Here is a 60,948-nt window from a genome sequence, read left to right on the forward strand (position 1 = left end):
TATCTCTAACATGGCCAGTCATTATGATTCTGCCTTATTTCTTCGTCGCACTGACAAAGGCACTATTTTACTTCTCCTATATGTGGATGATATGATCATAACTGGTGATGACCTCAGTGGCATTCAAGAACTCAAAGATTTTCTCAGTCAGCAGTTTGAGATGAAAGATCTTGGACATCTCAGCTACTTCTTGGGTCTTGAAATCACTCATTCTACAGATGGACTTTACATTACTCAAGCCAAGTATGCCTCGAACTCTTGTCTAGAGTGGACTCTGCGATAGCAAGGCTGACACTCCGGTCGAGCTTAATGCGCATCGACTCCCTCGGGGGGAAACCATTGTCTAATCCCTCTCTTTATAGACGCTTAGTTGGCGGCCTAGTTTATCTCATCGTTACTCGTCCGGACATTTCCTATCTTGTTCACCGGAGTGAGCCAATATCTGCGCTCCACGATCGACTCACTATGCTGCTGTTGTTGCGCATTCTTCGGTACCTAAAGGGCACTCTCTTCCATGGTCTTTTCTACTCGCTCGGTCTCCTCTTGTTCTCGTGCATTTTCGATGCGATTGGGCGGGAGATCCCGCGATCGCGGGTCCACCACTTGGTTATTGCTTTCTTCTTGGTTCTTCTGCGATTTCTTGGCGAAGCAGAAACAAACTCATGTGGCCCGTTCTAGTGCGAAGCGAGAATATCGTGCCCTTGCGATACCACATCTGAGCTTCTTTGGCTACGATGGCTTCTCAAAGACTTAAGTATGTCGACATCCTCTGCTACTCCTCTTTATTGTGACAACAAAAGTGCCATTCATATTACTCACAATGATGTCTTCCATGAACGGACTAAACACATCGAGATCGATTGTCATTTTATCCGTTATCATCTTGTCCATGGTGCTCTCAAGCTAATCTCAGTCTCCTCTACAGATCAATTTGCAGATATCTTCACCAAGTCACATCCTAAGAAACGCCTTCGTACTTTGGTTGACAACCTCAAGTTGGTCTCACATCCACCTTGAGTTTGAGGGGGGCTGTTAACATATATAGTGTTGTGGGCTTTAGGCCCAACTAGTTTACTTGTTTAGCACTCTTACTTGTATAGCACTCTTACTTGTACTACACTCATATTTACTTGTACTGCACTCATATGCCTCCTATATAAAGGCACTCATGTATATTCTTTCAGAGTGAAATACAATACTATTCAATTCAGTATTTCTAACACTTGAATCTCATGCAGGACTTTCGGGCTTCCCTACTTCACTGTGGGTTGGTGGACTTGGGATTCCAAGGTAATATTTTTACTTGGAACAATGGAAGACATGGGGAGGAGTTCGTACAGGAACCGCTTGACCAAGCGTGTGCCACTGACAGATGGAGAGAAATCTTCCCATATTATCGAGTTACTAACATCTAAGCCTCATACTCGGATCATGTCCCGATCCTCATCACTACACACAACACAAATCAGCATGGTAGACGTAAAAATCTCCCACGCAGATTTGAGGAAAAGTGGGCTTCCCACCCAAACTGTGAGAGCATTATACAAGCAGCTTGGTTGACCGTGGTGGGGCAGGGTAGTCCAATGTCAGTGTTGTTTGAAAAGATTAAAAAGTGCAGGTTTGCTTTGGTGGATTGGAGCCGTGAAACCTTTGGTAGATCAAAAACAATATTACAAGAAAAACAACGCAGGTTGGAGGAGTTGTGCTCCCTTAACAGTCTCGAGGTCCTGAATGAAATAAATGAAACAAAGGCGGACATCAATAACATTTTACATCAGGAGGAAATTTCTTGGCGGCAACGGTCTCGCTCTATATGGCTACCTGCAGGAGACAAAAGCAGTAAGTTTTTCCACCAAAGGGCTAGCCAACGTCGGCGCAAAAATCACATCACAGGGATGTTTGACAATGAAGGGGTGTGGGGCACCAATGAAGAGAGTATTGCCAATACAGTAGAATCCTACTTTCAGCAACTATTCACCTCAGCCAACCCGGCCAATGTTGATACAATACTGGACTCAGCGGACAGCTTAGTCACTCCCACCATGAATGCCACACGTCTCCAAAGGTACACACCAGAAGAGTCACACTTGCACTATTTCAAATGCATCATTCCAAGGCACCAGGACGTATGTCCCATTTTTCTTTCAGAAATTCTGGCACATAGTAGGGCCCGATGTTACAACAATAATTTTATCAGTCTTGAATTCCGGTCACATGCTGAAAAAAAAAAGAATTACACTCATATTATTCTCATCCCAAAAAGGAATGACCCAAAGCACATGGCTAATTATAGACCCATTAGTTTGGAAAATGTTGTATCTCGCATTATCTCAAAAGTTATTGCTAACCGCCTAAAACTTATTTTGCCAAATGTCATTTTTGATGTTCAGAGTGAGTTTGTTCCAAACCGCTTACTTACTGACAACACTTATGTAGCATATTAGTTGCTCCACAGGATGCGAAATAAGAGAAAAGAAAAGGTGGAACAAATGGCAGTCAAACTTGATATCAGTAAAGCCTATGATCTAGTAGAGTGGCCATTTTTTTAAAAAAATAATGGTGAAACTAGGTTTTGATCCAAGATAGGTCCACTTGGCTATGGGGGCAGTTACTACGGCTTCCTATTCGGTACTTACCAATGGGGAACCAAAGGGCTTCATCACTCCTTCAAGGGGTATAAGGCAAGGGGACCCCCTATCCCCATACCTTTTCTTTTTGTGTGCTGAAGGCTTATCTGCCCTATTAAGAAATGCTGAGAAACAAAGGGTGCTAACGGGGATCCGATCTAGCCAACAATGGGTGAGCATCTCTCATCTCCTTTTTGCGGATGACAGCCTCTTATTTTACCAAGCAACAATGGGTGAATGCCAAAGATTGTTATATCTATTAGGATAGTATGAAAATGCATCTGGACAACAAATTAATAGACTAAAAACTTCTTTAATCTTCAGCAAGAACACAAGACCTAAAACTAAACAAGCAATACAACAGCTATTAGGTGCAAGGGTGATGACGCATTGCGATAGATACCTTGGTCTGCCTATGGCCAGTGGCAAGTTGAAGGTTAACGCCTTTAAAAACTTGTAGGAAAAGATTACCAAGAGAGTGATGGGTGGAAGGAAAAATTCATCTAGAAGGTGGGGCGTGAGATTCTTATCAAAATAGTGGCACAAGCAATCCCTACATATTCGATGAGCATCTTCAAGCTGCCAAAGTCCATGTGTGATAATATAATCTACAGGGTGTACAAAGAACGCTACTTCCCACACTGCTCTTTTATGGAGGCTGAGCTAGGCAACAATCCCTCCTTCGTCTGGCGCAGTCTTCTGGCAGCAAGGGAAATTATAAAAGAAGGATCACGGTGGAAGGTTGGAAATGGCAGAAAAATCGGAGTCTTCACCCACAGATGGCTATCTCACTCTCCAATGCCTTTGAATGAACCCTTGCTAAACATGCGAGTTTGTGACCTTATAGACCAAGACACAAGACAATGGGACCGGGGAAAAATACACTCTACTTTTGCTCATTGAACCTGCACTGAGATCCTGTCCTTGCCACTTGACAACTTAAATTCAGGCGACTCTGTAATTTGGAAGGAAAATAGAGCACAACAGTTCATAGTTAAAACAGCATACCAAGTTGCCTTGCGCTTATAGGACCACCCCAGGGCTGAACACTCAGTAGCCCAGACACATGGGGCTACGTGGAAGGAGATTTGGACCCTCAATGTGCCGCTGAAAGTTCAAAATTTCATGTGGAGAGCCTATTCTAACTGTCTGCCTACCCGTGATAATCTACATCGGCGACACATGAAACTGGAACCAACATGTGAGTTGTGCAGACAACACCCTGAGACGGTCAGTCACCTGCTGTGGACTTGCCCTTTTGCAAGGAATGTCTGGGCACTGTTCAAGGGCAAGACACAGAAGTGCAGCAATGAACCGTGTGATTTTTTCCTCCTGTTCAAGCAAATGCAGTCTAAGTTGAGTAAAATAGAACTTGAGAGGTGGGCAGTGGAACCAAATAAGGTGTTGGCTGGTCCCCCATGTCCGTCTTACTGTACTGGACTTTGTATACGTCTTATTAAATCAATAAAAAATTTCTATCGTTTATTTCAAAAAAAAAAATCCAAATTGTTAATTGGATCCTTTGATTTTATTGGACTAAACTACTATACTGCCAATTATGCTGCCAATGCTCCACACCTTAATGCTGGAATTGCAAGCTACTTGACTGATTCTCTAGTTAATCTTACAAGCACAGATTGAAAACTTGAAGTGATGATTTTGAGTTTGTTATGTATCTATTATCTAATACTAAGCTAAACCTAAACCATGTTTTTTTTTTTTTTTTTGTTATGACGGCTGAGCGCAATGGGATCCCCATTGGTCCACAGGCGTGTATCAATTATAACTCTCATACTTCCTTGAAAATATTATAGCAATTTGCATGACAACAGTAGTTTTCAGCTTGTGAGATATATCTCATAGCCGCAAGTTTACTATGGTGGATATGAAACATATCATTTGTTACAATTTTTGGGCTTAAAAAACCAAATTCAGATACAATAATTAATGGCTCAATCCAACCAAAATACTTTATTATAGCAAATATATCAATTCGTTTGCTCTATTACTTGGAAAATACAATAACATATCTTGGTCTGATTCTCATATAACTCAGCATCTTCTATAATTACAGGCTGCTTCAGATTGGCTCTATGTTTATCCCAGAGGAATACAAGATCTTTTGCTCTATATAAAGCGGAAGTACCATAACCCACAAATCTACATCACCGAGAATGGTAATTTCTTTTCTATCAATTGCATTTGCATAAGGCCAGTAGAAATGAAAAATTAGAATGTAGCATTTATTACTTGTTTGTCCATTTGAAGCTAAATATTCCTGTTTATACTGTAGGAATTGATGAGTTCAACAATGCCGCCTTATCGCTTGAGGAAGCCCTTGTGGACAACAAAAGAATTGATTATTACTATAGTCATCTTTTGTACCTTACAGTGCTATCAAGTAAGTACTTAATTAACAAGACTCTCCATCTGTTATGGTCATACTCATACTAGTTCAACAGTAATCTTGTGATCCTTGTCCCAAAAAATAAAAGTTACAATAGGGTCCTATATATATGGGTCAATTGTTTTTGTTTTTTAAATGCGAATATATGGGTCAATTAACCTAACACTAACAGTATAATCGTATAAAGGAGATAGTAATGGGAGTACTATAGTACAGAGAGTATACTAGTATAATACACAAACACTACAACAAAATGTATTTTTAGTGAGGAAAAAATTCGTCACTAAAAGTCCAGTTTTTCAGCACTAAGAACCTTTAGCGACGAAATCGGACTTTTAGTGATGAAACTCATTTTGTCATTGAAATCTCATCACTAAAAGTCCTAGCGACAAAAATTTTCGTCACTAAAAGTCCGATTTGTTTTAAAAAGAAAAAACTTTTAGCGACGAAAATATTTCGTCGCTAAATGTTTTCCTCACTAAAAACACTATTTAGTGACGAAAATATTTCGTCAATAAAAACACTTCAGTTTATTAAATCATATTTAGTGACAAACAATTTCGTCACTAAAACTATTTTTGGGTACATATAGCGATGAAAAAATTCATCATTAAAACTATTTTTAAGAAAATTCAGGCACATATAGTGACGAAAATTTTCTTCACTAAAACCATTACTTACAAAATTTTGCTACATTTAGCGACGAAATATTTCGTCACTAAAACAATTTTTTGTTGCAATATTTGTGACGAAAAAATTCGTCACTAAAACTTATTTTCTGTTTTTATTTTTTTCATAGCTTTGATATTAAACTGTAACCTGTCATTACATTATTAAAACTTTAAATTTGAACAACATATTTATAAAAAAAGATCTATACATTCCACAAGTAAAACATAAAAGAAGCATCCAATTCAAACTCCTTTCATATAATAAAAGTTTGCAATACATACAATAACTCAAGATGTTTTATAACAATACAAAAAGTGTAGCATAATATAATTAAAACTAATGAAATATGTCCTCATATGTCTTCAAGTAATGCTAAAAGTAAATCTCCTAAAAGCCACCAATAAGAAATCTGCACAAATATAAAAACAATACTACATTAAAATCACAAAGTAAAAACATTAACTATGTTATAAAAAACATTTCTAACAATGCATTAAGAATAGCCACACCAATGAATTAAAATCACAACTCCTAATTTATAAGTTGTAGAAAGCAAATATAAATTTTCAAATGTAATATAAAGTACTAATCAATAAGTGTTTTAACTTGAAGATGAACCACCCCCATAGGTAAGAGCATCATCATAACCCTTGCTTCTCAAAAAGTTAAGAATATTTTGTTGAACCACACCAATGAATTAAAATCACAACAACCCACCACAAAATCAATTTCCAACATCACAAGTATAGAGTTTTATAAGTATTTAGATAAAATAAAATACTATTTATCACATCTAATTAACAATGCTCATTCACATTTGCAAGAATTGAAAAAACACTCCCAATATGAATTTAAACCACCTTATAACACCATGCAAGCCACCTGCTTGCTCCAACACAACAACCCACCACAAAATCAATTTCCAACATCACAAGTATAGAGTTTCATTAGTATTTAGATCAAATAAAATACTATTTATCACATCTAATTAACAATGCTCATTCACATTTACAAGAATTGAAAAACACTCCCAATATGTATTTAAACCACCTTATAACACTACGCAAGCCACCCGCTTGCTCCAACACAACATACCACCACAAATCCAATTTCCAACATCACAAGTATATAGTTTTATAAGGTTTTTAACTAAAATTTACTTACTTTGCTCAAGCTAAGCTTACAACTTTCAGAAGAAAAAAAATCCAAAATTATTGCAAACAATGTGTATTTAGCCTGCAAAAGAAAAGTTAAATTTATAAGTACTTCAATCTTAAAAATGATCCTCTCATAAAGTACTACACAAACTCATAGCTTACACATATAATACAGGTAGTGCTTACTACAATCAGAAAAGTGATGAGGAGAAAAGCTTGAGTGAGTTTCAATTCTATTGCAAAAAGCGACACATTTTAGGTTCCAATTGTCAAAGAAAAAAGCACTCTTACCTTTCTAATGCACTTTGCGTTTCCGCTTTCTACCTTCCCCTTATAAGCTCCACATGTCTTAAAAGACACATGCAAACTAACTTACTTTTTTAACAAATACATTTTAACGAGGAAATTAAATCTTAAAGAACATACTTTTTTATTTATTTATTATTATTTGGGATAAATAAGAACAACTTATTTATTTATTTATTTATTATAATGTGGTTTTCACAATATTCAAAATAATATAATGAAATTGGAGCTTCAAGATCAAAACAAAAAGGCCACCTGCCAAGTGACCAAAATTACATGAAGTAGGTCACATAAAACATAAATATAAGCTACAAAGATGAATTTAGTTTCCAGCATTACATAGAACCACATATAGAACTATCTTTTAACAATTTTTGGAAAATGTAATGATTTATTAAAACCAAAAGTAATTTTCAATGACACAAGAAAGAATCTTTGAAACTAACTCTGTTGCTCATCCCACATACAACCATAGCAAGTGACAATAAAACAAAGCCACACCCACCAGTAAAAGAGCAGCCACGAATTTCTCTACCCACATGTAACCATAAGATTCATAACAACACATATGGTACAAAAACCTCAAAAATACTATCAAACTTAGTCTTCTCTCAAAGCCTTCACCAAAGTTATAAACAAAGCATTCAATTGTCTTACAAATTAAAATAACAACAATAAGCTTTTATGACAACAAGTTGGATCTTAGACTGCTCATGACCATCTCGCAAATAATTTTCAACAATTCAAAACTACTTATCATCCAAACCTTTACTCGTACCCCTTCTCTAAAAAGAGAGAACCTTCACATCTAAGTTCCCCTAAACTTAGAGCTTGAATTATAATTAAAGCATATCAAACATCTCACAGAAACACACAAAGGAAACAGATGAGGACTACCCAAAGACATAATTTTTTTTATACGTATATTCAGTGCACGCAAAGAAGCTAATAATTAGAAAAAGAACACTCACTCTCAAGCGAAGCGAATCTAATGCAGAAGAGCTCATCCTTCAATTCCCCATCCGCAAAATCCGTAGCATGTCGGTTTGCTCAAAAATTTAAGGTGGTTTAAGACAAAGACAAAATCCATCTTCAAAACATCTATTCAAAAAATGACAACCAATAATATATATTTAGATTCAAGAACACTCTCTTGCTTGTTCATCAATGACTTGAGCTCCACAATACAACTTAAGAAATCAGCCTCCTAAAACAAAATTTGAAATGAACATTGACAAGTGAAGGCCTTCCAACATACCAAATTTTACCCAAATAATCTTCCACTTTGTATATTAACCCCCGAAACCACAAACCACACCAATCAGATTCTCCACACAAAATACAAAACTAAAAAAGTGATGCTAAGTTAAAACTCCATGATTTCCATACCCAATGTTAAGGTCCGATTCGGTGATGGCTACGAACCGTTGCGAATGGGTTCGAACAGTGGCAAGGTCTAATCTCAACACGAATGGATCCAGCGTCGTGAATGGGTCCGAATCGGTGATGGCTACGAACCGTTGCGAATGGGTTCGAATAGGGCAAGGTCCGATTCGGCGACGAATGGTTCCAGTGTCGCGAATGGGTCGGAAGCGGGGATGGCTACGAATCGTTGCGAAATGGGTCTCGAACAGAGCAAGGTTCGATTCGGCGACGAATGGTTCCGGGCCGCGCTAATGGGTCTGAATCGGTGATGGCTACGAACCGTTGCGAATGGGTTCGAATAGCCAGGAATCGTCGCAAGGTCCGATTCGGCGACGAATGGTTCCAGCGACGCAAATGGGTTCGAACAGGGCAAGCGATTCGGCGACGAATGGTTCCAGCGTCGCGAATGGGTTCGAATCGGCGACGGCTGGAATCACGAATGGCTATGAAACCGTCGCGAATGGGCTGTCAACGGCGACGGTAGGCTCTCAACGGCGATGGTGGGCTATATCGGCAACGGTGGGCTCTCAACGGCGACGGTGTGCTCTCAATGGCGACGGTGTGCTCTCAATGGCGACGGTGGGTTGGGATGTTTTGGGAGCTGCATCGGTTGGGAGTTTAGGAGCTGAAGATCTTTTGGGTGTTTGGGTTGGGATTGTTCAGGTCTCTTGGGTCTTTATATTGAAGTATTTAGCGACGGATTATTCTGTCGCTATTTCTTCATTTTCGTTGCAAATGGTATTAGGATTTTAAGTTTTTAGCGACGAAGATTAATTTCGTCACTAAAGAACTTGAATTATAAAAGATATTTAGAGACGAAATTCATATTTCGTCACTATAGAGTACTTTTAGTGACGAAATTTAATTTCGTCGCTAAAACATATAAGTGTAAAACTATTATTATTTTTAGTGACGAATATTTTTCGTCGCTGATTCTTCCTTACAGTGATGAAAATATTTTCGTCGCTAATACTATTCACAGCAATACCTATAGTGACGAAATATTTCGTCACTAAAAATTTCAACTTTTAGCGACGAAAAATTTCGTCACTATAGATTAATTAAGCTAGCGCCAAAGGTTCCCTCCGCTGGTGCCCATTTTTCAGATCACAATAGCGACGAAATTTATTTTTCGTCGCTAAATGTTATAATTTTTTTCATTATTAGCGACGAAATTAATATTTCGTCGCTAAAGCTATATTTTTAGCGACGAAAAATATTTCCTCACTAATTTTCGTCACTAAAAGTACATTTTGTTGTAGTGAAAGTATAACGTGCCTATATGTAATCTTGGGATTGAATATTCTAATGTGGCCCCTCAAATTCAAGATGGATTTTGGAAAACCAGTTTGAGTTTGGACACAAGATCCATCACAAAAACATCCTGGGAATGTAATTTGGTGAAGAGGTTAGCTAATTGATAATAAATCAGCGTCGACATAATGAAATTGTAGAGTATTGAAAGAGGCGACGACAGGGAAAGAGACAATCGATCTGTATATTAATATATAACTTCAAATTTTGGTCATCCACATTTTTTTTTAATTAAAAAAATCATCATAATCATGTGACATCTCTTCCTCTCTGTAGACTCTAGACTCTAGACTCTAGAGTAGAGTCAAGAGCATGTTTGGATTAATTTATGTTTTAAATTAAAATTGTTTTCCAAAAGTATAAGAAATTGTTTTGGACATTGAAATTTTTTTTTAAAAAAATGAAAATGTGTTTGGTTAAAAAAATTAGAACACATTTCTTTTTAAAAAATCAACAAAATCTAAAATCCAAAAAAAAAAAATCAGAATTTTTTTTATGCAAATAAGTACACACTTGCCAATTGACATCTTATGAAATTTCTAACGGAAATATCTAAGATTTAAATTGCCACTCCCCTCAACTATAGAATTATTATAAAAAAAAAACACAACCCAATTTATCTATAGAATCTGCTCATCATCATCTTGAAGAACTTAAAGTTTTTTTCTTCTCTTTTTTTGGGAGGATAATTGTTTCAATAATAAGGGAATGGGGATTCAAATCTTAATTATCCTCGTAAAGAAAACCAGACAATGCCTAAACTATAAAACTTTTGGCTCAATGGACATAATTTTCAATAATTTGTAGAAAGGGAAAATTCCCGACCTATCACAAGCTGACACATCATACTACCAAAGTCCACAAAATACAACCAATTACAAAGCGCCACGTACTGCTGCTAGGTTTTGCCATCACTATTCAGAAACCAGTAGAAATTCGCCAAGTGTCATTGAAATGAAGGCATGAAACTGCATCAGCGGGTGTAAGCGATGACACAGGCAGCCTCGCACGTGTAAGCAGTGACACAAGCACTCAGCACGTGTAAGCGATGACATAAGCGGACCAATCAAGCTGTGACAAGTGTCACCAATCAAACTCCGCCACGTGTCGCTCACCTACCCCTAAACTCCTATAAATAGAAGCCTTCCTAAGACATTTAGGAGGACACACACAGAGGAGACAACACAGACAGGACGGAGACAGAAGGAAGAAGATATCTTGAGTTCAGAAATCCAGAAGCTCTGCCGGAATCAAACCCCGAAGCCTCCAAGAACTTCAAGAACTTCAACCTCGAATGCAAACAACATTCGAAGCAAAATCATCCAAACTACTCGTCCAGATCTCAAAGTCCACTGGAATCAAGCTCAAAAGCCTCCAGAAACCTCAACAAACCACAAATTGGTGAAGCTCTACGGATTCAAGCCTCCAAAGCCCCGAAGAACTTCCACCACAAACCTTCAAATACGAAGAACAATCAAAGAGGAGTCATCCAAATCATATTCCTAAATCTCAAAGTTCACTGGAATCAAGCTCAAAAGCCTCCAGAAACCTCAACAAACCATAAATCAACGAAACTCTACGGAATCAAGCCTCTAAAGCACCGAAGAATTTCCACCACAAACCTTCAAACACGAAGAACACACGAAGAACACGAAGAACACACGAAGAACACGAAGAACAAAGAATTTCTAACAAGCTCATAGCCAGAGATTCATTGTAATTCCGTTTCAAAAATTTTCGATCCATTCCTCAGCCAAATTGAAGAATATCTTATGTTCAAATCAAAATCACATTACCACAATTCCAATCAATAAATCTTTCAAGGAGATCGAATCAGAGGATCACTCTTTTGTAATTACAGAGAATTGTACCACACATTTATCAATACAAATTCGTATTTGTGAAACTATTTTACTTGTTTGATTTATTTCGAACTAAGAAAATTAGTCGTCTACAATATCCATGTGTCAAAAACTCAAAATTGATGAAATAACTTGAATTTAAATAATATTTCCTATATTATTATGTTATTGTCCCTAACGCATGTAACTATTAAGACAATTTAAAAATTCTTAAAATTGCACTCTTTCTTTTGGTGCAAATGGAAATTAAATTATAACTGGGGAAATTAGGTACAGTATAGTCTAGGGTAGCTAATACTCCAAGCTTCATGCCCACACTAGAGTCAAGTCTCCTCAAAAAATTAGAGAAGGAACCTGCAATCATGGATCAGGGCACTGCAAAGATGACAATCAAAGCAAGAGTTAGCACTACCAGTGAGGACTAAGGATAGCTTTTGAATGCTCAAATTGTATGTTATCAAAGAATTTGTGTGTCCTATTTGAATTCTGTAATCCATCTTTAAAATTGCACTCTGCAATTGTCATTCATTCATAAAGATATTTTTCCTTATCTTTTGGACTTTTAAAATTTTGCATGTGAATGGAGGCACCAATTGAAAGGGAACAAAGATATATATATATATATATATATATATATATATATATATATATATAAAAGATTATTTTTTCACAATCTCAATGAGCTGAAATTACCTACCTATTCTAGCATTAAAAAACTCATTCTTGTAAGAGCACCAGCATTGAATGGGCTACACCCATTCTCTATGCCAAATTCTAAAGTAGTATAGCATTGAGGCCCAAAAGACAGCTCCATTGAATGTTGGGTTCTATAAGAATTGTAAAAAAAAATACCATGGAGCTACAGTGCAATTCTAAACATAGAATCGCACTGTAGCTCAATGGTATAAAAAAAACTATTTTTTATTCGATTTATCTTCTCTCTCCTCTCTCTGCAAATCAAATTTCCATTATCTTTCTCTCTCTTTCTTTCTACTTGTAGACGACTAAATTTCTTAGTTCGAAATAAATCAAACAAGTAAAATAGTTTCACAAATATGAATTTGTATTGATAAATGTGTGGTACAATTCTCTGTAATTACAAAAGAGTGATCCTCTGATTCGATCTCCTTGAAAGATCTATTGATTGGAATTGTGGTAATGTGATTTTGATTTGAACATAAGATATTCTTCCATTTGGCTGAGGAATGGATCGAAGATCTTTGAAACGGAATTACAATGAATCTCTGGCTATGAGATTGTTAGAAATTCTTTGTTCTTCGTGTTCTTCGTGTGTTCTTCGTGTTTGAAGGTTTGTGGTAGAAATTCTTCGGGGTTTGGAGGCTTGAATCTGTAGAGTTTCACCAATTTGTGGTTTGTTGAGGTTTCTGAAGGCTTTTGAGCTTGATTCCAGTGAACTTTGAGATCTGGACGAGTAGTTTGGATAATTTTGCTTCGAATGTTGTTTGTATTCGAGGTTGAAGTTCTTGAAATTCTTGGAGGCTTTGGGGTTTGATCCTGGCAGAGCTTCTGGGTTTCTGAACTCAAGATATCTTCTTCCTTCTCTCTGTCCTGTCTGTATTCGAGGTTGAAGTTCTTGAAATTCTTGGAGGCTTTGGGGTTTGATCCTGGCAGAGCTTCTGGGTTTCTGAACTTAAGATATCTTCTTCCTTCTCTCTGTCCTGTCTGTCCCCCTAAATGTCTTAGGAAGGCTTCTATTTATAGGAGTTTAGGGGTAGGTGAGTGACACGTGGCGGAGTCTGATTGGTGACACTTGTCACAGCTTGATTGGTCCGCTTATGTCATCGCTTACACGTGCTGGATTGCTTGTGTCATCGCTTACACGTGCAGGGCTGCTTGTGTCATCGCTTACGCATGCTAATGCAGTTTCATGCCATTATTTCAATGACACTTGGCAAATTTCTATTGGAATCTGAATAGTAATGGCAAAACCTAGCAGCAGTACGTGGCGCTTTGTAATTGGTTGTATTTTGTGGACTTGGTAGTATGATGTGTCAGCTTGTGATAGGTCGGAAATTTTTCCTCTCTACACTACTCTCTCTTCTTCCTTCTCTCTCTTCTTCAACGGCATGGAGGCAACGGCATGGAGGCAACGGCATGGAGGCTTGATCAGCTTCTGTGGTAGAGACGTGGAGGTCATGAGTTTGTTCATGGGTTTCCGGCGTTTGGGTCGGATTTGGGTTGGCGTTTGGCGCGTTTGGGAGAATTGTTCCGATGGGTTTGTTGGATTTGATGATGGATTTTGATTGAATACTAGTGGATTTGGCTGGATTTTGAGTACGATGGAGATCGGCGTGGGTGTTGACAATGGTGGAGATAGGTGGGTGGCAAGATTGGGGTGGCAAAGATCGGTGGAGCTGTGGTGGTTGTGGCGAGATTGGTGTTAATGTTTTTTTTTTTTGTGGGTTTTTTGGTATATGTGATCGGCGTGATGGTTTTTTTTTTTTTCAATCTCGCCGATCTGGGTTGATATGGATGAATGATGATGAAGGAGTTGTGTGGAGGAGTTGAGTTGATTTGGATGATGGAGGAGGAGTCTGGAAGGTGAAAAATAAAATAACAGGATTTTGGAAGGAGGATACAATTGGAAAAAAACAACAACAAAAAAAGTAAAAAATATATTTTATTGTGAAAATATATTATTTTAATGAGTAAAATAGAAAAATAGAAATTTGGATGTTGGGTGAATTGAAAAATGGTATTGTATAATTGATACAGTGGTTTTTTGATAGTAAAATAAGATAGAATTGAGAAAAATGAACATGGATACTCTAAGGTCAAATAAATTATGCCATACTGACATTTTTTTTATACAATTGTCATTCATTCATAAAAAAATGCAGTTGTCATTCATGACGATTTGATTGCTGAAGCACGTACTATCAAAATTTTAGAATAATAGATGCACATCAATGGTACGGTTTTGAATTTCATATTAGATTTTCTATTGAAAGTTTTGTGCTTTTGCGGTTGGACTTTTCTATTGATGGAATAAATATGTACATGTTTCAGCATATTCTCTAATTAACCCATAAAATATGTGGGTTGATTAGCCTGGGTGATGCTAAATCGTGGCTATGGGTTTAGCCAACAAATTCATTTAGGTCCATTTGAAATACATATTTAAATTGAGTTCGGTTAATGTATGCCCTTAAGACCTGTATTAACAAATTCATTTTTGAAAATTTTTTATTAAGAATTGAAAAAGCTATCAAAATTTTTTCAATTCCCAATAAAACTTTTTCCAAAAATTGTATACGTGTTAGTAAAATCCATTTAAATTTAATACGTGTTACTATCGCATTCTTGACGTAATGGTCATTTTACAAGTATAAATTTTTATAAATGTGAAAAAGAGGCAATGACTGGAGTTATATTATCTAGAAGAAAGTTTTAAAACATGAAATTGATGATATATAATGTACGATAATGAATATGTAAGGATCAATACCCTAGCATACTGCATGTAGTTATCTCTTTTTGGGGGACATTTTTTTTTTTTTTGGTTTAATGGAAAGAATCTTTTATAACTTGGAGGATATCTATAATTGTACGTACAATGTCACACAATCAGTTGAAGACTACTATAATAACTAAAATATTGCCTGTCCTTTTCCATGTCTTTTTCGCTCATTTGATTTTTTTCTTTTCTTTTTAGATAAATTAGATTACAGTATTCCTCACTTCTTATATAAAAAGCCAGCAGATTGCAGCTAGTGCTACACATTATAATCAAAATCAATAATGGCATTTCAAGGCTATCCAATCTTAGGCCTCCTAGCTCTTCTTGGCTTATTGATTAATGTCATTGGTGTTACACAAAGCTATGACACTACTTCACTCAATCGGAGTAGTTTTCCAAGAGGTTTTATTTTTGGGACAGCAGCATCAGCAGCTTATCAGGTAATTAAGTCACAATTTTCTCTATGCTAATTTGTATCATAATTTTTATTCAAATGTCCTGAGATGTCAAGCATATGATGAATATAATTATGTGCACATGTGTGTTCTTTCAAATTTCCAGCAAGAAGGTGCAGCAAAAGAAGATGGTAAAGGACCAAGTATATGGGACACTTACACTCATAGATATCCAGGTCTCTCTCTCTCTCCAACGATATGAAATTTTTTTATTTATGAGTAGAACTTATGACACTTGAAAGTTGAGTTATCAATGAAATATTAAGTACGTACTAGTTTGTCTTTCCATTCTAGATGCTCAACTCTCTGTACAAGTATTGGCGTCATAATTTTTTTTTCTTTGTTCCTGTTTTCCACCGGAGAAAGTGTACACCAAATTTGACAACAAATTTCACATATGTTGAGGTGGCCATCTATAATTGATATGCCATAAAGTGATGTTAACGATAGTCCCAAATGACATTGATGTTACCTTTAATTATATTCTACCAACTCAACCAAGTGTGAAAAAAAGTTATGAAATTTATTGTGCTTATAGCATTGTTCTTTTCACTAGCCTTGACTTTTAACTAGCTCTTGGGCACTAGAGTATTCATAATGTTTAATATTCCACAGTTTTACATACACTTTGTGTTAATTGTCCTGCGTGACAGATTGTAAAGTGTAGAGAAAAATTGTAAATTTATGTGATAATGACACATAATCAATTACAACTTATCACATAAGATAGTTGTGAAGAAATATGTGAAAGTATATAGTGTTAGCATTATCGCCAATGTTTTTGTGTAATATTGTGTGTCTAAAGGCTTACTGTTTTTAAAATGACCAAAAAAAAAAAAATTACGGAAAATAACATACTCGGTAAGGAAAATGACAGGAGTCAATGTCAGAGCATACAAAACACTCCAAAACTGAGAAGGTAGTTCAACTAAAAGTTATTTTATCTCTTATATCTTCTCACCTTATAAAATATAATAGTTTTATTTTAACTTTTAACATAATATTTAACGGATAAAACACAACCACAGCCACCGTTAAAGAAAAATATGAGCAACCCCGATTGAAACAAAAAAAACGCAGATCGAAACCAGATGAGAAAAACAAACAGATCAGAAATATGAGCAAAAACGAGCAGAAAACCAGATCAGAAAAACCAAAAAAAGAGCAAAAATATGAGCAACCCAGATTAAAACCAACAGATCGAGAACAACCAGCCCGAAACACAGAGAGAGGCCGAAACCCACACCTGAAACACAAACCCGAAACGCAAACGAAACCCGAAACCCAGCCCGAAATCACGCCGAAACACAAACACAAAACGCCGAAACACATACCGAAACAGAAACACAACCCAAAACTCAGCCCAAAATCCACTCTAAAACACAAACACAAATGCCGAAACCCATACCGAAACAGAAACACAAACGCCAAAAATGGTTCAACGATGGAGGCTTGGGACTTGGGGCTTGGGTCGGCGGCAAGTTGAGGAAGAAAGATGGTCGGAGCTTGGCAGGGGAGATGGAGGAAGAGAACCAAGAGCTTGGGAAACCATGGGAGTCTGTAACGGGAAGAGAAAAAAAAACATTATTTTAATAAGAGGTAAAATAACAAAATTACTAATTTGTTTTTAGCTTTCAGCCAAAAATAGCTTTTTAGGGCAACCACGTAAGTTTTCTTATAACCTTCTATAATATAAAAAAATTTTCATTTTACATATTTTGATAAAAAAAAATATCTACATCAGTGGGTGTAAAATTGGGTAAAATTTTACAAATTCATCCACGAGCTTCAATAACTGTGTAAATATACACGGTTACTATAGCTCGTTCATATAATATTTTATTATTTTTTCGTTCGCTAATTTTTTTCTCTCTCTCTTATCCGTGCTTAACAAACTCAGTTCTCTCCTCATCTTCTTCTTTTTCCTCATATGCACACAAACACACTCATACACAAACACATCCACACAGACAAATTAACATAGAGATATACTTGCTCAAAAAAAAAAAAAAAACAGAGATACACAACACACAGATCGGCGCTTGATTGGAACAATTGGTGCTTGATCGGATCGGAGCGAATCGGAGCTAGGGAGATTAGATCAGAGCGTGGATCAGAGCTAGGGAGAGTAGATCAGAGCTCGTGGATCAGAGCGGGTCAGAGCTAGGGAGAGTTGATCGAAATGGAGAGTTGATCTGAAATGGGAAGAGAGAGAGAGAGAGAGAGAGAGAGAGAGAGAGAGAGAGAGAGTGCGCGCGTATAGCTCTGGCAGTTAAGAGAAATAATAAAAAATGTGAGAAAATTGATTATTTAATTAATAGAGGTGATAGAATAGATAAACTGATGTGGGTGTTTTATAAAAGTGGATATGTAAAATATAAAAAGTAGGTTTTTAGTGTAAAAATAGATGTGTAAAATAGAAGAACTGATGTGGTTGCTCTTAGTATTTTAGCACCATTGTGGATGCTTTAACGAATGTTGTGACCATTGACCCAGTAAAGGCCATTAGTTGGTCCCCCTTTAGATTTATGATGATATTTAATTTAAAACATAAAATAAATTCATTTTTAATAAAGAGGATTTGACCTTGTTTTAAAAGTCAGGGTCCAACACTTATAGGAAGCCATGGCTTCATGGTTCATGCAATGAGTGACGGGAGGATTTATATATATATATATATATATATATTTTATGGAGTTTTAATTTATGACATCCATTAGCTTCTGATGATTGTGTTTTCTATCATTAAACCAAGACACCAATTTGTTTTTGGTATTGATGAGGATTGAACCATTGATCTCTTATTAAATCATTTGAAATTTTATCTGTTGAGATAATTAGAATTTTAACATATAGTAAACTCATAAAATTTGATAGTATTGTTGTTTAGAAATTTGAAATTCTCTAAAATTTTTAGTGTAATTTCATTCTAAGATTTTTTACAATTTCAACAATAAGTTATTTAGATTTTGTTACATAATTAATAACTTAAATAAATATCAAAATAATACTAACAATGTTTATATAAATATTGATAAGCTGACAATATCTACACCATTTAATTTGTTTTAACAATTATGATAGACTTTTAGAAGTTTGGCTTACCTTTAGTACTTTTTTAGCGGACATGTCATTTTGTTTTAAATATACATTGATAAATGGTATTAAGTTTTAATCTCCACTTTTTATTTAGTTAGTAGGTGATGTGACAGTCTCTCGTTAAAACAAAATGAGATTCTTTTTTAAAAAGTATTAGAGGTAAGCCAAACCCGACTTTGAGGATACTTTTCTCCTAATTGATTTTCTTTAAACAAAAAAATAGAGAAATAAATAAATAAAGAAAAAGAAGAAGGAGAAGAAGAACACTATAGAGTGTAAACATTTCTATTTTTTACGGCTCAAATGACTAGTTCTTAGGGGGGGAAAAAAAAAAAACCTTTGGTGTTCTATAAATACAATATTAACTTATTATGAATTTGTAGGTAGGATAAAGGATGGTAGCAATGGAGATGTAGCTGTTGATCAATATCATCGGTACAAGGTATGTTACTCCATGTTCATAATGAAAATTGAAAAGGAAGCGACTCATATTAATTAGCATAGAAGTCGTGAATGTCAAAAGGAAGTCGTGAATGTCAAAAGTTTTGTAGCCCAATAATATAGCTTTGTTTATTTTAAGTTTCTTTTATAAGTTAAAAGGTTTTGAAACCCGGACCGTTCATTGAACCGTAAAAGGGAGAGGTTCAAGGTTTTTGAGGTCGAACCGAGGTTGAACCGGGGTCGAACTGTGATGATGTCATAATTAATTTAATAATTAATTAAAGCCTAATATGGATATTAAATTTATAAAAATAACAAAATTGACTAATATATCTATATATGTGAGGGAAATTTAATGATTTTCAAGCTTATTTAATAATTAAATAAGAAAGTTAATAAAATAAAATAATAACCATGAAAATATTAAAATTTCTGATTAATTTGTGAAGTAAAGTTGAATATCTTTGAAGGATTTTAATTATATATTTTTTTTTATTCCTTGTAAGAGATGAATAATTTAATTAAGTAGAATAAAATTGTGTTAACTTGTTTTTATAAAAAAAAAAAAATTGCTAAGGGGTTGGACCACACGATTCTTGACACTAGTTCGTGCGGTCCAACCCCCGTTTTAGGAGTTCACGGAATTAACTAAAAATACGGTCCTTTATGCTTAAAAAACTAGTTTTCATCCCAGTTCCTAGTTTTCATGGTCCGACCTCCCGGTCCGGTCAGGTTCTGAAAAGAGTATAATTCAAATCACCCCTCCCCTGCTTATTGCAACGAATTATCAAAGAGTAAATCAAAAAGTTCCTAATGAGTAGTGTGTTTTGTCTTTTACATTATTTTGGGCCCAATTATGTTTGCCACATTGTACTGTCTTCTATTCAAAAGAAGTAAGCACATTTAATAAAATACAAGATAATCACAATATTAGAAATCTTCATTTAGATTTTTTAAAACAATTTTTATATCTTTTTTGCTATACATTGCAGGAAGATGTTGGGATTATGAAAGAGATGGGTTTAGATGCATACAGATTCTCAATCTCATGGTCCCGAGTACTACCAAGTAAGATTGTCCTTTTCACAGTCCTCTATTTTCTAATCTAAAAGGTTAGATCCATCTAATGATCAAAAGAACATAAAAATTTGCACCACGAAGTAAACATCTTAAATTGGAATGGAATGGCTACTGTTTTATGACCATATTATGTTCTTAACAATCTTATTTGTGGGACTAATTTCAGAAGGAAAACTATGCGAGGGTGTGAACAAAGAAGGAATCAAATACTACAACAACCTAATCAATGAGCTACTAGCCAATGGTCATGATGCATTCTTAAATTCCATCATGTGTCTTCAACTTATCATGCGCTCTTAATTCGCTATTGTTTGCAATGATTAAATGCAGGTCTACAACCCTTTGTGACCCTCTTCTACTGGGATCTTCCTCAGGCATTGGAAGATGAGTATGGTGGTTTTTTAAGCTCTCATGTTGTGTAAGTGGTTAATTTTTAACTTATGATTGACCATTTCTTTTTCATTGGAATTCTGATTAATATAAATTTCAAAAAATTTATCATGATGATTTTTAAAATTTAAATTAATTAGTGAACCATTTTCAATAAGGAATATGTTAACGTGTAATAGGCTGTGGTTGTGGGCCTTAGACCCATCTTGTTTACTTATACATATAGCACACATATTTGTACTACGAGTCCAAATCTTCTGTCTCACTTTTCCTGCTCCACTCTATATTCCACCAATAAAAACTTGCCACGTGTTCACCTAATTAATTAAATAGTACTATTAATTAATAACGGTAGCATTAATAAGTCAATAATGATAATATTTAATTACTTAGGTGAACACGTGGCAAGTTTTTATTGGTGGAGTATAGAGTGGAGCAGAAAAAGTGAGGCAGAAGATTTGGACTCTTTGTACTACACACTCTTGAATAAAACGGGGCCATTTGATGATTTTTTCTTTTTTTTAAATTAATGACTTATTTGTGAGGTTGCTAGCTCATTGTCTAACAAAAATATTGATTTTGATATCATTTGCTAAGACTTAATCATTACAATTTTTTATGTGTAGTTGTGATATGACATGTCAAAATAATATTAACCTACAATTTCAATAAGACATTTAACCTCCATTCATTTGCAATATAACCCTTCTTCCAAGGCGCTCCAAGTAAGTCCACTAAAATGATATTGTTTTGAAAGAATAGATATATGTATATATGTGTGTATATATATATGAGATGAGTTTAAGTTACACATTTTCTAAACCATTTTAAATAGATTCAACGGTCAAAAAATACACTAATTAATGCTAATATTCTTATTAGGATCTCATTAATTATCTTTTATTTATTGCATTCCACCGTTTCTCAAAAAAAAAAAAAAAAAATTCCTCCACTGCATGTCTCTCTATCTCTTTCTCCTCCACCACTCTTCCACCTCCATAATCAGGTCACCGGAAGAAAAAAAAAAAAAAAAAAGCCGCTAGTTGCACAACCAGTTGTGCACAACTAGTTATAACAAGGGAAAATTTAATAGTTAAGATAAAGGAAATGCGTTGGACAAACTTTCTCAAGAAAAAAAAATGCTCATCCTATGTAATTAGTTTTTTTTTTTTTTTTTTTTTATTTTTTTTTTTTTTTATCAAACACCTCAATGGAAAATTCTTGATTTTGAAATATATGACATAGCTCAATATTGAATTATACTTATGAATGTCAAATTATATCTTTGTTTTTTAGGGTGAAGTGTGTGTATTGGTTTAATCATCAACGTAATTCGAACTCCATTTGTGGCATGCCTAGTGAATTTTTTATGGGTTTTTAATACAAAAAAAAAAAAAAAAAAATACCATACCAAGATTCATCACAAGTATTGGTGTGGATATTGAACTAGTGTTACAATGTTGATACAAAATCCGTTTACAAATGCAGTAGTTGTAAAGATCTGCAATGTTTTAGCATATACATTATCTAGTTAGCGAAAAAACGAAGTACCATTTGAAAAGATCTGCGATGTTGGACCATATGAAGAAAATGAACAATGTAGCGATGGAGATGTGACAGTGAAGGGAAACGAAATTGTACTTGACAACTTCAAAAAGAAACCATATGAAGTGGGTAACGAAATTGTACTTGACAACTTCAAAAAGTGGAAGACTATCCAGTTGTGCAACCAGCAGTTTTTTTTTTTTTTTTTGCCGGCGACCTGGCCGTGAAGGTGGAAGAGCGGTGGAGGAGAAAGAGATAGAGAGACAAAGAGACGTGCAGTGGAGGAAATTTTTTTTTTTTTTTGAGAAACGGTGGAAAAAAATTAGAGAGAGATGTATACTTTTTTGTGCTTTTTTAAGTTTAGAGATAGGTATGGAATGCAATAAATAAGAGGTAATTAATGATATTCTAATTAGAATATTAGCATTAATGAGTGTCTTTTTTGATCGTTGGATCTACTTAAATCCAATGGTTTAGAAAAAGTATAACTCTAAAGAGTTACACCTTGTGTAACTTGAACCCATCCCTCTCTCTCTCTCTCTCTCTCTCTCTCTCTCTCTATATATATAAAACTAAGAGCAAGACTTAGGTAAAATATTTAGGTGTTGTTCCTTAGATTCATCTTTTAAGATTCTGCCATGTGAATTTTTTTTTATGGGATGGAAGTGTATTTTTTAGTTAAGTAGTCACATGGCTAAATCTTAAGATGAGAACCTAAGGAACAACATCTAAGATACTGTACCTAAGTTTTGTCCATTAACTAATGACAAGATTAGAGCAATTTAGACGAAATGACTAAATTAAAAATATATTAAAATAAAAAATTAAAATGACAAATATGGATTTAATATGTATAAAAGCTTTTTGCTATTTGGATATTTATACCTTCTAGGTCATATAACTGAATTAGGCTAGCTAAAAATTTCGCGCTCAACGTGTAAATGCTCAATTAATTAGTGTAAGGCCAATTTCTAAATAGTTTGGGGACTTTTGTATGGTTACGTCTAGGGATGATTTTCGGGATTATGCTGAGCTTTGCTTTAAGGAATTTGGTGATCGAGTTAAGCATTGGACCACACTAAATGATCCATGGGGCTACAGTCTAGGTGGTTATGCATACGGGGCGTTAGCACCAGGTCGATGTTCTGATTGGCAACAATTAGGTTGCATCGATGGAGATTCCGGGACAGAGCCATATTTGGTGTCACACAATCATCTTCTTGCTCATGCATCTGCTGTCAAAGTATACAAGCAAAAATATCAGGTTCAACAGGCTGTATTATTTCTTGTTTTATTTTAAAATGAACTCCATTCATTTTATCCAAAAGACAATCTAAGTTACTTCATTTTAAAAACTTCAAAATTTGCAAATTAAATTGCTTCGTAAGAGTAAACATTTCTCTTTTTGGTTAGTGTGGGTTTGAACTTTAAATTAACTTTTTGTTATTTTTTGTTAATTTAGTTAGTTGACAAAAATACAGTTCTCTTAGCTTTAGTATCTATATATAATTAAGCAAGATTTTGCTATGTGTAGGCAGCACAGAAAGGCATTATAGGTATAACCGTAGCTGTAAACTGGATGGTGCCATTTTCTGATGCGAGGCAAGACAAAATTGCCGCCCGAACAGCGCTTGATTTCATGTATGGATGGTAAGTATACTAGAACTATAAGCAATTTTTCTTTTGCTGTTCATCACTATCAATATCCCTTTAACATTTTGGCTTAAATATACTTTTGCATACTGGTACTAATACATTACAATTAGCATCATGATCTAATAAGCTCAAATCGATCTATTGGTCATCAATCTAGCCAGAAAAAATTGTCTTTGTAATGTCAGCAGGACTAGTACATAATAATGACACACTTTGATATGTTATTTTAGAATTATTGTTAGTCTAATTATGAGAACCAAATCTGTAGGTACATGCATTTTTATTAAACAAGTAAACTAGGCATTGGCAAAGGAAGGGGAAGCTGGGAGATATTCCCATAGAATTTCATTTCCCCCTACCCTCCTGCATTTATAAGTATATAATTTAACATAGCTCCATAAATCAAAATATATTCAAGATACATTTTCCTAAAAATAGATAAATTTATATAAATAATTAATGCATTATTGTTTCCTCATATATCTCTTGTACCATAGTAGTTCATTAATTCAAAGCATATTCAAGATACATGTTCCTAAAAATAGAAAACTAATCCATTTTAAAAAAAAAGCTTTTATTTTATTTACCAAAATTAATCTAGAATTTTCTAGTCTATAAATCTTATATTGAGTTCATTTTTATTTTTATACAATGCCCTCAAGATTATCTAAAAATTTTCCCATATCTTTTTTCTTTTCTTTTCTCTTTCTTTTCTTTTATTTATTATTTATTTTTATCTTGCTATTATTTCAAGTTTATTGGTAGTGAGATGAAGTTTTCCTTTAAACTAATTGAACTACTACCAGTCTTGCCATATCTTTAATTTAATTGAACTACACAATTCTTAATTTGTTTCAGACTTCTATTTGACTGGTAGTAGTTGCTTACAAAGAATAGAATTGTGGCAGGTTTATGGATCCCCTGACCACTGGTGACTATCCACATAGCATGCGATGTCTAGTTGGCGATCGATTACCCAAATTGACGAAAGAGCAATCCAAGCTAGTAAATGGTTCATTTGATTTTCTAGGGCTAAACTACTTCACTGCTAACTATGCAGCCTATTCAGATTACTCCAAAGCTGAAAACACAAGCTACATAACAGATTCGCAAGCTGATCTTTCTTGTACAAACTCAAGCATTTGGAGCTATGATTCACATTTTCTTATCTAACTCATATATATATATATATATATATATATATATATATATATGTATATGTATGTATGTATGTATGTACTAACAAGACCATGCTCTTTTTTTTTTTTTTGACTTTTGTTGTGGTAGCTGAACGCAATGGGATCCCCATCGGTCCAGAGGTGCGTATGACATACATAAGATTATATTTGTATGCTTGGAAAATATCATTCTCTTTTGTCTAATTATATGTTGGCAAACCAAAATAGCAGTAGTACTTCACAAATTTGAAGTATTTTTGGAACACTTCTTGAAAATTCTTATGACAAACTCCATTTTCTTTAAAATGAATTTTCAGGCTGCTTCAAATTGGCTCTATGTCTATCCAACTGGAATTCGAGACCTTCTATTATACACAAAGAGAAAGTATCACAACCCACTAATTTATATTACCGCAAATGGTACTTTTCTTTTTTACTTTCCAATCATGGTCACATAAAGTTATGATACTAATTGTAGAAATACAAAATTTGAAAGGAATGATAATTTGGTGTCTAATTAAATCTAAAAATCTGCCACTATATTATAGGAGTTGATGAATTCAATGATGCCTCCTTGTCACTTGAGGAAGCCCTTGAAGACTACCATAGAATTGATTATTACTATAGTCATCTTCACTATCTTCTTAGTGCTATCAAGTAAGTAATTAAGAACCTTCTCAAAAAAAAAAAAAAAAAACCAAAACAAAAAGTAAGCAATTAAGATCTCTCTCTCTCTCTCTCTCTCTCTCTCTCTCTCTCTCATAGATCCACTATTTAATATTGTTTTATTATTACCAATAACAATATGCCATATTAAAAATTGTGAAAAAATAAAATTTGATGAGGCTAAAGTCCAATTTATCCTTTTTTTTTGTAGGGACGGTGTTAATGTGAAAGGATTCTTTGTGTTTTCATTGTTGGACAAGTTTGAGTGGGATGTAGGTTACACCGTTAGATTTGGCATCAATTATATAGACTACAAAAATGAGCTAAATAGACATCCCAAATTGTCAGCCCATTGGTTTAAGAATTTCCTCAAGAAATAGTGATGACAGATTATGGATGATACCCATGTTGAATTATCTAATAGCATCGAACCATCTCCAAACTATAAACTTTAAGATAATTTATTCTCTATTTTTTTCTTTTATTTCTCTGAATAATGTTTGTATTTAATAAAAAAATAATAATATTGTCACTCTTTACGAACTCAAATAATATTTCTTAAATTTTATATATATATATATATATATATATATATATATATATATATATATATATATATATATATATCTCACATGCATGAGAAGGCTTTCCCACTTATTTTGGCAATCTCACACAACAACTTTGGAATCTTGTCTTTTGTTGTCAAATTCTCCTCATGACCGTAAGCATCATGTTCTTGAATGCCCCGCAGGGCAAAATATTATACAAATATTGGGCTTACTCAAATAAGTGTTAGTTCTTCTGTTTTGTTTATTTGTTTGTTTGTTTGTTTGTATTTTTGTTAATTGAAGTCAAAGACGAGTTAAAGATGTGATTGATCACCTTTATATCTAATTTGTTTCACTTAATTGATCTAAAATCAATTCAAGAGTCTTTAAATTAATTAAGGCAAACCAATGTATTCGAACCAAGGATTCTTGAACTCAGAAATTTGGTTATGGTAAGAGAAGATATTAGGCACCCCAACTGGTGAAGCTAGAGGGGCTGGGGGGCCATGCCCCCTAAGTTTTGAAAGTTTACGTTAATAATAGTACTTTAAAAAAAATAATCTTAAAAATTAGGAAAGAACTTAACCACTGGCTCCCCCTAAGATTTTTGACAAAAAAAAAAAAAAAATGTATGCACATTTCAGTCCTAAGAAGTAAAAACTTCCAAACTGTTCTATGGACTTTGGCCCATAAACAAATTTGCATAAAAAAAAAAAAAAAACTCAAATCCATTTTTTTTTTTTTTTTTTTAATACAAGATAGAATTTATACTCTAACCTAATCTAAATGTATATTTATGTGAAACTCCCTTTTGGAAACTTGAACCCCAGCCCTTGCCCCTCACATCCCACAAGCATTTATACTTATGGAGTGACTACCATACCAAAGGTACGCGGTGGTTAAATCCCTTCTTAATTAGGATTATTAGTGCTAATTAAATTAGGACTCTAAAATCCAAATAAATGCACATAAATCTTGAAATCAGCTTTACAAAACACTACCCAAACTTCTCAAGTCACGGGCCTTTACCCTTAAAATAAAATCTAAATTTATTACAAAAAAACAAATTGTCATTACACTGTCATCTAAAACCGTGCAAGTGGGACACCGATTAGTGATCCCTTTAAGTCTTTGATGCCATCGAAGTTCTAAGCAGTTGAGTTTAAGGCCTCATTTGGGAGAAGGAAATGGAATAGAACGGAATGGAAATGAATGGAAAGAATAATTTAAGAATATTCTTTCCTTTCCTTGTTTGGGAGTTTAAGTGGGAAAGAATGTAATGGGTAGGAGGAAACAATCATTCCTCTCTATTTCCTTAAAACCTCACTTTTCATTCCCCCTAAAATTGGGAGGGATGGGAGGAAATAAAATTAGATTTAATGATTTTTTTACTAAAACTCCCAAAATACCTCTATATATTCAACCCTTTTATTTTAAAATAGGGGTTTAATAGTAGTATTGTTATAAAATAATTTTATTCCATTCCTTTCATGTTACTCCTAAAAGTTCGGATTTGTGTGAAAACACAAGAGCTTGTTCAGACCCCCAATTAAAAAATACGGCTAGATTGCTTTTACTCTAACTTAAGCTAAGTGCAGAATAAGAGTAAATGAGCGCAAATAACCGATAACACTACCCTAAGCCATATTCATCCATTATTAACAATAAAAGAGAAGTTTAAAGAGTAGGGAAGAGAGATGTAAGCACAAGATAAGACCAAGATGTGTTATCAAAAAGGAAACTGAAAAACTCAGCAAAAAACCTCTCTGCGACCCTCCAAGTCGAAATCGATCCGCTAGAGAATAAAGTTTGAGTATATGAATAATAAAAGACCCTCCAAGCCTAGTCTACCCCTTATACTTGAGCCCTCCATGCTTCTGCTACCAACTGGCTTCTTAGAACCTTGTTTTCTCTTGCTTTCCAAATCCCGCAATTCAGCCCGATTGCATCCGCCAATAAATGGCTCTTTCCAATACTTCTCAACAACATCAAAATCTCACTTGACACTCAGAATGGGTGTGGTAAGTGTTTGAGCTATCAACCTCTCAAGGATATGGAGATGGAGAGGTAGAAGTTGACGAAAACTACAAGGAAATGTGTAGATAATTGTGGGTATAACAATCTCTAACTCTCAAGCGTATTTTTTATGGTTTTCTCTCTAAAAAACACTCCTTACAATTTGTGGGTAATAATGGTATATATAATGTGGGTTAAGACTTGGTAAAGCAAAACACAACTTTTTGTCAAACAGAGAGTTTTGCGAGTACTTCGCGGGATGACCCTTCCCGCAAGACATTCGCAAAAACCTCCAAGCTGGAATGACTCTTCATTTTCCAGTCATGTGCTCTACACTTGGCTCTTTCGCGGGTAAGCTTCTCGTGAGGCACTTGTGAAATCCGCTTGTTCATCCTTTTAAGCTTGAGTCTTCACACTCTCTCACACTTATCCCTTACAATTAAAAACCCACATAAATACAAGGAAATATGATTGAAGAAATTACAATCAAATTTGGCACGGAATTAAAGCCAACATAAAATAGTTGTAAATTACAACTTTACAACTCCCAAACAAGATTACTTATATTCCATTCATTTTCATTCTTTTCCATTCCTTAATTTTAAAACATCATATCAAGGTTATTTAATTCCATTCCATTTTATTCTTTTCCCTTACTTAAATACATTCCATTCCTTTCCTTCCATTCCATTTCCTTATGATCATTTCATTCCATTCTCTTCTATTCCATTCCCTTATGAACTCTCAAACGAAGCCTAAGTGATGAGCCATACGTCTCTCTCTCGTTCTCTGCTGCAACTTCAAGTTTTTCTTTTTGATCCTTTTTGCTACTATTTAACTTTTGCTTGAGACAAGTTCAAGTTTTCTGGATAGAAGAGTAATGTAGTCTTTGACGTTTTGCTAATATAGAAAAATGTACAGATAATAAATATTATGGTTTGATTGAGTTTGTGGTTTCAATTAAGCAATTTATCAATAGACTCTTTTAACAGTACTATAGCAATTTATTATAATTTGATAATAATACTTTTTTGTTTTTATTTTTTGAAAAAAATAATACTTTTTTGTTAATTTTTTGTTTAATTGATAGTAGTAGCTTGAGCAATTAAATTAAATGATTTTTAGACTTGTTTATTCTCCGGAATTGAAGATTATAAAATTCAATATTCATATTTTCTAGTTGTGAATAATTTACAAAGAACTAGCTTGAATCTTTTAAAAGAAAAAGGTTTTTATATTCAGAGGTTAATATCCAATCTTCTATCTCAAATGTTGAAACTGCAATTGCTGAAACACCTAGAACAACTCAAAGATTTGAACCTAAAGAAACAAATATTGTTCCTATAAAGCGATTGCTAAGGAATTTAGTTCAAATTCAATTACAAATTATTTTAATGTCATGAAAGAGAATAGGGCACAACTTTGTTCAGTTAAATTTAATTTATGAAATAAAAATATGTTAGTTTTTTTTTTAGTTAACTTAAGAACTTTATTGTATTTACCTTGGCCTCTCCTGGTAAAAATTCCTGGCTTTGCCACTGGGCACCCTACACCGCCTATCCAAAAGATAGTACATTTTTTAATTTAATTCTAATGTTAACATTTTAGGGAAAACAAATTAAATACTTGGCGTTTGATTTTGATGAATTTTTGTACAAACAATATATATAGCATTTAAAAGAATTTACTACGATGCAATAAAAAAAAAAAGTATAGCTAACATGTGAGTATTTATTTATTACATACTCAACATATGATTATGTACATAAAATAAAAGATAGGAGATGAGAGATGTTACATTTTAGCACTTTATTCTTCTCATTTTCATTCTCATGCACGAACACAATGAACTAAAACATTAGTGCAAATGGGAGGGGAGAATATATTAGCTTAATAGGGATCTGTTGGTTCAATGGAAATGAACCATAAACACAAACCTATAAAAAATAAGTGCAATTCCAAAATGTTCAAAAAAAAACTTGTATCAAAAGAACCATCTAATTTTCTTTTGGAAAGATAAGCAATTTCTTGAACAAAACTTTAAAGGAACCAAACTTTCAAAATAAGTATTTTCCACTTTTTGACCCTGATTTTGGCTGCTGTTTGGAGGCCTTTGGTAGCTCATATTTCTTTAAAATTAGTGTTTTTGGAAAGTTCTGGATGTCTAGTTTCCATAGGATCTGACCTCATGAGATTTGGAGCTATAATTATCGAGATATTATATCTAGGACGGAGGGGACACAATGCAAAAAATTTAATAGCACTATTCTTGAAAAATTCATTTCTCCCATTCCGTAGAAAATATTGTCAACCACTTTTATGGAAGGTAGCTAACCCATCATGCTTCAATTTGTTCCAGGTGGTTCGCACTAGTTGTGGTTGGATTGGTATAGTTTATTGTACTATAAGGTTGAAATTTATCAACCATTTTGTTGGCTTTATTCCATGCCAATTTATTTGTATTTCAGCACTTAGAAACCCTGTATTTAGGTGGGATTCATGTAAGGGTAGTGTGTGAGAAAGTGAGAAGAAATGCTCAAGACTGTGCAGTGAAGCAGGGACTCGCGGTTGGATCTCGTGGGTGGCTCGCGGCTTGCAAGATGCCAGATGATGCACACGAGTAAAGCATGCAGAGAAGACGAACAGTCATTTCAGCTGGAGCACTATAGGACAAAAAGTCCAGTCTGGCCATTCTGTTTGCTTGCGACTTGAACTCGCGACTCAATCAAGTCGTGAGGCCAAGTCGCCAGCCAGCTCTATTTAGAAAATCTTGACTCTTCGCATTCCATTCTCACTCTAGTATAAATACCCCTTATACCCACGAAATGTAGAGAACTTCTAGAGAGAATTTTTGAGAGAGAAACCCTAGAGAAAAACAAGATTGACTCATCCACAATCTTCACATAGAGACTCTTCAAATTCCTCTACTCTCTTCCTCTCCATTGTTACATCCTTGAGAGGTACATTACCAAAACCTTTTCTCACTATACCTATATCTGTGAGAAGGCTATTTGGTGCTTTGGGAAGCAGTTAAGAAGGGACCAATTTCATATTGATTGATGCTATGGGCTGTAGCAGAATCTGGTAAGCTAAAGAAGAAATAGGTTCGACGCAACTTTGTTGGAGTAGGAGCTTGGAAGGCTTAGGTACACTAGATAGATTAGGCTTGGAGGGTCTTCTGCTATTCATGTATCCCAACTACATTCTTTAGTAGATTATTGACTGCTTGGAGGGCGGCGGAGAGGTTTTATGCCGAGGGCTTCGGTTTCCTCTTCGATAACACATCGTTGTGTTGTCCTTGTGTTTGCATCTCTCTTCTCTTAATCTTTGCCCTTTAATTTCTACTGTGGATATGATTTTATTTGGTTTAGATTGTTTATCAATTCTGTTATAAGCTTATGTTCATTTTTCGCACATACTTTGTTTGATATTAAGATTGAATTGGTAATTTGTTTTTTGGGGGGTCTAAACGTTCAAAGGTGTTTTATACATGCTATTTTGAACTTTCATGTACAAAAGGCCCAAAAAACAACCGTTTTACTTGAAAATAATATATTTAAGGTGAAAATACATTTTCGGCCCCTATATTTTGGGTTAATTTTCACTTTGGTCCCTAAATTGATTTTGCTACTAATGCAGTCCTTAAAAAAAGAAAATCAATTCTATTTTGGTCATTGTCGTCAACCCACTAACGGAAACCTCCTGTGTGGCAGACGAAGTGCCCTACTTGTTGACATGGCCATTAAAATATTATTAAAAAAATTTATTTAGCATTTTTTAAATGCCATGTCAGATTGAAATTAATAAAAATTAAAAAAAATCAATTCCTCAATTTTAATTTAAATTAAAAAACAAAAAACAAAAAAAAATTTACTTTTTTTAGATTTAAAGATTGAAGCTCTCTGTTCACAAATATATATATTTCATATGTTCCTTAAAGCTGCTGGTGACCAATTTGTGTAGAACTTTTAGCTAATTAAAACACTCATAATGAAACTATAAAGACGTCTTCTAAGATTCTATTCAAAATAATTGGAAGAGAATAGCATGAAAATCAATCGATTAATAATCAATTGCCAATTACAAAAAAAAAAAAAACCCAAATTTGGAACATAACCCAAATACTAAACCCTAACTCTATCCTCCTCAACCTCCAAAACCATAGAGAGTCCTGCCCTGACTCTTCAAAGCATGAACAACATCTATGGCAGTAATAGTCTTGCGGTGAGCGTGCTCGGTATAGGTCATAGCATCACGAATCACATTCTCCAAGCAGATCTTGAGCATCGCGAATCATGTTATCCCTTAAAACCTTACTGTGTTGTTTCACTCCTCCCTTTCCCAAACTCTTGCCTCCTTTTCCTCTTCCTGACTTTTCTCTCTCTCTCTCTCTCTCTCTCTCTCTTTGATTCTTTGTTTTTTTTTTTTTTAGGGTTTGATTGGTTGTTTTTGTTTTTGATGGGAAGATGGGATAGAAGGTTGGTGGGTTTATATAAGGGGAGGGGGTGGTGGTATGGCTGTTCGATGAGGGAGCAATCTGTGTGCATTATAAGATCGGTGGGGTGGTGGTGGTATGATTGTGTTGGTTAATGGTGGTGGGATTTGGGTTTGATTGTGTGGGTCGGCGGTGGTGGTGGTTTTGAGATTTGGGTTTGATTGTAGTAGTTGGGGAAGAACATGAAGACTTCGATGGCCTGGATTTGTAGTAGATCTGATGGTGCTGGGTTTGATGATCTCTGAGTTGTTGAATTTGGGTTTTCTCTGTGGTTTGATGATTTCTTTGAGGTTTGATGAATTTGGGCGATTAGGTTGTGTTGATGGTGCTGGGTGATTGTGATGAATTTGGGTTGATTTGGGTTTGATGATTAGATTGGGTTCATTGTTCTTCATTCTTCTTGTTAGTATTTGATTTAAGGGATAATTACACTTTACCCGCCTATAGTTTGCCTCTAATTTGATGTGCCTACCCGTGGTTTAAATTTTGACACTTTACCCACCTGTGATTCCCACCGTTACTCTGTTGTAACCCAACTCTCCCTTAGCCGTTACTCTAACACAGAATATGTAAAAAAAAAAAAAAAAGGCCTAAATAGATCAAAACACACTCATTCCAAAAACTCACTCACTCCCATCCAGCTTGTTCACCAAACTAAAATCCTACAATGGACTTCGCTTGAGATAACTGGGTTTTGATCGTGCATGCAAACCGAGTCAAGGAAGAAGGAGACACAGTTGCTCTTCTGTTCAACTGTGGCAGGTAGATCAAAATCACCTAAGACAATGCAATGTGCTTCGCTTTGCTTAAGATAACTGGGTTTTGATAGTGCATGCAAACTGAGCCGAGGAAGAAGGAGACATAGTTGCTCCTCTGTTTAGCTATTGCAGGTAGATTAGGATTATTAGTTTTTAATTTTTGAAATCTAGGGTTTGAAATTGGGTTTTAAAATTCTTTCTTCCAAATTGGGTTTTTGCTTAACCATGGAACTTGTAGTGCTATGATTGAACTGGTAGTGCTTGTTAAACAACTATGTTTTAATTTCATCAAACTGGGTTTTTGCTTCCTAAAGTACAAGTTGTGATCTATCATGGAATTTGTTAAACAACTGGTTTTTGCTTCCTAAAGTACAAGCTTTTTGTTCTGTTAAACCTAAGGATTACTATGTTTTACATACTGTGAATATGTTCTGTGCCAACATATATATTCTGATTTTCAAACCAAATGTGAAAAAAGGAATATGCTTGTCATAAAAATATGTTTTGTGCCAATTACATCCATTTTCAGTCACCAACAAAGGAATATGCTTGTCATAAAAATAAAAATAAAAATGAAAACAAGGGGCAATGCAGACAGGTTCAATTCTAAGCTATGCTTTCTCATGAAATTGGGTTTTTGCTTCTATTTTTCAATGTGGAGCTGTTGAACCATTTTATTGATTATTGCTTTTTTGCTTTCCCTTTCCATGGGTTTGTCTCCCAAAAACAGAACAAAAACTTTTAATAATATTGTCTATTTCCGTGTTGTGCTTTGTGTGGACCACAGGACCACATGATACTTTTCCACATGCAACCCTTCTCATACTTTATTCTGCTATATTTTATATGCAGATGGCTAACTTGACATTCAATTTTGAGATTCATCATGGTGGCCAGTTTGTGTGGAACCCAGATTTGGTATATTTAGGAGGTAGTACTTCTTTTATTGATAATGTTGACCTAGATAAACTTAGTTATTTTGAAATACAAGGTATTTGTTCTAATGTGGGGGCAATTAGTACAAGTAGATTTCATTATCTTATTCTTGGAGGTAATTTGAAGCAAGGGTTAAGGCTTATAGATGGAGATGATGATGTAGCTTATATGTGTGAGATTCATGTTGCATGGCCTACAGATAAGATAACACTATATGTTGAGGGTGGTGAGGAGAACAACCATTTGGTAATGAGGAAGTAGCAAATGATGATGATGTGCATGAGGCACCTTAGAATGGTGATGATGTGCATGAGGTGGGTCAGAATGATGATGATGTGCATGAGATGCATGAGGGAGGTAATGTGGATGCTGAAGGAGGTGGTGGACAAGATTTTGATTGGTTGGAGGAAGGGTTTGAGGGGCCAGATTTTGATGATGATGTATTTGGAAATGTAGATGATGGGCCATCTACACATGATGGAGTTAGTGTCAATGCAGCAGCCCCACATAGGCCCTCTGAGGGAGATGATGGGCCATCTACACATGAGGATCTACCTATGTATGCAGCCCTACATAGGACTTCTGCAGCTGACAATGACCCACCTCTTGAAGAGGGTGAATGGATTGACCCACCTCTTGAAGATGACATGGAAAGTCTAGTAGGGTCTGGTGATGATTAGTCAGCACTAAATGTTGGAAAAGAACCTGAGTTTAATGTCCAAACTGACATGAGAAAACTAGAGTTAAAGAAAGGAATGAAGTTTCCGAAATCTAAGGTATTTAGGGAGGCATTGAGGGAATATGCTATAAAGAAGCCAGTAGATATCAAGTTCAAGCTGAATGAGAAGAAGAAGATATTAGTTTATGACATAAATGAATGTGGATGGAGGTGTTATGCATCTCAACTATCTAAGGAGTTGACATTCCAAATAAAAACATTCAATCCAGAGTGCACCTGCCCTACATCCTTCAGACACAGCTAAGTGACTTCAAGTCATGTTGCAAAGAAGTTTATGCAGGAGTTTGACAAAAATCCCAATTGGAAAGTGGTTGGTGTTCAACATCATGTGAAGCAAGTACTTGAAATTGACATAAGTTATAGTCAGGTGTATAGGGCAAAAAGGAAAGCTACTGACTTGATTATTGGGGATGAACAGCTGCAATATGGGAAGCTTAGGGATTATGCAGAGATGATAAGATTGAATGATAAAGGAAGTAGGGTTATTTTGCAAACTGAAATGGAAGATGAAAAGGCACAGCCCAAATTTAAGAGAATGTATATCAGGTATAATGCACAAAAATTTGGTTTTTTGGGAGGTTGTAGACCAATCATTGGTTTAGATGGCTGCCCCTTAAAAGGGAGATTTGGGGGGCAAATATTTTCTACCATAGCTAGAGATGCAAATGATAACATTTTCCCAGTTGCATTTGCTGTTGTTGAGCAAGAGAACAAAGAGTCATGGGTATGGTTTTTGCAGCAGGTTTCACATTGGGAATCCAGAGCAACTTAATCTGGTCTTCATCACTGATAGACACAAGGTATGACCTACAATTGTACTAACATATTTAACCCACATATTTAAAGTTCAATAATACATGCGTCAGTTCATTTCAACATGTTTAACTAACATATTTACTTGATCTGTTTTACATATGAATTAGGGCCTTATACCTGCAATTGAGATGTTGTTCCCAACTTGTGAGCATAAGTATTGTGTGAAACATATCTATAATAATTTTAAAGTGGATCATAAGGGCTTGGAGTTGAAGGATGCATTGTGGAGATATGTTGGAGCCACAACAATTAGGGAGTTTGAGAGAAGAATGCAGGAACTGAAGGATTTGGATGTCAAGGCATGAGAGTATCTTGCTGACATCAACCCTGTACAATGGTCTAAGTCTCACTTTAGTAGTAGAGCTTTGTGTGACTGTTTAGCTAATAACTTGAGTGTCTCTTAATGCCATGATCTTAGAAGCTAGGGATAAGCCAATTTTAGCAATGTTGGAGTGGATCATAGTTAGGCTCATGAACAACCAATACAAAAAGATGAAAGGTATAGCAAAATACACTGGAAATGTGTGTCCTAATATTCAAGACAAATTAGAGAAGTTAAGGACATGGGATCTTTGCTATTGTTAAGAACTTGGAGAAAGTGGAGGACTATATGCATCCTTGTTACATAAAAGAGACATTTGTTTAAACTTACAAAGAGATAATACAACCAATGCTTGGCCAGTCTGAGTGGGTTGAGACTAACCAACCTGCTTCTATTGCTCCTCATGTGTATAAACCAACTGGCAAACCACCAAAGCAAAGAAAAAGAGATCCTGAAGAGCCAAGGAACCCTTATAGAGTTTCTAGGATGAACAAGACAATCAAGTGTGGGAAGTGCTAGAAAGAAGGACATAATGCAAGAGCGTGCAAGGCAGGCATCACTGGTGAAACTCCATGGCAGAGAAGAGATAGACTTGCTAAATCAAAAGTTGTAAGTATTTCCATGCTTTGAACTATATTCATTTCCTCAAGTATTTCATGTGTATATAACTTGTACAACCCTCTTTGTAGGTACAAGGCAGTAAATCTACAAAAACAAAGCAGACTGCAACACCTCAAACTGCATCTCAGCCATCAAGTACTGCATCTCAGCCTGCATATAGAGCTTTTGGTCAAATTGCATCTTAACTAGCACCAAACAATAGATCTAAGGTAGCAACTTAACCTCCAACTAGATCTAGGGCCAACTGGTTCTCTTCATCCTCACAACCGAGTTTCCATACCCCTAGAGAGACATGGGATTCTTTACCATCTCAGGCACCTCTACTTTCTTCTATTTTGTTTATTTTTTTCCTCTTACTTGCTATTGTTGGACCATCTTGCTAACTGTTGGATTTTGGTTATGCAACCAAGTGTATCTGTGAGCACTAGTGGATTACCAAGTCAAGGAAGCAGTGGTGGTGCTACTAGGGGGTTTAAAGGCAGAAAGTTTACTGTATTAAGGCCAAAAAAGTTTCAACTAGTTGGTAGAAAGGGCAAGAAGGCAGCTGGCAAGGGCACCAAAAGAAGTAAATGAAGATGGAAGATGTTAAAGTTTCAACCACTTTTTTTGTTATAGTTCCCATGCTTAATGTATTTGCTTAAAGTGTTTGCTTAAGCATGGTCAAGTGTCAAAAACAATATTGGCAATTTTGGTTGGAAGATGTGTATGTCTGACGTGTGGTGGACTAGTAGTTGGGTTTTGGTTGGAAGATGTGTAAAGTCACAAGATGTGCCAAAAACAATATTGGCAATTTTGTATGCATGTGACATAAAGTCACAATGACTGTCTTCTCTTTGATTAATGTTAATGTGCATTGACATAGGATAAAGTATTTTGTTGTGTTGTACTTGTCTTTGCTTTTGGTGGATTTACACAAGACTATGTGTTTTGCTTGTCTTATGCTTTTGGTGGATTTACATAGGTGTATGTATTCACACAACAAATCATGTGTATGTGTAAAACATGTTCCATTTATGGGCAAGTGTGCATTGACACAGCAAACATGTTCCATGTTCTATAAATTAATTTTGCATTGACACAGGTGTATGTATTGAACCAACATGTTCCATTCATGTTATTAACATTTCCACATAACACTTTGTGCCATTAGCATTTCCACATAACACTTTGTGCCAATAACATTTCCACATTTCCACATAACACGTTGTTCCATTCAGGGACTTTGTATTTCAATTACCTAATAACATTTCAACATCCCCCCCAAGCATCATGGCAGATTAAGGCTCCTCACCCATACATTGTCGTTCACTAAGGCAAAACACAACAACAACATTACAAAAATGAAAAATAACCATGATAAAACTAGTGCCACTTTGTGCAATCTCTCACTTTCTCTAACCCTCTTAAGTTTCTCCATAACTTCTACATAAGGCTCATGAGTTTTTCTTTCTCTCCGGTTAGATCTTTCTTCCATTTCCCTAGTTGTCATTTCTCTCTGATTTGCAAGCTGCAGTTCATTCTCAAGAATACTTATCCTTTTACGGTCTTTCTTACAAGTTTTGTTATCCACCCACTGAAATAAGCCACATTTGGGACCAACCTGATCATTACAATTATAACAATTAATTTCACAATTCACAATTAATCATAACTAATAATTCAATTCAATTCAAATACAACAATGTAATTGTTTCTAACATTAAATTGACTACAACCGAGGAATCTCCTTCCATAGTTACCAGCTTTTCGACTTGTTCGTAGGGCACAATTCTTAAGGGTACATAAATGACCATCTCTAGCACGGTAGAAACCACTAGTTGTAGAGCCATTGCCAGTTGATGAAGACATAGAAAAAGAGTGGTATTTCTACTGCCCTAGGGATAGGAAATACAGAAACAGTGCAAGGCTTAATCGGGTAAGTAGAGCTAGGTTTTGGAAAGCCACAGGAACTGACTGGCCTATTTACTCCTCTGAAGGTTCCAAGTGCATTGGCTCTTGAAGAAATCCCTTGTGGACAAATGCATTCCTGCCAATGTAAAGTGTCTCATAAAACTGTACTATTCATTTAGATCTTTGCCTATGTTTTAATGATAATATTATAAACACAATTTTTTTCCCCAGTTTGCTAAAGTGACAAGTTATTATTAATTTTTATATAAATCAATTATAAACATAATTTGAGTTCTAGATATCTATGTTAAAAATACCAAAAAGTGTCAGTTGACCTAAAAGTTATTGGCTCCATTATTATTTAAACACAAAGTGACTGAATCTATGTCAAATTTCGCAGTTTGTTAACTTGTGCTAGTGGACACTTTTTGCCCACCTATTAACTTGACCCACTACTTTTTGTCAATTACTCATAATTGTGAAATTGAGCATGAAAATGGTTGTGTTTATAGTATTGATGGTTGGAATCTTACTAGGTAACAGAAGAACATAGTTGTATATGACAGGGGAAGCTAAATGAATAAAAACCCAAGTACCATGATTAGCCAAATAAAATAGAGACTTTTGAAGTACCATCAGTACAATTAAAACTCAACCAAAAGAGTGTGATAGCTAGTCTGCAAGAGTACCAAATCTCCATCTTTGGTAACCTCTGAGATCAATTTATGATAATACATCAAAGCAAAGCTACTTGAAGTCAAACTTGTAACATATAGAATTTTTGCTTCTAATACAATACTATTATAGACTCCTATTAACTAATTAAGATGTTGTTTCAAATGTTAGTTAATTGTGACAAACTTTCTTTTGTAACAGTTGATGGATATCAATGAAAGTCCTATTTATGTTCTTCTCAATCCCTCAATTAATCATGCTCAAAAGGATCTTCTAGTCACTATATATGAAAGTGGTATGTAACCTGCATCATTACCTCTTAGAAGGAAGGATAATCTCAACTAAAACAAGTTAAAGTACAAGTACAAGTACAAGATAAAGAGACCTAGGTTCATGCAGCCCCATATTGATGAAGGAAGGGTCCAGCAGCCCCACATTGATGAATACAAAAAAAAAAAAAAAAAGATTTGCATTTAAATCGTCCTTGCAACAACCCAATTTCGGGAAAAAAAATAATAATAAAACCCTAGGTTTCAAAAAATCAGATGAACAGAGCATATGAAAGTAAAAAACCAAAACTTAAAGCTCACCCAAGCAATAGATGAACCCAGAATCAAGAGAAAACAAACAGATCAAATACAAAAAATCAAAAATATAATTATTGCACAATGAACTCACCTAAGCAATAGAAGAACCTAGAATCAAAGCTCCTTCTTCCTCGGGTTACTTGCACGGTTAAAGCCCAGATGGTTCTCGGTCTAGAGTCTCAAGCGAAGCGCGTTGCCTTGTGTAGGATCTTCGTTTGGTGAGCAAGTTGGGTTGGATGGGAGTGAGTGAGTTTTGGGAGTGAGTGTGTTTTGATCTGTTTGGCCTTTTTTTTTTATTTTTTTTTATACATATTTTGTGTTAGAGTAACGGCTGAGGGAGAGATGGGTTACGACAGAGTAATTGTGGGAATCACAGGTGGGTAAAGTGTCAAAATTTAAACCACGGGTAGGCACATCAAATTAGAGGCAAACTACAGGTGGGTAGAGTGTAATTATCCCTTGATTTAATTTTTTTCTTCTTGTTTTCATTTAAGTTCTAGTGATTTGGGCTTGAGTTTTTGGGTTGCTGGGTTTGTGTTCTTGTGATGGGTTTGAGCTCTTGGTTGTTAGGTTTAATTTGGAAACAATATGAAGAATAAGTTGTAAATTGAAGAACAAGTTAAAGAACATGAAGAACATTAAGAATTTTTTTTAATTAAAATTTTTAATTAAATTTAACTCCAGGTTTTTTTTTTTAATTTAATTTATTTTAAAAATTTTCTGACATGTTATTTAAAAAATGCCAGATAATTTTTTAATAATATTTTAATGGCCACGTTGGCCATATCAGCAAGCAGGGCACTCCATCTGTCATGTAGGAGGTTTCTGTTAATGGGTTGACGGTAGGAGCTAAAATAGAATGAATTTTCTTTTTTTAGGGATTACTTTTGTAGCAAAATCGATTTAGGCACCAAAATGAGAATTTTCCCAAAATGTAGAGATTAAAAGTGTATTTTCGCCTATATTTAATTAGGATTTTGGTAATTTCAATATATTTTATCCATTTTAAATTTGATTTTGGCCGGTGAATTGTCGTTTCAAAAGAACTTTCATGATATTTAAGATGGTTGAGTATCTCAATAAGTTGGTTGGATCAAAAAGTCAAAAAGGGCAAGTTTGGGAGTTTAAAATCTTGGATGGTTTGTTTTGACATTTGATGAGGATAAACATGACCTTTTTCATGTGGTTCTCTATTTTTGGTTTTAAAAATGCGATTTTCACATTTTTAGGGTCTAAATCAGCATTTCTGACACATTGATTAAGGTTGGATAAAATACGCTATCGACACCTTTTAATCCCAATTTTATCTAAATAGAGTTTGAAGCGACAGAGTATGAAGAGAGTGAGACAATTATAAAAATTAATATTGATAGGTAGCCATACTAAAATAGAATAGAAAAAATAGGTAGTTATACTAAAATAGACATGAAATTTATATTTTGAAGAAATGGAATTTAGAATTGATAATTTGATATGGGTGTTTTGAAAAAAATGATTAAATAAAATAGAAAAATGGGTTTTTATGCTAAAAATCTAAAATAGATATAAAATTGATAATTTAATGAAATAGAGTTTAAAATAGATAATTTGATGTAGATGTTTTAAAAGCGTTTCTAAATAAAATAGGAAAAAAATAGATTCTTCTTTTAAAATAGACATAAAGTTTTCCATTTTTCCATAAACGATAAACAATCAGCTGGAAAATAGCTATGATCACTAACATATTATCCATCCAATTCCATTATTTATCCTTCCTAAATAAATTAGATCATGTAGTGCTCCTCTATAAAAAAAAAACCTGGTGCGACGAGGAAAAAAAAAACCAAAATCAATTATGGCATCACAAGGCTATCCAATCTCAGGCCTCCTAGTTCTTCTTGGCTTATTGACTAATTTCATTACTGTTTCATCAAGCCATGAGTCTGCTAGATTCAACCGTACCAGTTTTCCCAAAGGCTTTATTTTTGGGACAGCAGCAAGCGGCTTATCAGGTAACTAAGTCAAAGTTTTCTCTATGTTAATTTGTATCATACTTTTTTTTTTTTTTTTTCAAATGGCTTGGGATGTCAAGCATATGATGAATATTATTATAATCACATGTGTGTTCTTTCAAATTTCCAGTACGAAGGCGCAGCAAAAGAAGATGGTAGAGGACCAAGTATATGGGACACCTACACTCATGAACATCCAGGTCTCTTCTCTCTCTCTCTCTCTCTCCAACGATTTGAAACTTAAAAGTAAAGACGTACCAAGGCCCACACCCCCCCCCCCCCGGCCCAGAAAAAAAAAAGAAAAAAAAACATTGGGCTCCCTACCCAAAGAAATTATTTATTTATTTATTTATTTTTATTTATTTATTTATTTTTTATAGAGTTGCGCTTTCCTCTTTCAAAACATCCAAGTCTCTTCTTTTTATCTCTCTCTCTCTCCCCAACGATATGAAACTTAAAAGTAGGGACGTATCCAGGGTGGCCTAGAGAAAAAAAGAAAAAAAAAAAAAAAATTTGGGCCCCCGGCCCAAAGAAAAAAAAGAATTTTTTATTTTATTTTATAGAGTTGTGCTTCCCTCTTTCAAAACTTAGACGTCCTTTCTTTTAATTAGCCTAACCTAATTAGCAACTACTCAACTCAAGAACTTAACAAAAAGAAAACTTTAAAATAAAAAATAAAAATCCTAGTCAACCTAGTATTAGAGCACTAGTATCAAGTGTTCTAAATGCAAAATATTTAGTGTGTAGAATATCAAATACCAAAAACACTACTATACAAGACATTTCAAATGCCATATTAAAGTAGAAAAAGTAATTTTTGGTTTGTGAAAATATATATTTTTTTGCAATAGCTAATGCTTTTAAGAAACAATATTATTTTATGGATTTTTTTATTTTTTTTTTGTCGTTGTTGGAAAATGATTGCATCTTAATGTATTAAAAAATAATGATTTTGTTTATTTATCTGGGTTGATAGTTTGTTAATATTATATGAATACCTATTTGGTTTTTTTTTCCCCCTATACTTAGGCCCCTCCTAGCTTAAAATCCTAGGTTTGCTCCTGCTTAAAAGTATGAATTACGAATGAAATATTATGATAAAATTCAATTCTAGAAATAATTATTTCAAGGCGTCTCCATTTCGTTAATTTTATGATTAATTTATATATATAAATTTCTCAATGTACAAATTATCATGTTATTTAAATTTTGAGTAAAAGAATAGTCTATACAATTTTATAGATTTTTAAAGATTATTTTTAAAATGGTATCAGAAGAGAAAATTGACAGCGAAAATGAGACGGAGAAGTGAATGGGACTGGGTTTTGAACTTTTAATTTTGTATTTAACCCAAACAAAATTATTTTTAACATGAAACAAATATGTTTGCTGCCACTTGCAATGCGGTGTGGTTACTCCAATTTGTCGGTGGTTTTGGTCAATTTGGAGGAGATCATACAGTTTGAGAAGTTTGGTAAACACCCGTAACTACAACAAACAATATGCCTAGAGTAATGTAATTTTTTTTTTTGGTCAAAGAATGTACCTATCTCGTCACCAAAGACATACTACCCCGGGTCTCCAAATGTATTTTTGTTGCCGAATATTTTATAATTGTTAGATTTTTCTACATTATTAATAAAGGTATATTTAAAAATTTTAACAGTAAGTTATTTAGATTTTGCATCATTATTAATAAGTTAAAATAAATATCAAGATAATATTAATAATATTTATTTAAATATTGTTGACCCAACAATATCTACTCCATTTATTTTGTTTTATCCAGATCTATGACTGAGTTTGAGGATACTTATCCCCAATTGTTTTTTTTTTAAAATAAATAAATAAGTAAATAAAGAAATAACAACAACAGCGTAAACGGTAAAACTTCACATTCCTAAACTTCACGTAAAGGATCCTTTCTTCCATAACGGAACCCCAAAATAGAAATAAGTTTTATATGTTATGGATGTGAGGCTTAAGTACAAGTTCCATTTTTCTCATGGCTTAAGTTGTATATTACCAGTTTTTTAATGGTAATAAATAAATAAAGCAATCCTTTGGTGTTTTTGTTTTTGTTTTTTTTTTTTTTAAGATAAAAATTCTACTCTAGCCTAATCTAAGTGTATATATATGTGTGAACCATATTCTTAAAGACTTGAACCCTGGTCCTTACTCTCCGTGTACCATAAGTACTTATACTTGAATCTCAGCCCTTACTCCCTGTGCACCACAACTACTTATACTTGTAGAGTGATCATCGTACTAAGAGTATGCGATAGTTAGTGTTTTGTAAACACAATATTAACTTACAATGAAATTGCAGAACGAATAAAGGATGGAAGCAGTGGAGATGTAGCTAACGATCAATTTCATTACTACAAGGTATATATGTTGTTTCGTGTTCATAATAAAATTCGCATTCATAATAAAATTGGAAGGAAAACAACTCATATTAATAGCAACTAATTGCCAAGAGTCTTGTAGCAACTTATAGTTATTTACGTTTGTTTGTTTGCTTGCTTTTTTTTTTTTTTTCTTTTTAGGTTTTTTTTTATAAAAAATATGGTCTTTAAATCTTGGTCCCGACCTAAAATCCTAGCTTCACTACTAAATTATATATATATATTAGCTCCTAATTAGCTGTTAGTTTTTGTGTTTTGGCTTTTCTACATTTTTAGGGCCTGATTATGTTTGTCATATGCTTTTTTTTAAAATACGTAGCATGCCTAACCAAATACAAGATAATCACAATATAAGAAATTTATATTTCAGAATTTTCTAACAATTTATATACGTTGTGATTATACATTGCAGAAAGATGTTCGGATTATGAAAAAGATGAATTTAGATGCATACAGATTCTCAATTTCATGGTCTCGAGTACTGCCAAGTAAGATTATCCTTTTCATAAACTGTAAAAGTTTATATCCATAAAATGAAAAGGACGTAAAAATGGGTACCATCAAGTACACATATTAGGTTGGAGTGGATTGACTATTGTTTTGTGACTACATTATGTTCCTAACAATCTCATTTTTGGGACTAACTTCAGAAGGAAAACTAAGTGCCGGTGTGAATCAGGAAGGAATCGAGTATTACAACAAGCTCATCAATAGGCTGCTGAGCAAAGGTCAAGAATCAATATAAAAATTCCAAAATATCATCAACTTATATAACTTTTTATAATGCACACTTTATTTTTCTATTACTGAATGTAGGTATAAAGCCCTTTGTAACAATGTTCCATTGGGATCTTCCCCAAGCCTTAGAAGATGAGTATGGTGGTTTCCGAAGTCCACATATTGTGTAAGTGAATGATTCGCCAACAAATTACAACCCCCCCCCCCCCCCCCCCCCAAAAAAAGAATAATTCACGCAATAATCCACCCCTCTTCTCCATCTGATTATAGACATTTTACATATAATAACCATATCATATATAATTATTTATACTAGTACCATTTTTGGATTAAAAATAAAAACAAAAGATTGAGCCATTGAGGACATCAATATTGTGATAACCTACCATTTCTGTCAACACCTTAAAATTTTAAATTTATCCATTATTCTAATATTTCATATATTGATTTCAAGTCCCCTTAATAATTGGGGCACAATTCATTGGTGGAGCCTAATATATGAGTTTTTTTTTTTTTTTTTTTTAAAATAAAAATAATGGGATGTAGAGTGGAGAGACAAGTTCAAACTCAATACTATGATAAAATTAGTAAGTCACCATTTGCCCCCCAAAATGTTAATCTAACATTTATGCATCTAATAATCAGTGATGATTTTCGGGACTATGCGGAACTTTTGTTCAAGGAATTTGGTGATCGGGTAAAGCATTGGATCACACTAAATGAGCCATTCAGCTATAGCAGTGGTGGTTATGTAGGAGGATCGTTTGCGCCAGGTCGATGCTCTGCTTGGCTAAATCTAAATTGTACTGGTGGGAATTCAGGGACAGAGCCATATTTGGTGTCACACAACGAGTTACTTGCTCATGCAGCCGCTGTTGAAGTGTACAAGAAAAAATATCAGGTTCGACTTACAAAACTTTAACATATTAAAACCAAATATTTTCAAGTTACGCTAATTGATACTAAATATATGCCAAGAGCCATGTAGCTCATCTTATATCTCCTAGTGTCTCAAATGGAGACATTTAGTATTTAAATTCCCCTTCCCTGTAACTATGTCAAATTTATAATTTTTGGTTAAACTTGGTTTATAGATGATACAAGACCATCTGCATAGCAATTTCTGAAACTGATTTGAACAATTGTAGTGAACTTTAACTTAGATAAATATACAAAATCCCATGCATAAGCTTTTAGTGTAAAAAAATGTTCACCATGCAGGCAGAGCAGAAAGGAGTGATAGGGATAACACTTGTGAGTCACTGGTTTGTGCCATTCTCTGATGCAAAGAAAGATCAGGATGCTGCGCTACGTGCTCTTGATTTCATGTTGGGATGGTAAGTTTTGCTTTATGGATTTTATTTTACATTTTATAATTTAACCCTTGTAGTTTGGAGTCCAAATCTTCAACCTCACTCTCCCGGTTTCCCTTTATGCTTCACTAATAATTTTTTTATAAGTTTTTAAAAATGAATAAAATTTTTTAAAAAGAAAGCATAACACATCCTTACCAGCCACCGCTATCAACCTTGGCCGATGACACTGGCAAAAGATCGCCAAAGTCATTAACACCGCCAGTCATAGCCATACTATTTGGTTATAGTGAAAACTGAGTAGAGGAAACAGAGTGAAAGTGCTATTTTAGATTACAGATTGAGAGGCATTATTACATTGAGAAAATTTAGATGCCCGTGACTTAATTTTTGAACTTGATTTACAAAGATCAATTTTGGTTAGAAATTATAGTTCGATTGCTTGAAATTATTTTGTTATTGGGGGTTTTTGATGAATATAGAGATGGGAGTAGCCGAATAGGTGATCAGTTGGGTTTCATTTATGCTTAGAAGTTATGAGAAGTTGTTTGAATTAAGTTGGGGCCAAATTGAAAATTTCTAGCTTCAGCGTTGTTTGTCTACTCTGTAACCATTACGAATGTGTGATACTGCTTTGGCTATTTGGAAATTTTGGTGTAATTAATTATTATTATTTATTATTATTTTTTTTTTCCGGTGTACCACAAATTGCTCTAGGTGGATTTGGTGGCCATGTTTGCCGTTGATTACGTTGGCGATTTGGTAGTGGTGGACAAGTGATGTTGACTGGTCAATGAGTATATGATTATTTATTTATTTATTTTAGGAAACTTGAATAAAAAAGGGCAGAAAATTAGTTTTTACAAGTGGCAAGTTTTTATTTGTAGAGCATATAGTAGAGCTGGGAAATTGAGATAAAAGATTTAGACTCTATCTTTTGAAAAACTTAGTTAATGGGTACAATTTGTTAATCATACCCATATCACAAAATTTCTCAACCAAAATGAAAGCAAAATCAAAAGTAGATCTCCCAATGATTAATTATATATTGAAGTCAGGGACAATAGTCGGAAATTTTGCTTGGGTATAGGTAGCGCCTATATATATGTTTTTTTAATAAAAAAAAAGGATAAAGTCTTGAATTTTTTAAAATGCTAAAATAAGTTATTATTCATAAGTATGTGTGTGTGTGTATATATATATATATATATATTCAAAATTTAGAGAAAATCCAATTAGATTTAACTGAATTCTCAATTTTGCGCTACATGTCTTATTTAATTTTTAATTTTGTGCCAAGAGAATTATTAAATGTAAAAATCGAAAAGTCCAAATCTAATTAGATTCTAAATGTAAAAACTATTAAATAGTTTAATTTTATCAGATATAGGAAATTTCATTCAAATATTTTTCATTAAGTATTTAGCATATATATACCAGCCCGCATCTTGAACTTTCACAATAAAATGCATTCATCTCTTTTATTTACCTTTAGCAAATAAGCAATAATCCAATCACGGAAATGCATCCAAACACACTATTTTTTATAATTTTCTTTTTGGTCATGCATTAAGATGAAGTTGTCGCTTTCAAATTAAATCACACCACCTTTTCGGCGGCTTTCTTTAAAATTTGTTCAACTTAAGTATGTAAAAATTTAATAGATTAATAATATGCATAAAGTTAAAAATTTTCTTTGTTATTGCAGGTTTTTGGACCCATTGATAAATGGTGACTATCCACATAGCATGAGATCTCTCGTTAAAGATAGATTGCCCAAGTTCACCAAAGAGCAATCCAAACTGTTAAAGGGGTCATTTGATTTTCTAGGAATAAACTACTATACTGCTAATTATGCAGCTTATGCCCCTCAAGTAACTGGTGATAAAGCAAGTTACACGACAGATTCTAAAGCTAATCTTACTAGTAAGTACAAATTCAACACCTGAAGCCATGCTTATGAGTTTCTTATGTATCGAATATGGTAATAATAACTAGACCGTTCTTTTTTTCTTTTTCTTTTTTTTTGTCTTTGCAGCTTCACGGAATGGGATCCTCATTGGTGCACCGGTATGTACTAGCTAGCTAAGTACATGTCAACATATTTATTCTAGTAGTTAGATGAAAAAAAAAAAAACTTAACTATATTGTGAAAAACTGTAAAGAAAATAGTAAAGCTACCATCAATGGGTCAGCCTTTCAGAAATTTCATAAAGGATATAGTCAAGCTACTATCAAATTTATGATTATTTTTTTAAATTGATATGGTAATAAATATGTGATGTCATATCATTGACATAATGAATATCTTAATTTTTTTTTATTTTTTTTTTTTATTTTTTTTTTTTATCTTGCAATTAAAGATAAAAACATTGTGTTTGGGCCTAAGGTTAATATGCCTAAATAATTGCAGGCTGCTTCAAGTTGGCTCCATGTTTATCCAAGAGGATTTCAAGATCTTCTGCTCTACATAAAGAGCAAGTACCACAATCCACTAATTTACATTACCGAGAATGGTGATTTCCTCTAACTTCATTTTTCGTTTATTATCTCATAAGGTCATGTAAAATTGGAACACTATTGCTAGTTATTACACGTCCATTTGAAGCTAAATTCCACTAACTATATTTGTAGGAATTGATGAGTTCAGTAATGCCACCTTGTCACTCAAGGAAGCCCTTATTGACAACCAAAGAATTGATTATTACGATAAACATCTTCGGTTTCTTCTTAGGGCTATCAAGTAAGTGCTCTCTCTCTCTCTCTCTCTCTCTCTCTCTCTCTCTCTCTCTCTAAGTGCTCTCTCTCTCTCTCTCTCTCTCTCTCTCTCTCTCTTATAGAATTGTAACTACATTTCACTTCATTCTTTGGTATATTTAGGGATGGCGTAAATGTTAAGGGATACTTTGCATGGTCATTGTTGGACAATTTTGAGTGGGCCTCAGGTTACACAGTTCGATTCGGAATTAACTATGTAGACTACGAAAATGGGAATAAAAGATACCCTAAGCATTCTGCCCGTTGGTTCAAGAATTTCCTCAAGAAGTAGACACGAACTATGCTCAAATTATGAACTATCTGTTTGCATCGGGCTGTCTCCAAACAATAAACTGACAATAATTTCTACTCCATTTGTATGCTCTTTAAATTATGTAATTGGTATGGTGTACAAGACTATATTGTAGAAATGCTTGTTAAATAATATATTATCTTATATGTACTACATAGAAGACACTCCAACTGGTTTAAACTTTCAACTCCAAGAAGAAGGAAAATGTTATAACTACTATAAATGTTAGACTCTAACATGCTTCACCTCTTCCCACAAAAGAAATTTTGTCTCACATTTTTCTATATAAAAAAAAATCAAAATTAGTTTTTTTTTTTTTTAAGTAATAAAAAAAGATACTAAATGGACGAACTTCTTTCATCAATATTGTTTGTTCTGTTTAGACCCCTTTAAAACATATTAGTTTAACCTAATGAATTAGCCAAGTAGTTACTTAAGTTAATTATGAGATCTAAGTTAAACACATGCAAACATATTACTTAGTGCAGAAAGTAATGAAGACAATAATATGATGACCCAAAAAAACTAATAAAATCAACAGTTTTCAGGTAAAAAAACCTGGGGAGAATTTAATCTAGCTATCTTGTAGATAAAAAAATCCACTATGATAGAATGAAAGTTTACAATAGATTTAAACCCTAAGGCTAAAGCTACTTCTTGTATAACTTACTAACATAACCACATGCAGCTCCAATTCTACAAACTCTTCTATCTTGAATTTGCTAAACACAAATTCCATGTTTGTGAAATTGAGATCCCACTCAAAGGTTTCAAATCACCATCAGTATTAGATATTTATGCAGCAACTTGTTTCTACCAGTTCTTGATTGTAGATCTCGTTTTGATAGATGCTTGTAGAGTCAGAAGGTTACATAAACCTCACATATCTCACAGGAGTAACTCATAAGTCTTCCAAGAGCTTCTAAAATGTAATTAAGGTTTTCCTTTTATACCTAGCAGTGTTGGACTGAAATGCTAAACGTTTTCGCGGGCTTGGGCTTGATTTAAATTTTACTGAACACGATTTTCGATTAGTCAAACCTATTTTTCGAGCTTCACAGTAGCTTACTTCTTCTTTTTGCAACTTGACAGTTCTTGAATCTCAACTTGATCAATCTTGAATAATGTCTAACATCTAATTTAAACATGTTTTTGTTCTTGGTTTCACAACACACAAAAATTTGGAAACTAAACATTTAATCCTAAATATTTAGAACCTAACAAATATAAACAAACTAATTTTTTGTTGTTGTTGTTGTTGTTTTTTTTTTTTTTTTTTTGAAACTTTAGATTTTTTTTTTTTGACATCATGAGAGCTTGCAACACAAACTTTGAAACTTCCACCATTTTCCATATAACAAAATGTTTTTTTTTTTTTACCACTCAATTACTTATTTATTTCTGCCCGAATTTATTTGAGATAGGCTTCTTTATCGTACGATTAGGGAGAAAAGAATAAAACCCTAAACTGGCAAAGAAAGATGTAATTCAACCTATTTTATGTTTTTCTATTGTTGCGTTTGTTTGCTAAGAAAAGCTGATAAATTAGGTTAAGGAAATTCACCCCCAAATCTGTGATTATTTTTATTAGGCTTTTATCGAGTTGAGGTTTTTATTGGTTTTTCAAGGTTAATTTTTGTTTGTGGTGCATGTCAGCACGTGGTGAGGACTTTGGACTAGTGTTAAATATCATAGAAACAAGGTCAAACCCTAAAAAGGAAAGACCTATGACCCTTCTTGTAAATCACTGCATTATCGTTGGAATCACATGGAGTCTAAGATAAATTCATATTGATTGGCCAAAAAAAAAAAAAATCCAAGCACATTCGTATAATGATTTTCAATAGACTGGCCAAAGAACCATAAGAACATGATTCTCTGTATTTCACTCTTTATTTTTTATTTGCCTCTGTATTTGACTTGGTATGAAGAAAAAATCTATTTGCAGCAAACAAGCGTTGGTTATAGACGTTTGTTATAGATTCAATATACAACAGAATATCCATAATTAATTTGAATGGTCAGGAATTGTTTATTGTAGAGTCCATACCACAACAGAACCATAAGCACATACATATGGGTAAAATATTTCTCGCACACTGTTTTTTGGGGGGGGGGGGGGGGGATTGATAAAACAATATGCCCGTGTGCTTGATAAAACAGTGAGCTCATGGGCCCATTAATGAGAAGAAAGAAAAGTATACAGGATGCAGTGGAAAACATCCGGCCCTTAAGCTGCCGCAGGGCTTATACACCAAAGATCCAGAGAAGAGGTTTGACCTCGGCAACAAAAGAGGGAAGTTGGGGAAGCCCCCCAAGGATACCCTGTTCGTCAACCTAGTGTTGAGGACTCTCCTCAAAGGAAATGGAAGGGGGGAAAGGTGTACCAGTGAAAAGGGAAGTACCTTTTGGGAAGTAAAGAGTGGTAGCGTTCAAATTTAGAGTGGTAACAAAAGCACGGTAGTATACTAAAATAGACATAAAATTTATATTTTAAGGAAACAGAATTTAGAATTGATAATTTGATACGGGTGTTTTGAAAAAATGATTAAATAAAATAGAAAAATGGGTTCTTATGCAAAAAATCTAAAATAGATAAAATAAAATTGATAATTTAATGAAATAGAGTTTAAAATAGATAATTTGATGTGGATGTTTTAAAAAAGTGGCAAAATAAAATAGAAAAAAATAGGTTCTTGTTTTGAAATAGACAAAGTTTTCCATTTTTCCATAAACGATAAACAATTGGTTGGAAAACTTGTCCAAATATTCTGTCTCACTCTTCCTACTTCACTATATACTCCACAAATAAAAACATACCACATGTCCATCTATTTTATTAAATGCTAAATTTATGCCTTCTATTATTTCAATTGCCTAAATATGATGGGTTATTTAGCATAAATTTTGCATTTAATGAAATAGATAGACATGTGGTATGTTTTTACTTGTGAAGTATATAGTGAAGTAGAAAAAGTGGGACAGAAGATTTGGACTCTTGAAAGACGGGAAATTATTGTGTACTCCCAGAGTACCTTAAATGCGTACTCCCTCCTCTTACATGAATGGTAGGTTCCACCATTTATGTGAGAGGAGGGAGTACGCATTTATGGTACTCTAGGAGTACCTAATAATTTTCCCTGGAAAACAGTTGTGATCACTAACTTTTTATTTGTCCAATTCCATTTTTTATCCTTTCTAAATAAATTAGGGGTGAGTTTGTTTCAGCCTTTTGAAACTGGGCTTTTTGAAAACGTGGGGGTTTCAAAAAGTGTGGTATAAAACTGGGTTTTTTTTAAAAGCTGAGTTTTGGTAAAAATTGTTAAAAAGTGATTTCTGAAAAAACTGAGTGTTTGGCTAGCACTTATAAAAGTGACTATTTGAGTTATAAATTACCAAAAATGACAATGTATATATAAGGGAGTTTGTTTCATACTTAAATCAGCTACTTAATAATACTTACTTAAAACAAATTACTTAATAATAATATTTTAAAATTTCTTAAAAATTACTTAATAATAATAATAAAATTTATTGTTACTTAAAATTTGTTGTAAAAATATTTTAAAGATAGCATTACTCTAATATAATTTTTTTTCATAAGCTTACTTTAAAAAAAGAATAAGAAGATTTGTTCATGCCCTTGCCCCACACCACATGTATAAACAACACAACACCTTTTTTTTCCTTTTTTTCTCAGCCACATTTTTTTCACCTTTTGTCTTCTTTATTTCTCCCTTATCTCTATCTTCCTCCACACACACACACTTCTTCACATTTTGTCTTCTTTCAAGTTTCAACACCTCTCTCTCTAACTCTATATTTCACATATTGCATGCTTAACCCAGTACCCACACTTCAACAAAGTGATTTTTGTGAGTCACAGTTTCCTTCTCGTAGTGAGGCTTTGCCTCATGGCTCATCAAGAATCAAGACCCAATTCACTTCAGCAATATCCACTGTAGCAGAGAGATGAGATCTAGTTTTGGAACTTGGGACTGCAGATAGCATGATCTGCCTTTTGAAACACAGTAGGCAATTTGAGAAATTAACAATAGTGTCCAACGGTAATATTAATAACGCTGTAGACGACTAAATTCTTAGTTCGAAATAAATCAAACAAGTAAAATAGTTTCACAAATGCGAATTTGTATTGATGAATATGTGGTACAATTCTCTGTAATTAAAAAAGAGTGATCCTCTAATTCGATCTCCTTGAAAGATTTGTTAATTGGAATTGTAGTAATATAACTTTGATCCGAACACAAGATATCCTTCAATTTGGCTGAGGAATGGATCGAAGATCTTTGAAACGGAATTACAATGAATCTCTGGCTATGAGCTTGTTAGAAATTCTTTGTTCTTAGTATTCTTCGTGTTCTTCGTGTGTTCTTCGTGTTCTTCGTGCGTTCTTCTTTTCTGAAGGTTTGTGGTGGAAGTTCTTCAGGGCTTTAGAGGCTAGAATCCTTAAAGCTTCACTGATTTGTGGTTTGTTGAGGTTTCTGGAGGCTTTTGAGCTTGATTCTAGTGACCTTTGAGACCTGGACGAATAGTTTGGATGATTTTGCTTCGAATGTTGTCTGTATTCGAGGTTGAAGTTCTTGAAATTCTTGGAGGCTTTAGGGTTTGATTCCGGCAGAGCTTCTAGATTTCTGAACTCAAGATATCTTTCTCTGTTTGGCCAAATGTGTTAGGAAGGCTTCTATTTATAGGAGTTTGGGGGTGGGTGAGCGACACGTGGCGGAGTCTAATTGGTGACACATGTCACAGTCTGATTGGTCTGCTTATGTCATCGCTTACACATGCTGGATCGCTTGTGTCATTGCTTACATGTGCAGGGCTGCTTGTGTCATCGCCTACGCATGCTGATGTGTTTCATGCCTTTATTTCAATGACACTTGGCAAATTTCTATTGGTTTTCTGAATAGTGATGGCAAAACCTAGCAGCAGTACGTGGCGCTTTGTAATTTGTTGTATTTTGTGGACTTGGTAGTATGATGTGTCAGCTTGTGATAGGTCGGGAATTTTTCCTCTCTACAAATGCCCCTTCGAGACTCGTTCATGCACACAATTTTGGAGTATGGTGAGTGAATGAGTCTTGAAAAAAATGGATTTTTATACTTGACTCTTCTAGTGAAATAGCTGAAGGTGGTGGAGCTTTTAACAGGATGAAGTAATTTCAGAAGAGTAAACCCACCTATATGAAAGGCTTTGATGAGACCGAGAAGGGGTCTGCGAGTATTTGAATGTACTCGTGTGACCGAGTTTTCTCAGCAGAGGTTAAGTCGAAGTAATTTCAGAAGAGTATTTTGGATCGTTAGTGGCGATCACAGGGTGTTGAAGATGGAAAAGAGGTGAGAATGTTGGCTGGGTACAGCATGCAGAGCTCTGGAGTTAGCCTCCTATTTTTAAGAAATTCTGGTGAAGTTATATCTGAAGGGTATACTTCGAATTACGGAGAGAACATGTGAAAGTGTGGTTGAATGCGCATGTATTATTGCGTCACTCGGGTTAAGTTGAGGTAATTTCAGAAGGGATTCTGGGTGTGCTGATGAAGTGAATGACACCATGGCACTGACCCTGCATGCTGAATGAGGTCCGATAGCAAGTCGTTGAATGCGCCTGTGTAACTGGACCATGCTGACGGACATTAAGTTGAAGTAATTTCAGAAGTATATTTTCTGAAATTCTTCAAGCTGATCTTAAGTTGGAGTAATTCCAGAAAGTGTGTTTTTGAGGTACCCACAACGATGACCTTTGGGCTCCACGCTGGTGGAAACATGGAATGAGGCTTTGGCGACCATTTTCCAACACCAAAGGCTAATTTCTGATGAGCTGGTATCTTGGAGGTCATCGTAAGTGTTGGATGGGAGACAATTTGTAGGAAACCCCAACACTTTTTACCACCTTCACCTAATGCAACTTGTTGGGAAAGCACAACAAAGTGAAAGGTGAAGCTAATTTGTGATCCTGGTTTTGAAAACCAGCCAAGCTGCTGTTTGTTTCAAACCACTGCTTCTGATGGGAGACCAAACAGTTGGAGAGAGACTACGAAAGCCCTGATCTTAGGAACGGGTGTCTCTGTTGGACTTGGATTTCCTGGCCAACCAAGTCGAAGGAAGCATGGAACCGCAATGCAAACCGTGTTATGAGTAACTTTATGAACAAATGTGGTCATTAAGTAAGGAAACAAAATTTGTTTGAATCCTAAAACAGTGATGATGTTATGAGAAGGGTTTCTACTGAACCATGAAAGGGTTGATTTCAAACTGATTATGAAGCGATTTTGGTTGCTAAGTGTTGAGAATGATGAGGCCACAGTGAGAAATGGCCGTGAGAATGAGGATTTGAAAATTTGAAAGAAACAAATCTTCATTTCATGATTTAGTGTGTTTTTTTTTTTTTTTATGGGCTTTAGTGAATCCGACCCTTCTATTTATAGCGAAGAGATGAAGAACGGTAGTTGAGAACGGCGGACGAGACTTTTTGGTGAGAATGGTGGACAGGAACGGTAGACGCTGAATGAGAATGGTAGGTTGGAGACTTGTAGGCACCGACAGAAATGGTAGACTGAAGTAATGACCCAATGTAATTTCAATTTTGAGACATACTTGTGAGAATTCATCTGTTCTTTAAAAGGAGAGCCTTGATCAAGTCTAGAGGATAATCTTAAGGGAATCCAGACCAAATGGATGGATCTCAAATTATGATCTTGAGAGCTTAAATTTTGGACACCGCTAGTACTTCGGAGAAGTGGGTCAGATTGGTGGTTTCTAAGTCCAAAACAAATACGCAGATTTCAAAATCAAAATCATTATAAAAACCTGATAGGACAAGCTTTGCTCGAACATCTTGATTTTCGGTCAAAGTTTACATCAAAGCCAACAGCTATAGAATCACGCTATTTGAGCAATTTTGGTTTCTCAAATGAATAAATAGACCCAAAAATTGGAACGTACGCGAAAAATCGAGTAAGACAGGTCCATCTCAAAAATTTTGACTTTTGGTCAAGATTTGTGCAAAAGTCAACTTTTTTAGAAATTGGACTGTTGTGCAATTTTCAAGTCTCAGTTGAAGAAACAGATCCCAAAATTGGAAAGTACGCAAAAAACTGAGTGGGTCAGGCTCGTTTTGATTTTTTTTGGTCAAAGTCAAAGTTCCAACTAGCCAAAGTTTTTTTTTTTTTTTTTTTTTCCAGGCGGTTCGGATCCGGGCCGGCTTTCGGGTCGGTCCGGGTCAAACCGATTCGCGTATGATGACATCATCAGTGACATCATACGCTGCACCTGGCACGTGCGACGCGTGTGAAGCACGTGGGGGAGAAGAGCCGAAGTGTGTAGGTGTGTGGCAGGCGAGCGTGGCGCGTGGGAGCACGTGTTCGTTCGTCAGAGCTTCTGGCAGCGCGTGGCAGCACGTGGAATTACCTCTGAACCTAAAATTTTTAGGTTTTGTAGATCTAAGGCCATTGAAGAGCCCTGTATGGTCAATTTTGTGAAATTGTGCACAGATTTGTACAGTTTTGAGGGACTAAACCGGTGGTCATCGCGAGCTTGTGGCGGCACGTGGTGGCGTGTGGTTGGTTGTTTGGACCTAAAAATTTCAGGTTTTGTAGATCGAAGGCCGATAGCTCTAATGGTGGCATCAGTTTCGTAAAATTGTTCTTAGATTTGCGCAATTTGAGTGAGAAACCCGCGGGTCACTGAGAATTTGTGGCCATGTGTGGTAGCGCCTGGCTGGGTATTTGGGCCTGAAATTTTCAGGTTTGGTGGATCGAAGGCTATAGAAGACTCATGTGGGTTGATTTTTGTGTCATCTTGTCAGAGGATTTAGAAATTTGGAAGAGAAGCTAGCATGCATTTTTGGACTTTGTTGATATCTTCTTGTTTGTTCGAAGTCCTCAGAGGATTTTTGTGGGTTGATTTTTGTGACATTTTGTCAGAGGATTTAGAAATTCAGAAGAGGAAATGGCGGGCATTGTTGGATTGGTTGTCATTTTAGTCTTCTCCGTTCTGACAGTTTTTTTTTTTTTTGACATCTTGAGTTTTCAAGGTTGGTGACACAATCAGTTTGAACAGTAATTAATGCTAGAGATACAAATAATTTTACAAACTGCTATGGTGGTGAATAGTTGTTGGTATATAAACAAAAGTGATTTTAATGGTAGGTGTAGATATAAACCAACAAGAGGTTAATCACATCAAAAAAAATGTTGTAAAATAATTTGTGGTGGTAGCATTACTCTTGAACAATATGCAGACTAGAACTCTATCGTAAGTCTAATGCAATAAATTCTTTTTGCCAACATGATCTTTTGGGGGCAGTTAGCACAGTATTCTTTGAGAGTACGGTTCTCTACCTTTCCACAGCTCTCTGATAGTTTCCCAAGGCTCCTATATAAAGCCACCCAGAGCATGCAGTAAGTTTTGTACAATCTGCTTTCAGTGGGTAACGTAATATAAGTGTAAAGAAACTATCTTTTTACTTCTCCAGCCAAAGTTGCTATTTCCCAAAGTTGCTTCTCCTTTATTTTTTTTATTAATTATTTAATTGTTATTTTTATTATTTAATTAATTAATTTATTTATTTATTATTTTTTTCACTTTTTTTTTTACTAATAATAATTTTTTATTTATTTTTAGGTATCATGATGATTTTTTTCAAGGATTCAAAGATTGGTCAAGAACCAGCCTTGTTCATTTGTAAGGAGAAAGATGACAAGGATGCAAAAGCTACAACTTGATTGTTCGTCCGCCCATAATTGGAAGATTTTCAGAGAGATGGGGCCATAACTCTTATACTCTTAATTTGCCGAAATGGTCACAGGTTGTTTCCTCTGATGGCGGCTCTAACTTGGAGACAGTTACTCTTCGTGCTTCGCATCACAAAAATGTTGCCAAATCAAAGCCGTACAACACTTTAGGACGAGAGATAATTGCAAAACGTGCCAATTGGGATTCTTCCTTTAGCACGAATGGAGGGTTTTCCTATTCTTTCCTTTATTGGGATTGGCTAGAAGATGTGCTTGGTCGGTGTAAGCACCTCCTTGATGCAGTCCACCTTTACAATGTTGTCTTTGCCTCCCTATTCACATATGATTATGATGAGAATCTCATGAAGGCGTTGTGTGAGTGTTGGAGTCCGTCTACCAATACCCTCCACACCTCAGTTGGGGAAATTTCTATCACACCATGGGATCTTTCCATTCTTGGCGGACTCCCTTGCACAGGTGCATTTTATGATGAAGTGGTACCCAATACGCAAGAGCTAGATGGAACTAATGACCAAGGACGACCCTATCTACCGCACAGCTGTCACTACCTTTTCATGGCGTATCATCACCTTCAAAACCGGATGAAAAGGCAACGGAAAGTGAGTGTTCGTGACTGGATTACTTTTTGGTACAAAGGAAATAGCAAGTACCCAGCTCTGAGAAAACCAGCAAGACGGGCAACCGTTCCCAAGTGGAGTTAGAATCCCTTTGGCGAGATAAACGAGTCTGGACCATGGTCTGATAAAGAACACGGGGTCTTTGTAGATCTTCAAATTGAGGGTGACTTAAAGGAGGAGACTTACCTATCGGCACTTCTTTCCTGTTGGCTGTGCATATTTGTCTTTCCTAGCAAGGATCCGAATAGCATCCGTCCCGGCACTTTCAAGATTGCTAGTTCCATGGCCAATGGTCGTTCATTTGGCCTTGCTCCCCCAGTACTGGCTAGCATTTATCGTGGGCTTAACACCATTTCTTCCTCTCCTACTCCGAGCAAGTCTGGAGCTAGTTTTGCTATTCATTATGTTTACGCCTGGGTAGGTCATTTTTTCAGAAGCAACCGCATCGCCCATGCTAAACTATCCCATCCTTTGATGACTAAATACTCTGGTGTAGGTTTTGCCTCTGCGTTCAGTGAATTGTCCGCACGAAAGTAGATACGAACTGCCATCGACTTCTTTTGGCACGGGACTGCTTTTAATAAAAGTTATGACCAGATATTCGTCGACAATGATCATTTATCCATTCAACGGTTCGACTACTTTATAAGCCTTCGCTCGGGGTACTTGTCACTTCGATGTGAAGACCAACACATTGTAGAAGCATATAGCCCCCACAGATTCAGTCGGCGCTTTGGATTTCATCAAGACATTCCAAGTGACTTAAAGGAAGAAATTCATACAGGCTCTTTAAAAGATATGTACCAATTCTACCAATCTTTCACTTGTCGCAACACAGATTCCAAGGTACTCATTTTGGCTTTTGCGTCAGACTTTGGAAGCCGGGTCAGACATAGCTACAAACAATGGTGGGAAGGAGTATGTAAAACTGATTTTACCAGAGGAACAAATTTACTAGTTGAAATTGCCTCCTCCTCTGTTAAATCACTGACGTCCAACAAACCTTAGAAGGGAAAGAGGGATCTACAAGACTCAGACATTCCACAACCCTTGTCAAAGTTTGCACAAAGTCAAAGCATCAAAGGTTCGCTTGTTGTACCAGTTAGGGATGCCATTGAAATTTTTGAAAAGGAGGTGTGTGACGACTTCGACCCCAGTTGGAAACATTTGAAGAGTCCAATGAAAGGTGTTGATGCGGAGACTTCTACTGATCATGCACATCTTCTTACACATAGTCAGTCTTCTACCTCAAAGCCATCTACAAAAAGTTCGGATTTCAAGAGGCGTAAGTTTGCTGATGTTGGCACATCGTCCGAATTTTCGATTGAGACAGAAATGACACCTCTCTCATCCTTGCAAGCAATCAACCCTCCAGAAACTTCTCTATTTCATGCCAAAGTGCATATTTCTTCCGTGCGTAGGACATGAGCTTCTATGCTGGGAGATGTTCTTTTAAACAGGCTTTCGAATCTTTCTATAGACAATATCCTCCCACAAGCTGAAGTACATGAAATTTATAGTGAGGTTGAAATTCTTGGAGTGGACCCTTAATACTTGCGCGAAAATGTTGACAAACATTGCAAGGGTGTTGCAGACTATTTGAAGATGAAAGACTCTTTGAATACGTGACCAAGTCCTGCTATCTTAATTCAACGTGAGGCTGAAGTTGAATTCCTCCTTGCTAAAGCATCACATGAGAAGGCATCTTTGAAGACCGAGCTTGATACTGCTACTTTGAGGATGGCTAACTTGCAAACTGAGCTTGGCCAATTAGAACAATCATTGTCTCAAATCGAAACTCATCAAGTTGAACAAGACGACGTTGTGCAAGCTTTGAAGGAACAACTTGAAGAAGTCAAATCCGCTCCCGTTCTTGA

At 34.9% G+C, this 60,948-nt stretch overlaps 3 protein-coding genes and 1 pseudogene across 3 annotated transcripts; all 4 read left to right on the forward strand.

Annotated features, from left to right (window-relative positions):
* The window catches only part of LOC142606493 (beta-glucosidase 12-like), a 22,704-nt pseudogene extending 17,623 nt beyond the window's left edge, over nucleotides 1–5,081 (forward strand).
* Nucleotides 5,082–15,509: 10,428 nt separating this feature from the next.
* On the forward strand, nucleotides 15,510–26,299 carry LOC142606650 (beta-glucosidase 12-like). The gene is made up of 13 exons (XM_075777978.1): nucleotides 15,510–15,691; nucleotides 15,813–15,882; nucleotides 19,189–19,247; nucleotides 20,239–20,314; nucleotides 20,493–20,570; nucleotides 20,657–20,744; nucleotides 23,270–23,525; nucleotides 23,796–23,911; nucleotides 24,826–25,043; nucleotides 25,205–25,236; nucleotides 25,413–25,515; nucleotides 25,644–25,752; nucleotides 25,973–26,299. The coding sequence occupies exons 1-13, from the start codon at nucleotides 15,533–15,535 to the stop codon at nucleotides 26,139–26,141; spliced, it is 1,533 nt and encodes a 510-aa protein (XP_075634093.1). The 5' UTR covers nucleotides 15,510–15,532; the 3' UTR covers nucleotides 26,142–26,299.
* A 9,228-nt stretch (nucleotides 26,300–35,527) lies between these two features.
* Nucleotides 35,528–36,374, forward strand: LOC142606495 (uncharacterized). Its single transcript, XM_075777832.1, has 2 exons — nucleotides 35,528–35,995; nucleotides 36,177–36,374. The coding sequence occupies exons 1-2, from the start codon at nucleotides 35,528–35,530 to the stop codon at nucleotides 36,372–36,374; spliced, it is 666 nt and encodes a 221-aa protein (XP_075633947.1).
* Nucleotides 36,375–41,950: 5,576 nt separating this feature from the next.
* LOC142606651 (beta-glucosidase 12-like) lies at nucleotides 41,951–49,760 on the forward strand. Its single transcript, XM_075777979.1, has 13 exons — nucleotides 41,951–42,146; nucleotides 42,275–42,355; nucleotides 44,485–44,543; nucleotides 44,976–45,051; nucleotides 45,214–45,291; nucleotides 45,380–45,467; nucleotides 45,947–46,202; nucleotides 46,523–46,638; nucleotides 48,323–48,540; nucleotides 48,653–48,684; nucleotides 49,028–49,130; nucleotides 49,249–49,357; nucleotides 49,495–49,760. Exons 1-13 carry the CDS (start codon nucleotides 41,999–42,001, stop codon nucleotides 49,661–49,663), a joined length of 1,533 nt encoding a protein of 510 aa, XP_075634094.1. The 5' UTR covers nucleotides 41,951–41,998; the 3' UTR covers nucleotides 49,664–49,760.
* Nucleotides 49,761–60,948: the final 11,188 nt, after the last annotated feature.

This window comes from Castanea sativa, chromosome 8 (genome assembly GCF_040712315.1).
Source record: "Castanea sativa cultivar Marrone di Chiusa Pesio chromosome 8, ASM4071231v1".
Lineage (NCBI taxonomy): Eukaryota > Viridiplantae > Streptophyta > Magnoliopsida > Fagales > Fagaceae > Castanea > Castanea sativa.

Bases quoted from the DNA above. Each gene is read 5' to 3' on its own strand.
- LOC142606495 (XM_075777832.1), top strand. From the start codon at position 35,528: ATGCAGGAGTTTGACAAAAATCCCAATTGGAAAGTGGTTGGTGTTCAA. The intron at 35,996-36,176 runs GTTTCACATTGG...CATATGAATTAG, and splicing joins GGGTATGGTTTTTGCAGCAG to GGCCTTATACCTGCAATTGA.
- LOC142606651 (XM_075777979.1), top strand. From the start codon at position 41,999: ATGGCATCACAAGGCTATCCAATCTCAGGCCTCCTAGTTCTTCTTGGC. The intron at 45,468-45,946 runs GTAAGTGAATGA...TCTAATAATCAG, and splicing joins TTCCGAAGTCCACATATTGT to TGATGATTTTCGGGACTATG. The intron at 49,131-49,248 runs GTGATTTCCTCT...CTATATTTGTAG, and splicing joins AATTTACATTACCGAGAATG to GAATTGATGAGTTCAGTAAT.
- LOC142606650 (XM_075777978.1), top strand. From the start codon at position 15,533: ATGGCATTTCAAGGCTATCCAATCTTAGGCCTCCTAGCTCTTCTTGGC. The intron at 20,745-23,269 runs GTAAGTGGTTAA...GGTTACGTCTAG, and splicing joins TTTTTAAGCTCTCATGTTGT to GGATGATTTTCGGGATTATG. The intron at 23,912-24,825 runs GTAAGTATACTA...GAATTGTGGCAG, and splicing joins CTTGATTTCATGTATGGATG to GTTTATGGATCCCCTGACCA.